At 47.9% G+C, this 70,108-nt stretch overlaps 3 protein-coding genes across 3 annotated transcripts; 1 reads left to right on the forward strand and 2 right to left on the reverse strand.

Annotated features, from left to right (window-relative positions):
* Nucleotides 1–16,744: 16,744 nt before the first annotated feature.
* On the reverse strand, nt 16,745–34,756 carry SPINT1 (serine peptidase inhibitor, Kunitz type 1). Its single transcript, XM_009808637.2, has 10 exons — nt 34,231–34,756; nt 25,499–25,650; nt 23,888–24,026; nt 22,606–22,776; nt 21,893–21,919; nt 20,804–20,929; nt 19,837–19,887; nt 18,855–19,025; nt 18,072–18,128; nt 16,745–16,941 (listed from the first exon to the last, which is right to left on the reverse strand). Exons 1-10 carry the CDS (start codon nt 34,754–34,756, stop codon nt 16,745–16,747), a joined length of 1,617 nt encoding a protein of 538 aa, XP_009806939.2.
* Nucleotides 34,757–44,603: 9,847 nt separating this feature from the next.
* On the forward strand, nt 44,604–51,149 carry PPP1R14D (protein phosphatase 1 regulatory inhibitor subunit 14D). Its single transcript, XM_009821669.2, has 4 exons — nt 44,604–44,786; nt 48,678–48,773; nt 48,990–49,022; nt 51,081–51,149. The coding sequence occupies exons 1-4, from the start codon at nt 44,604–44,606 to the stop codon at nt 51,147–51,149; spliced, it is 381 nt and encodes a 126-aa protein (XP_009819971.1).
* Nucleotides 51,150–56,372: 5,223 nt separating this feature from the next.
* Nucleotides 56,373–67,704, reverse strand: ZFYVE19 (zinc finger FYVE-type containing 19). Its single transcript, XM_059819731.1, has 11 exons — nt 67,651–67,704; nt 66,971–67,092; nt 65,074–65,127; nt 64,382–64,542; nt 62,997–63,142; nt 61,981–62,095; nt 61,205–61,414; nt 60,630–60,709; nt 59,796–59,906; nt 58,231–58,373; nt 56,373–56,823 (listed from the first exon to the last, which is right to left on the reverse strand). The coding sequence occupies exons 1-11, from the start codon at nt 67,702–67,704 to the stop codon at nt 56,757–56,759; spliced, it is 1,263 nt and encodes a 420-aa protein (XP_059675714.1). The 3' UTR covers nt 56,373–56,756.
* Nucleotides 67,705–70,108: the final 2,404 nt, after the last annotated feature.

The raw sequence follows: 70,108 nt of genomic DNA on the forward strand, positions 1-70,108 counted from the left end.
ATTCATCTTCCCTGCCAGTAAGTCAGAGAGCGCCCGGGGCGGACTGATGACGCACAGCACACCTGAGATCATTTTCATGGGAATAGACCCGTGAGAGACAGCGAGAGGAAGAGTCAGGGAAACTCTCCCAGCACTTCAGTCAGTGTCAGCATTCACGGGGCAGATTTCACAAGATAAACAAAAGCCTTTAATAACCGCACCGGAGGGAGGCTTTGAAATCCTGTGAAACCTCCGCCAGGAAAAAAGAGCAGCAGGCTCCTCACAGAGCGCCAACGCCACCAGCCAGCCAGAGACTCGGTGGCCACGGAGAAAAAAAGGCTTGCAAAAACCAAACCGTAAAGATCCGAGTGTGGGTACCCAAGCTGTACTCCCAGCTGTGGATAGTAATATGCATGGTGCTATATATAGCACAGATGAATATTCATTCCTCTTGCTAAGGGGTTTTAATAACATGGAGCAGATGAAAGATGTCAACCAGCCCGGAATATTATCTGGGCAGCAGTGCATAATCTGAAGGGAGGGTAGGAGGGGATATCTAATGTTGTGATATCTTCTATAGGATGATTTGGTTTATTTCTAGTAAGCCAGGTAGACTTGTAGAATAACAAGAGTTATTAGCATCTAACAGTAAAGTCTTACATGTACGAGACTCCTGTCAAAGGATGCTAAGCCTGAAATGTGGGGACTCCGTGCTAACCAACAAAATACAACCATACTTTGGGAGGAACAGGACATCTTGCAGCACCTGGCTGGCTGTCTTATGAGTACAACTAACAGCAGTGTACTACCTCTCCATGCAGTGAATTTATTCACTATCTCCAAACATCTCTTTTCAGATGATAAAGACACTGCATTAGCTGCTGGGAGAGAGGGTAAGTCTAAATATAGTTTAGGTCACCAGAAACCTGGAAGTGCTAACCCAGGCTTTAACATCATTTCCCTGTGTGGTTTTGGGTGAATGACATTCCCTTTTCCGTATGCAAAAGGGAGCTCCCTCCCCTCCATGGCGCGTGATATACATTTATTAACTGGCGTTCACAGGGTGCCATAGCAGGGGAAGGGTTATTGCCAGGAACATCACAGCACTTCTCCTCATGGCCCTCAAAATGGGACAAAAGCCCTGAGATGTGTCCAGACACCAGTCTCTATTATTGTCTTCTATGAGTTTCCAAAGAGATCTGGAAAACCAAACTCTGTGATTATAGCTCCAGCTCTGGGGTTCAGGCAATTAAGGGAGAAATTCAGTATTCATTTAGAGCGAATGTCTCCAACCTTCAGAGCTGTTGAAGGCAACATGAAACCCCATGGTCTGGAAAATTAGGAGATGATTAAAAGGAAGGCCTATACATATTGCTACTTAAATGGTACATATGCCACCTTGGTGATGTGGCAGGAGAGGAGGAAGAATGAAACATATAGCTAGTATTATCAAGTCCCCAGAGAAAAATGAAGAGATGGACCCAAAATGCAGAATGTGGGACATTTGTGTCTGGCTCCGCTGCTTCCACCCAATGCCTGTAGCACAGGCACCGCCACAGCCCAGATGGAAGAGGCCACCACACAGGAGGTCTGGGAGCCCAGCAGCAGCAGGAACCATTCCCAAACAAGGCTCAGAAGTAACTTTACTTACGGGTGGAGAAACAGCATCCCACCCCAAGTCTATCATGTTGTAGGATGGGGAGAGGAGGAAGAGGTGTTCTGACTATTGAGACACCTCTGCATAGTTTAGTAGAGATCAGCCAGATGAGAGCAGCACACATTTCCAAGAAGGCCAGCTCTCTGGGTAAGCAGCATGCCCGAGCCCATGCTGAAGTCTGCCGCTGGGCTGTCACGGTACCCAACATGGCCGGATGAAGCCAACTCACCGCCACCAAGCTCTGATCACGGTTCCTAACTGAGGTGCAGACAGACTCTCCGGTGCAAAAAGACGCACCTGAGGGGCTTGAAAGCCTCCCGCTGCCACTTGCTGTCAGGCATAGGTTGGTCCGTTTTCCCGCTTCCTCTTCCAGAGGTGAGACTGGAGTGGGGCTGCTGAGTACCCAGGGTGTTCGCCGAGAGGCAGCGGCACACTCCAGAGTCCAGCCTTCCTCCTGACTTGTCCGGACGAATAGTCAGCAGTAAAGGGGTAGTTTTGCTTCTGCTAAATATCAGTGCTGACTTCACTGATGCTGCCCTTCCATGTTTTATTGGCACCCGCTGGAAATCTCTGGCCACATCTGTGGTCTAAATAATTACAGCCTCCCAGCAAGAAAGGATGAGGGGGCAGCACGAGCATTTAAATGTTACAAATGGGACTCTACAGCAAGCACCGGTTGCTCTTCCCGCAAGTCCTTTCTATACGTCAAGGAGCATAAAAGAGTAGGAAGATGCTGAGTCTGCTCTCAACCCTCCATCCTAGAGCATGGCTTTATTGATAATTAAAAACTACATCTCAGCTTAATTTTCTTCCCACACTTGACTGTACTCTATCTTACCCCCATCTCAAAGGGGCATGTCAGTCCTTTCATATCCTCACTGGAGTTCACAGAGGTTTGCCAGCATTAATCAGAGGCAATTACCACTGCCTCTTTAGGCAGGGATATCAGACCCGAGCCTAGAGTGACTCATTGCAAGATCGCTTCCCCCTGCAAGGTTCTTCCAGACATCTCCTTTGCCTGGAGACCTCAGCTGCCTTTGGTCATTCCACACCTGGGAAACTCTCTTGGCAAAGAGCAAGCCCCAACTACTACCCAGCCCCATGTACTTCACATCCCTGTCTTTTCGCCTCACCTGGTGGAACCGATAAGAGGGTTACAGGCTGGTGCTGGCCAGGAATTATCTAACCGACATTTTCACATTTTGATAGATTAGCTTTTTCCAACGGATTTTTGGGTGGAACAGCTCTGTTTTGGTGACAACCCACTGCAATGCAGCCAGGGCTGCTGGACCACAGGTCTGTTCTCGGCAGTTGGTCTGGATGAACCCTGGAGCAACCCCACCACACTGAACACTCCTGACTCAGACACCTCCAGGATTCCCACCTTCCTACTGAGAAGAAAGGAGTTGCACCTTCAGCCCTTGCAGCTCTGATGCCCTAAGAGCCCTGGCTGGAAGGAGATCCGTTTCGAGATCCCTTGGCTCTGTGGGAAGGGAGATCCCTCAGAGGTGAACAGACCATGCTGCTTCTTTCATTTAGGAGAGAAAGGACTCATGGTTTCCTAGAGGGAAAGTTTTCTGTCCTACAGAAATCCCAGGGTTCAGTGTGGGTCATAACAAAAATCTACTTTGGAATATTTGCCAGAAATATTCCAAAGCAGTAGAAATATATGCCCCAGAGAAGAAGTGGAGTTTCAGCAAACTATAGCACTTGGAAAGAAAGTGAAATCTATTGATATTATGCACCATATGAAGTAGACGATCCTTTGCTAGGAAAGAAAGTGAAATCTATTGATATTATGCACCATATGAAGTAGAGGATACTTTGCTACCATTAATATTATTATTACTTACTAATAAATGTTCTTCTTATTAAGCTCAGGCTGCCAACACAGACTCTGTGAGTGTTGGCTGTAGGCATCCTCCCCACTGAAGCCTGCGTCAACCTCACAGAGATCCTGACTCTGCAAATAAACACTCAGGTGGCCCTCACCCACCGACCTGCACGTACCTCCAGTGCTCCAAGCAAGCGTTTGCAAGAGAGCAAAAGAAATCTGGTGGTTTAAAAGGGCACAAACTTCCAGCACAACCTCTCTGGCTGGTCAGAGAGCAGACCATTTCACACTGCTCCTGCTACACTATGAGATGAGGCTGGAGAAGTACAAGTGATGGGGGCCTGCTGGGATAGCTCCATGAGGATCGCTCCCCTTCTATTTCTTCCTTTCCCCTCCAAGCAGCCCACCAGCTAGGAGAGATTTCTGCTCTTCTGCAATAATTTGGATACACTGTCTGTAGATCTTGCTTTGGAGTGCTGCTGTGCACATACACTGGATTGGTGTTCTGGGGTCGAGAAGGAAAAACGAGCTGGAAGGAAAGCAACTGACTGAAAATAAATCACGTCTCAGTAAACAGATGAAAGTCACTAAGGGATAATCTAGTTTTCTGCAGAAGGGCCGGAGCCCTTGAAAACCCAGGGAGCTGGAAAACGGCCTGCCTCTTGCAAAGGCTGGGAAGCTCCTGGGGGGACTCATCCCACACGTGGGGTGCTGCTCACAGAGTCCTGCCTCATCAGTGCTGACTGAGCAGGGTACGATTGCTTTACGCAAAGCATTTCCCTGCAAAATAAATACCGTTCTGGCTGTAAGGAAGCTGCCTGGTCATAATATGCATCGCTGATTGCAAAGTTGCACAAGAAGAAGCTGGTTCTGAATTTGGCGAGAGCGGCTCGGTGAGCACCCTGACATGGCAGGGGCTGGCTGGGCAGCAGCTCACATCCTGCAAAGTTTTCCACATCGTGCTGAATGCAGACTTGTTTTCAAAGGTCAAATCTCAACATGGTGAACAGAGAGGGAAAATGGACATGAGGCAAAACCGCAAATGTCTTCTGCATGCTCCTTCATGACACGCACAGATGTGCTCGACTGTTGGCAGCGAGGACAAAACAAATGAGCTGTCACTACCATCTCGGGCACTGCCGGGGCAGGGAAATCTTCTGATAATAGGGACAGATTTCCAATGAGGAAAACAGCCCTTTTTTTGACCGGCACTTGCTTTTTTGCTAAAACCTCTTTTCATCTCCTTAGCCAGTGTGTACATCCCTGGTTCCTGTTCTTAAAAGGTGGACAATAGCCTCCTTACCGGTAAGAATTACCTCTGTGTTATGAAGAGGACAGGGACATGAAAAGCAGGCTTGTCTGACACGGCAAGCCTTTCCATCACAGCAAAACACTGCGGTACATAACAGGCTGCAACGCTGTTTTGGTGCCCATTGTTCCTTTGCATAAAAGCCTTTGAACCGGAGTTAGTAATTATGGGAGCTGCACACTGCACAGCTCCTCAGCTGCTGATATGTTTATCAGTGGAGCATCAATCTGACTTGCTTCCAGGAGGTTTAGATGGCATGGGGTCATGCTTGCATCAGCTAATAATCTCCTCAGAGCTGGGCTGATCTCTTTCTTTTGTGTCTGTGAAGCAGGCACATCAATGGAGTCCCCATCCCTGATTTAAATAGCTGCCTTAATTCAGCAATGACAACGTATAAGGCTTTAAAGCTTGGGGACTGGAGAGGCATTGCAAAGGTGCAGGGGTGCTTCCTGCCATTTTCAGGAGGTTGAAAACGGAGGGGCTTTTAAATTAACAAATAGATTTTGCTATGCTAAAATACATTTTTGTAGTGAAAACACAAAGGTTTGCTTTCCTCTCACCCTGGCCGAACTTCAGCTGAGTACTGCTGGCAAACAAGTGACTTAGAAACAGTCACTGGCCACGGCAGGATCCTCTTTGACATCTGCCCTCACCTGGGAGGAACAGGGATGCTTGGGCAGCAGGGCAGTCCCTCTGATTTGTCCTAGGGTGAATCAGCAAGTCTCAGCCTCCTTAGACACCATAAGGGTTTCTGAAGTTTCTCTTCTTTTGTGAGATTTATTGCTAATCCTATGGAGCTAGACGATCCAGTGCTCTAACCATCAGATACATGAATTATTACAGTTTGGGATGAACTCCAAGGAGCGGTTGAGACATAGCCACTGGCTGGCCTCCTCACAAGAGTCTCAGCTTGCTCATGCTAGGGGTAGAAAAGGAACTTTTTAAGCAAAAAACAATTTTTGACACAAATTAAATGGGTGCAAACTTGACAAAATTCAAGACAGGTTGGAAAGTAGAAGACCTTTTTTTGGTCATTGAGCCCGGAGGTTCTGGAGAGGTTTTCAGCTGGAACAGTGTGAGAACAAACCCCTCCCCTTGAAGACCAAGCATGTCTTGTTTGTGAAAACTACTAGGTGACAAAGTTGTCTAAAATAGAAGGTAAGTAAGTGGACATGAGTCAGGAGGCCCTTTCCAGCCCTGTGTTCAAAAGTGGTTTCAAAGGACTGCCATACCTTACAATTACAATTGTGCTGGGGATGGCTCCCGAGCTTTGCCCAGCTCCACAACACTCATCTCTATGAGAAATTTGGACCATACTACATGCAACGTGTATTACTCCACTCTAATTGCAGCACAGACAAGCATAGACTCGGTTAGAAACCAAACACGGTTTGTTTCATTGCTTTCAGTGGCCGGTTTTAAGAAGCACCCGTGCATCGGCTCTTCCCTCGTAACAGAGTCCTCAGTTGGGAGCCTGGCCTCACGACCATCGCTTTTTTCCTGGGACAATTGGGCAGAGAGCTGGTTTCCTTGCTGCCTGGGCTGGGACAAGGACTCTGCCCCCATCAGCCACCCGCAGGTTTGGGCTCACAAAAATCAACCCAAGACACTGGGGATGGGAGTGCAGCACCTCAGCAGACGGCCCCGAACCCATGTCACAGAGGCAGCAGTCTGGTCACGAGGAGGTGGCTAGTCAAGCTCTGAACGTATCGAGGAGGAGTTGTTTTGTCCTCTGCTCCAAGGAGATGAAAGGCACCCTGGAGAGGACAGTTTGGTTCAGCTTTGCTGAAAAGCACCATTGAGCTGGGTGAGAAGACAGCCGGGTTGTTTTTACCTCCACACAGTTGCTGGAGATCCCCCATGGACAGGAGCTGGAGTGTGGGTCTCACGTAGATACACTGGGGTGAACATTTCCTTACCTTTAATTTTGCTGTAGGATCAACTGAAGTTAGCTTTCTTGGAATCAGACGTGCTGTTTTTTACAGCCAAGGCACATTTTCAATCATTAGGCTTCCAGTGGTGCTTTCTGCAAGGTTTGCAAGTGTCCCACCCAGACTGCTATTGGAGTGTTTTGCACAGTGCCGAAAATCTCCTCAATGGTTCAAACTGGAAAAATTTATTACCACTTCCTTTCCTGACACCGTTACGTCTGGTGCAGAAAGCTTACAGGGTCCCATGAACACACAGAGATATGGTGCTTCTGTGACTGGAGAAAGATGCTATCTCCTGCCTGATGCTGTGATACTTGGATTGTGCCACACAGTCTGGTGGTTCCAGACATCTTGCAATGCATATCAGAAGTCTCTGGGGAAAAAAAAAAAAGGAGAGAAGGGAGTGCTGAGAGTCAAACAAAGGTAGAGTTTATGGGAAAGTGAAGGGGAGGGGGGCAAACAAGTGCAATAGGAAGTTAGACTTTGAACAAGCCCAGTCATGCCTTGGGTACCGGTTCTACCTGCCTGCCGCCTGACCACAGCCCAGTCTGCCCAGTGACTGCAGTGGGAACTGGGGCGCGGAGCAGCACCGAGCGAGCGGGGTTTGTTTGCTGGTGGTGTTCCTGCAGAGGGGAGGTGGCCGAGACACGTTGCGATGAGTGCGTCAGTCAGCCGGCAGCCCTTGCCAAAGGCCCATGCACAGGCACCAGAAGTAGTGGCTCTGGAGAGGAAACACTTGTTCACGTGTGATGTCTCTGTTGCAGGGTTTGGGAAGCAACTGGTTGTGGGATAGCGACGGAGGCGGATTTGGTGATCTCTGCAGCTCACCTCAGGGTGCATCTGGTTGCTGAAAGGGGTGGCAGAGGAGGCCCTGCTGACAGGACCAGGTATATTCACAAGTCATAGCAGTTTAGCATCATTCCCTCTTTACAGAAGAGAAACGACCCCCGCTATTCAGCACATCTGCCTTTCTCCTACTCTACAGAGTATAAGGATCTGGCCAAGCTCTGAGCTTGGTGAGAAGAGGCAGCACTCAACTAAAATAGCAAACACCTGGGCACACGAGCCCTTCTCCATTTTGAAAGAGAAGCAACATACTCCAAAGCCAATTACAAGCTGAGACTAACTGTTCTGGATTTCATTAGTTATGTATCAATTAGGCTATCCCAGGAGGAAAAGTCATTAGGGGCTACAGAGTAGAAAGGGCATTAGTTGGACGGAGTCAGGTAAGACAGTTATCTCCCAGGGAAGGACAAGCATCCTGTGCTTCCCACCATCCTCATTTCCCCAGTTACTTCTCAAGATCTGGAGACAACGACTGTGCATTTCTGGTTTGCTCCTGCTGAAGAGAGCAAGCAAAGGGAGGCTCGAGTACCCGATCTGCAGGTCGTCTGAGATTTGCGAGCACCTCAGCTACAAAAAATTTCTGGAGGAACTTCACTGGAGTGCAGGGAGTGGAGCAAGGACAGAGGGCTTGGTTCCCTCCAGCCTAGAAACCTGCCAAGCTCTTCAGAGCTACCAAAAAAAAAAAAAAAAAAGTGCTGCCACCACTTTTTTTTCACCCAGAGGGAAATGATGACCGGGTGGCCTTTTGTACCTCCTTTACGTACGATGCAATGACTGCATGGATGAAACGTCGGAGCGAGCCATTCCAGGGACGCAGACACTGTGAGCTGGGGCTCAGGGCATCCCTTCCTGGCTCTGGGAGAGGCTTTTCACCTGACCTACTGATGGTCACACACACAACCCTGCCAGACAGTCCTCAGCCTGCTGTCTTAGGTGACTTATGCAAAATAAGTGCCTGCTTTTGCCCCAAACGCAGGTTCTGCCTGAGCCAGCGCTCCCAGGCTGTCACAGCCTGCTCCTCCTGCTGCCAAAATCCAGGCTCAAGGGAGAAGCTTCTGCAGTTTTACATGCGGGTTTCACCACTGTCGTTTCCTGGCTCTTTCCTCATGGCCTCCTTGGAACAGGCTGTCAGAAGAGTTTCCAGCCCACAGTTAATCACGCACAATTAACATAAACCTGAATGCAGTGGGGAATAAATGAAAGCTGGGAAAGCCCCCTTTTCTCAGCAGCTGGATGAGGCAATTTACAGAAAGCCTGGAGGCACGGGGAAGAAGGAGCCTTTCATGAGGTTGCCGTCCGTGTGAAAGGGCGGATGAGGGCAGTTTGGGGCAGCAGCCCTGGCCCCCTCAGCCCATGGGCCAAGGCAGGACAGCGGTGAGCCGCCTGCCCCAGACACCAGCCCTGCTGCAAACAGTGGAGGGGAAAGCCCTCCAAACCACAGGGAGGGCTGAGAGGCGAGATGGCAATGTTATTCCCCATCTGCCGATGAAGTGATAACACCGAGCAGGGATGTGACTTGCAGGACAGCAAGCAGAAGCTGGATGCAGTTTTCTAGAGCCTCAGTCCGCAGCTGTAGAGCCGGGGCATGTGGGGCTAGGGGAGATGTCAGGGCTGATGGGCATGGTTTGACGTTTCGGGGTTAGCATCCCTCGGAGATGCTCTCCAAGGCACACTCCTGTAGGTTTTCTCCTGCCAGCGCTGGTGCTCAGCTGATGCCCTGGGGAGCTGGTTCAAGGAGCTGCACTGCACCAGCAGAAACCAAATTCCTGAAAAGCAAACAGCTTTTTGCCAGGATGTTTCGGGGTGTGGGGGGCAGTGCTAATGTAATGAAAGCAGCCAGAGTGTGGGCCTACCCCTCAGCAGGCGTTAGCTGTAGGACAGGCTGAGTTGTAACGCTGAGCTGCTCCCTTGGGCTCTATTTTCACCATGAGCTCTGCAGGCTGCTGCTCACGCAGGGGCCCTCCCTGTCTTGCACCCTTGGCTGGAGGCTCCCACCACCACAGAGGAACAGCCTGGCTGAAAGCTCATCCAGCAGAAAATAGGAATGTCCCTTCCAGCCTGTCCTACCAAGGGGACCTGGATGGTGCTTGGCGATACGAGGACCAGCACCCATGTGAGGGAGCCCATCTCGTCTCCAGTGCGTGGAGACAAACACGTTCCGCAGTCTGGGAGAAGCTGCAGTGGATTGTGAAACATCAGCTGTGAGGCACAACATGGAGATCTTAGACCAGTTCCTTGCATCCAGGGCCTTGGGGAGGAAGAGGAACCTAGTGGTAAAAAAACACTGATGAAAACAAGTAGCTATTTTCTTGGTACTTGGGCTTCCTTCTGGACCTCACCCTGTTGCCCCAGGGCTGGCCAACAGTGGAAGTTTCCCCAGTACACAGTGCTTTTAGTATTCAAAGGGCAGTATCTGCCTTCATTGACTATTTCCAAGAAGAGTCCTTCAGATACTTACTCATTTTCTTGATGGCCAGGTATTTGCATGGGTTTTACAGCCTTGTGTACTTAAGAAAGTAATGTGACGGGAATGCAACAGAAAAGGAAGAAGATAAAGCCTTGCTGGCTGAGAATGTGCGTATACAAGGTGATGGGAAGAATGATATTGGGCACACACATTGTGCCAGCTCTTCCCTTTGTCTACGGGGTTGTGCTCTGAGCAGATCCTGTCTCTGATCCGTCCCTTAGCAGCTGAAGGGGGAGATAAGCGGAAGGAGGGTGGAAATTGCTTGGCTGAGCAGCAGAGGGGTGGTGGAAGGATCAGTTAGCAGAAGACATGGCATGCAAGAGGCAATTCCTGAGCAAATCTGTTTTCCATTTAAAAATTAGTCCAGGCTTCAGGGAAAGGGGAAAAGAATTCCCCCTCTTCCAAAACACTAGGACAAGAGGGAAAGGAAGCTTTGTTGACAGGGTGTAATTCTACAGCATAAGCAGGGATAGTTTCTAACTATGAGAGAGAACCAGTTCAAACTGGTTTAACAGAAACTTTGTGCACCAAAAACCTCTAGCGAGGACATTAGAATCAGAGCATTGTATCCCCAGCAGCAGCTCCCATCTGCTCGGCTGCGGAGCCACACGGTCCATGCAATGACCCCACAGCTCCCCAAAGCATCTGCCTCTGTCGTTAAGCCTCCTCGAGCGTATCACAAGTGCCCCTTCATCCTCTAATATAGATTTGCAGCCGCCTCCAAGGCAGAGAAAAGGGTTGCGTGGCAAGGCTTGGAAGACACAGCTGCCAGCTTCTGAATTTGATGACACTCTACAAAAGGACTGTTTTGGTTTGCTTTGGTTTTAATGAAGGCTCTACTGCCTGGAGTCCTCTGATTAGAGGAGAAAAATCTCTTATTTCTTTCAAAACATAGTGTGTGTATTTGGGGGAGGAGTAGAAGTCAGCAAAAAAATCTGGGAAACTGATCCAAATAGGTAAAAAACAAGAGGGAGAAGCACCTGCATGCATTTTTTTTAAAGTCTCGCTGGCAAGTTTTTGCTGCTGGACTGGTGACCCCAGGAGCTGGGGCTGGCTCTGTAGAACCCATACAAAACCAAAGAGAAGCAGACCCAGGGCACAGGGGACCCACAAGAGGCTTGGGAGACCTGAGGTCAATTCTCTGTTCTTCTGAAGGTTGTACCAGCTCTCCCCTGCCTGGCAGGTGGCTATGAGGCTTCGAGACCAGGGGGAGTATGGTAATATGGACCATAACATTACCATAGACGGGGAGGAAGGGAACAGGACCTCACATCTTATGGAGCTCACGGAGGCCTGGAGCACCTCACATCTTAGCACCCAACTCCAGCAGTGCACAAGGTCCCTGCTGGTTTGACAGTACAGTGTCCAAGGCAACACCGGGTAAGATATTGAGATATTGCTGCCCCTCTTGTGGACATCTAAAAGGAGCTGGCAAACCACACTGGGCAGCTGCTCTGGCTGAACAATGACCCTATAATGAATTTAAAAATGCAGCAGTGCAGCCCACAGCTGGCGGTGGAGGCGCAGGCAGGAGGCAGGCAGCGGAGGTGCAGGCAGGAGGCAGGCAGCAGAGCTTGGGTCCCCTGGGCTGCAGCTGGGGGACAGAAGGGCTCCCACGATGCCTACGTGAAAGGGACACTATTGTTTAATTTAAAGAAGAGTTTCTGGCTGGGGGAGTCCCAGCAGCTCAAATTCCTGGGCCAATGCTTTGCTTCAACCGGTCGCAAATATTTTTCAACAATCCTGAAGCAGCCAGCATGTGGGTCAGGTGTGTCAGGGCAGAGAACAAAGACACAGACACTTTGTCTGCACCGAGACTTGTGGAAAATTTCCCCTCTTCTTGCTGGAGCGCCTGGCTGGCTCCATCAGGGCTCCTGGCCTCTGCAGCTCCCATCAAACGCTTGCTGTCATTTTGTATATCCTCTCATGTAGGCTGGCTCTGGGCAACTTAGCGAAGATGGTAATTAAATGTTGGGTCTGGCCTCCATGAAATCTCCTAAAGCTGTTACAGGAACTGATGGTGAGTTTCAAAACTCCTGACACAGCTGGAGATGAGGACATCTCGGAGAGGCAACCATTGACTAAGGGCCACAGAAACTCTGTCATGCCTCAGGTGGCACCTTGCCCAGGAAACACTCATTTCCCTGTGACACTGGTCAGCCAAGCTTCCTTGCAGAGAGGTTCCTCCATGCCCTTTCACATGCTGCAGAAGAGATCGGATCTGCTGTAATTTCTATAGCTGACTGTATTTCTCCGTGACTATAAGCTATTACAATAACATGCAGTTCTGTGCTTGATGACCAAGGGGGAGTATTTCCAAGTTCTCTCTCCGTTTCTTCAAGGTGAAAAAAAAAGAGTGCCTGGCAAGTTTTCACAGGCTATTTCCTACACGGGCACTGCTTTAGTGAGCAATGTTTGCTTACCACATGCCGGACTAGCCGTGGCACTTCAAACCTGCATCTGCTCCGTTTGGGAGCTCGAAGTACACTGCAGTAGGAGAAAGTCTGGTCATTCCTAATGTTAAGGGGGAGAAAACGACATTCAAGATTTCTCTTTACATTATGCAGAGCTTGCATACAACCCCATTGCTTCTTCCCCCCCCCAGCTTTAGAGCTCTCTTTTTAACCTGAATGAACTGTTTGACCTCAAAACCAAAATAATTTCTTCCTTAAGCAATAAATTAGGCTGGAGAGCTAAAGTAACTTATCAGAAAGGATCACATCACTGTGGCTTTTGTGCGGGGGACAATATTCTGGCCTGCCACTGTGGAGCCATCCCTCGTCGTGCCGAGGCGGCTGCTGTGTTTATTTGCAGAGCCATTGTGCCATGGGGAAGCCGGAGACACACGGTATTTAGCTGTGAGCAAATGCTTCCTGCATCCAGCCTGGCAGCCACACAAAGCCTGCAAGGTTCCCTCCAGCCCGCTGGGATTAACTCAGCCAAAAGCTCGGGCGAGCCCTCCTTCCTGACAGTCGGAGCAAGGTGGGTCAAAAGCTTTGCTGGTCAGGAAGGGATGAGAGGCTCCACGGTCTTCCTTCTGCAGGAGTGGAGGCCACCGACAAGTCAGACCGGACCCTTGTGAAGAGGCGGTTTCCCTCAGTGGAGCAACACAGCAGGCAGCAGCTCCCAGGGCTTGGCAGGATCCCGGCTCCGTCACCCGTGCAAACAACCCCCTCGAAAACACCGACCTTTGTGGGGAAGACATTAACTGCAAGGACAAGGGGCCAGCTCCAGACCCCTGCGAGCCTCCTGCACCCCAGAGTGGCTGTGCTGGGGTGGTGGGCTCAGGGGGGACACGCTGGGGACCTCTGTGCCGGGAGGAGCAGCTCTGCCCAAAACCAACTAACAGCTTCACGTAACTGCTCGTTTCTGGCCGCAGCTGGGGGAATGGCAAGGAGTTGCTCACTGTCAGGCACAGCCAGTGAAACATGGCAGCTCGGTTTTCACCAAGAAATGGTTCTTCATCAGCTGACGGCGAGGCAGTCTTCAGATCTGGTTTTGGAGGAGGGGGATTTTCATTTTGCAGAAAGTTTCAAAATCCGGGCTCCTGCTCCTGTCTGAAAACCAAACCCGTTTGAAAGAGCCGGGATTTCCCAGAGAGCAGAAACCCTCCTTTCTGGAGGGGGTGCGAGGGCTGAAGGCGGGTGGGACGCCCGTGGGGCACAGGGGTGCTGGGCCTCTCCCCAGCCGCCCCACGCGGGACCTGCTGCCGCAGCCCGGGTGACCCCACACGGTAAAACCTGGGGAATGCAGACGCCCGGTGTGCGCGGTTACAGGTGCGGGCGTGCGGCATGGCAGTCGCTGCCTGGGTCTGGTCGCAGTGCCAGCTGCCTGAGCTTCCCTGGGTCGTGTCCCACCAAAATGGCGGCGCTCCTCACGGCCCTGCGCCCCGGAGCCGCAGGGGCAGCAGCTCCCCTTGCAGCAGAGGATGCCCGCAGGAGCGGGGCCTGGCCCCTTCCCACTGCCCTCCGGCTTTTCGGGCGGAAGGAGAAAGTGCTTTGCAAGCTGCAAAGCAAAGGGGAGGGCTCTGGCCGGACCCACAGGCCCCACCAGCGCCATGTCTGACACCAGGAGGCACAAAGATGTGCTTTCAGTGGAAGAGACTGTAATCCACGTAGCCTCCTCTTCTTGGGAGACTACCAAAAGAAGCGGCCTTGGTTTCAAACAGCACTCTCATGCCAGCGGTTGCCCACAACCTGCCGGGACTGGTGGCCCCATCCGCCGAGCAGAGCGCGGCTCGGCAGAGAGCTGCTCCTGGGGCGGCTCTTCAGGGGACGTGGGGGATAACGTAGACATAAGCAGCTGGAAACGGCAGGACGGGAGAGCTGGTGTAGAGTGGGGGAAGAGAGGGGTGGTAGAGACAGAGCAAACCCCACAGTCCAGAGCAGGGCGCAGGGGAGAAAGCCTTCCGCTGTGGAGCAGCGTTTGGAGGCCCAGCGCTGCCAGGTCGGTGACGCAGGGGCAGGTTCGCCTGCTTCCCATACATATCCATTGCCGATTAGCCGAATTTACATTTAGCTGTGTTTACAGCGCAGTGCCTGAGCGATCAGCAGCCTGGAGACACAGCTAGAGCAACTCCTGTTTGAAGAACAGTGTCTGCTTTTGGTTTCAGACCCAAACACCAAACCAGTCTGACCAGCTGGAGCCCAGTTTCAGGTTACACCCTGCCTTGCTCTCTGGGTGACTTAGTGGGTAATGATCTCACCCCCAGCACACCTCACGCCGTAGTTGCCTCTTCAGGTACCCACAGAGGTTGCATCCCCGACTCCCAGCCCTCCCCAAGCCATGGGACCGCTGCAGCTGCAGCAACACCCGACTGCTCTCCCCTGAGCTACCGCACTCCGGGCAGATGAAAGGGTGCGAGATAGCAGGCATGGGAACGGCACCTGCCCCCTCTGCGGGTCATTGCTTCTCAGACACCACTCCCAAGTCAGATAAGACAAACAATTCCTTTTTATTATCAGAGCGAGCGCACAAAAAAAAAAAATCAAGACGTTAGGTTTATTGCATAGGCCATGACGGGCTGTGGGAAAAACAAAGATATGGAAGAAATGATATGAGACAGATCATGAGAAGCCGTGGAGGAATCTGACCAGCCCCAGGGACACTGAGGCAGATGCCCGTGACGGGGAGAAGTGTGCAGTCAGATTGCCACCAGGCTGTGGGCTGCAGTTTCCTCCCTTCCAGCCCAGGCATCGGCCCAACGAGGCAGCTCTCCTGGAGCTGCACTTGAAAGGACATGAGACCAGACCCTTCCAGAGTCACTCTGTCCTCGGCCCTGAAAGGGTCCAAGCATTTAAACTGAAGTCTGTACACAGATTTATGCTTCTTACACACACATACACACGCGCGCACACACATGCAAACACACATGCAAACACACACGCACCCATATCCTCTCTCTTCACAGCAGGACTTTTCCAAGAGCAGCAGGCACTGGAAGTTTGGGGATTGGTGCCAACCCCACAGCCAACAAAGCGTACCAGGTGCTTCAGAAATAGCAGCTTCTGCCCCCAACAGAAGTCCTCATCTCCCAGAAGTACAAGCCTGGACAACAGAGATGCAGCAGTACAAATCTGAGAAGCACCTCACTGCAAACAGCCTACAGGGGAACACACGGGACCTCACCGAAGTGGGGATGTCACACGCTGCCATGGGGCCAGGGATGAGCTCTGGACCTCCCGGGGCTGGGCTCATCTTGCACCGGGAGAGACAGGCCAGCAGGAGCGAGGAAGTCCAGGGACATTAGCTGGTGGTATCCAGCTCACTCCTGTGCTCCGGGAGATGCCAGGGACTCAGGTTGGGCTGTGTGCTCGGAGGAGAGCGTGGTAAAATCAAAGCTGCAGCAAAGGTCCAACCGTGAGGGAGCTGGGTCCTTACACCTTCCCCTCACCATCAGCAGGAAAAGCAGGGACATTTCCTTTCCTTTCATGTGGGAATAAATAGATATTTTCTCCCTGTGTTTGGGTTCAGACTGAACACTGGAAAAGCAATCAGGGCAACTCACAGAGAGAAGATGGTGGACACGTACTATACATAAGTGGCTGTAACACGGCAGCCAGGCAGAAAAAAAATCTAGGTGTGCTTTTCTATTAAAAAGCAAAGCCTAGTGATTAAAGCAGGTATTTCTGTTTCCTTCCATCTTGAAAACAGGAACCACTGGAGAGTGTCACAGAGCCCTCGGAACAGGTCTGGACAGTTAACATGAATCTCACAGCCCTCAAGAGGCACACCATGACCAGGAGGACTGCTGGGACGCAGGACCACCTTGCAGAGGACTGGGGGAAAGGGAGGAAAATACAAGGTTGGGTGGAAGAAAGTGGCATTGCAGACAAAAAACTGCTGGCTCTGGTGAGCTTGCACCATTCACCAACATGAATGCTACACAGTTCCAGTCCCAGGGTCCTTCAGTAAGTTGAGCGGAGTTGTGCTCTGGGTTTGAGCAGGAAGAAAGATGTAATTCAGAGTTTCACTGGATTGTTTGAGGTTAGGAAGGGACATCAGAGAGCATCAAAATGCTCCCAGATCCTTTCCAGAGCAGCCATTTAGCCAAGACAATCACGAACACTAGTACTGTCAAATCATGGCTAGTTCTTGGCCTGATGCTGCAAATGTCTTCGAAGAGAAAGAGTCCTTCAAGCACAGGCCTGTGCCTAAAAACAGAACTCCAGAAGTTTTGGGGAGTGCCCCAGTGCTGGGCTGGAGAGAGAGAGGCTGTAGGTCAGACTGGTTTGGTGGCACTGCTGTAAAACAGATGCTCAGTGTCCTCTGTGGTAGAGAGGGTTGAGTTGGTAGTGGTGGTCGGCTGACGGCGGCGGCTGTTCTTCTTCCTGTTCTTCAGGAAGAAGTAGCCGATGATCACCAGGACCACCATGATGCAGATCCCGAGGAGCACAGCAATCACTACCTCGAAGGCACCTGCGGGCGATATATGAGCATGTTAGAGGGACTGCTCCGCAAGCTCTGATGCAGCAGGAGCAGTCAGGATGAAGCAAGCGCAAAAGCCGCTGCAGAAGCTGTGCTGGCAAAGAGATGAGGTGGGCAATAGCAGGGTGGTCACTGCACAACTGGGCAAAGAAGAAGGCAACCGCATGGCATAAGGGTATGGGCAGTGTATAGCCAGCCTGTCTCTCCCAAATTATGGTTCCCATCATTTCCCAGATGCACCACGCCCTCTAAAGGCTATTCGGTGACTTCGGCAGGCTTGGCCATTTGACACCCCTGTGAATATCAAGCCCTTCTGCAAAGCTGGCCTTGCTTCATACGTCAACAGGGAGGCCACCAAGGGGTGGCTGCAGAAAGCACCTCCTGGTTGGGATAACGCTGTCGGAGTGAGCTATGGGGGAAAGGCTGAGTTTGTGGGGAAAGAGCTCGTAGCAGTACTGTGAGCACTTGGTCTTCTACAGCCAACCAAACTCACTGGAGGCAGTCAAGCATGATGTATTTGAGACCTGGTGTGAATTTGAAGATTAAAGCAATCTCTAGGGTTGAAGAACAGAAATGTGTAATTTCAGTTCTCTACTGAAGAAAGAGGCCTTGCAGCTCTGTGGTGAAAGGACACCAACCTTAGTGTGATATTCTTTTAAGAATTTGTAATTCAATAGCTTTGGTGTTCTTTACAGTTGTAGAGAGGGTGTACAGCGTCATCAGATTTCCCTGCAGTAAAGCACCCAACACTATTCACATACCCACTCGGGCCTTCTCTCTTGCAGAAGTTAGTGGTCCTTATATGAACTTGGCCCTTAAGAAGAATTTTACGTGCCATTTTTTGATGTTGAACAGTGGAGCATTCATGTAAGTTGATGGAAGGAAAATCAGGAGCCTCTGATATGAGCTACTGAGTCACAGACAAAGGAGAAATTGGACCACAGATGCACAGTGCACAGAAGCATCTCTTGCCACTGCTAGTACCCCACAAATCACACATTGCTCCCTCAGCTTCAAAAGAGGGGTGGGAGAGAAGGCTATTATTTGCAAGGAAAGATAAAGTATTTTTCAGGACAGGGTAAAAGCAACAAGCAAGATCTGTAGGAAAGACTGTTACTCACTTAAGATAGCAGTTTGGGACTCAAATGATTCCCATCTCCGGCCAATGGCATCTGCTTCTGAATTGGGAGCAGAGAGGGGGGAAAAAAGTTTTACATAGAAGGTTGGGAACAAGGCATAAGACACGTTTCTGAGGAGCATATTTCCAGTGCTCTGAAGTGACTGAATGCATACAGCATCTCTATTGACAGCATGGTACTGAGCTCTCAGGGCAGGCTGTGAGGTGTAGTGTAGCTGAGGGTAGCACTTCAGAAAAGCAGCAACAGTTTGCATCCTAACACACACAGTCTGGCAGAATTCCTCCTGTTTCAGCTGTTGGCCTCCACAGCAACACGTTCAAAGCTCTACCATGTAAACCTTTCCCTCTTGTTTGTTTAAAACTTCTGCCTAATATGTATCACTGAGGATTTTCTTAATTTCTCCCCTCCCACTTGAGGAGAACTGGAGCCAAGCTAGAAAGTTAGATTCTCTTTGAAGAGGCCATACCATATCTCTGGTTAGTTTTGTCATCCTCCTCTGTCCCTTTTTCAACACTGGCACCCAAAATGTTTTCCAGCTCTGAGAAATGACAGGCTGCATTGCAGAAAGATGCTGCAGACACACACTGTTCCCTGTAAGCCATCGGTCACGTTGAAGAACGCTGTGAGGCACTGCCAGGGTTTGAGAGCAGAGCTGCTTTGACTGAAAGCTCCCAAATCACTGCCTCTTTGGGACCACAGAATTTAATCTGGAGTGATGTTCATAGTTTGATCAGTAAAACTCCAGCCCTCACTATGTCTGCTTACTTGTGATGCCTGAACATGATTTCATGCACTCTTCCTCTTCTTCGAAGTTGTTGTTGTTGCCACCACAGCCCCCGTAGGTGAAGGGGTCACATTTCTCAGAGAATGGGTTATAGTACCAGCGGGGGATGCTCTCGGTGCACTGTCCAGTATCAGGCAAGTCCACACAGTGACCTGGCAAAGCAAAGGAGAGGTGCTCTAGCCCAAGCAGTGTGTTCCCAGAGCAGCAACATCTTCTGCTCACAACAGAAGAGCACCATGGCAGAGGGAATCCATGGCCAGAGCAGTGGCTCTCAGGTCCCCACTGCCCAGTTGCCAGCTGCTCAAATTGGCATTGCCAAGGTGAGCTGCCACCTGCCCAGAAACCCAACTAGCAAGGAGCAAAAAGGAACATCAGAGCATGCAGCCATGCTAGACCTTGGATTCAATCCCCTGCAGAAATGACCTGTGCTCCTCGGGACGCAGAAGGGAACATGAAGAGCCTGGACACACAGAAACCACAGTTCGGCTCGGGTCTCCTCTACAAGCAAGCTGCATTTAAGCTGAGTTGGGATATACTCTTTTAGCCCAGTGACAGTGCCACTGTCTATACTAGTACAAAGGAGGCAAAGGTATGGGATCGAGCACAGGCATATGATTACTCGTATTATGCCATTGTTGTGTCCCCCACGCTACTTTGGTTTGCACTATTTCCAAAAAAGTGCTGCAGGGTTTTGTACAGGCCAGGTACTGTGTGCAACAGGCAATATGCAGGAGACCTGCTTGGGTGGAAAAAGTTTAGGCAGGAGAGTGAAAGCCTGCTATAAACAGCTGTCCTCAAGGTTGGAGCAAGGTTGGCCCTTGCTCATTTTTAGTACAGGGACTACCCAGATGCTACACCCGTTTTTGGAATTATATAGGGAAGCAGTTTTACCATGAAAAACCAGACTGAAGAAAAAAACAAAAACTGGTAGATGTCAGCCTAGGTGCTCTGGACGGTACGTACCTTGCTTATGTGTGACATTGATTTTCTGCAGTCTATTGAACTCACGAGCATCTGCGGGAGAAACATTTCACATTAAAACTTCTCTCACCAGTTGAATACAAAAGAAATGCCTCCTTCCATGTGGGCAGACGGGGCTTTCCTGCACATTCCTTTGCTGTCACAAGCCAGGGAAAGGAAGATATAATTTGAGGTTCTTAAATATCTCAAAGCTATGAGAGGAACATGGGAAAAATAAAATGTAACAATGAGAAACTATTCCTAATTTCCATTCCACAAATACAGAGACAAAACTAAGGAGAACAAAGGCTGCTTTCTTTTTTTTTTTTTCCCCTGTCAAGAAGTACGGGGAAACTGCTGTCACTCCAGGTTTTAAGAAGAGTGAAAGAGCGCTAGTGTAGGATATAAGAGAGGGCAAGAGAGATGAATCATATGCTTGCAACCTAAAAAGGCAACAAAACACTCACATACAGGAAAGGCATTATGGAAATTCTGTCAGAAGAGGGAGGGAGGGAGGGATTGCAGACTTGGGCAGCTCGCCACTGTGCATTTACGTTAGCATAACGTGAGGATGTTAAAGGGGCTGACTGTGAAACTGGACAGACTGGGAGAAATCATGGTTTCATTTCCCATCTCCCAACTCTAGGAGAGCAGGTAAGGTCATTCAGTGAGAAAACCATTGGAAGGGGAAGGGAGGACAGGCTCTGAAGTCTTACAGACAGGTGCAGAGAAGAGAGTCGAAGAGTATTTAAGAGGCAGGAAACATCCCAGAAGGAAGATCAGCTCTTGCAGTCAGCAGAGATATGGGAGGTGGCAGAACCTGCAAATGTAATACTGCGGGAAGAGGTACGCAGGGTCAGGAGATAAGAACAGAAGGCACCAAAAAGCATTGAGTCAACACCTGTAACTTACATTGCACTCTTCCCTGGGCAGATACTAATTCGTCTAAGCCAGAATTTGAAGTACTTACATTGCTCACAATACATCTCGTCCGATCCATCAGCACAGTCAAGAGTTTCATCACACTCCAGATAGGCATCAATGCAGCAGCCATCCTTGCATCTGAAGAAGGGGGACTGACAGTTCCCATTGCACACTGCATCAGAAACAGTTCAGATAGCTCATTAACACTCATTGTTTCTCCCTGCCACACAGATGCTTTATGAAGGCCTTAAAAGCTGCTCATAGGGCTGGCAAACAAGAAACAAGGCAGACTGGTTAAGGTCTCTCTTCAGCACCACCCTGGACTCAAAAAAAAGAAAAAATAACCATTTCTTGTTTATAAATGAAACATTGCTCTGGAAACAGCCACGCTTCCTCTCAAAAAAGAAGTACACACAAGGTGGAAGCAAGAATGAGCTACTCAGGAAGAATATGGAGACATGGCCCAAGCATAGGGGATTAAATTAGGAAAGCCAAACTGAAACCTGCACACCAGGCTGCGAGAGCCGATGGAGAAGAGCAGTTATTCCCTTCTGCTCTAGAGGTGGTCCCAAGTGCTGAGTACTGAGCCCAGTTCTGAGCTCCCCAGTGCACAAAAGACATTGGTGTACTGCAATGAATCCAGTCAGGGCTCAGCAAGGGGCTGGAGCACAAGACCTAGCATGAGGTTATGGAAAAGACAGAGACAGACTCATTTTGGAGGTGCACAGTAATAGGATGAGCAGCAGCAGACTCGAGTGCAATAAGGGAAAGTGATTCGATATAAGGGGAAGAAAATTATAACAAGGGTCATCAAACACTGGCACAGTTTGACCAGAGAAAGGGTAAAATCTCCTTCTTCAGAGATACCCAAAACTGGACTGGATGCAGTCCTGAGCAACCCAATGTGACTCAAAGCTGGCCCTGCTTTGAGTAGTGGGTTGGACCAGATGACCTCCAGAGGGAATCCCCAACCTGAATTATCCTTTGACATGAAAGTGAAAGGCTTAGTACAGAAATGAGTCTCCGGTGCCTCACTTTCCACACTGACTGAGTGCTAATCAAAAGCCACAGGAATGGACATGAGGCACTGAGCCTGAGCTCACAGCAGGATTACGCAGTGGTACGGGAGGCTCACCTGGCTGATGTCGCCCACCAACAGAACCTGAAGAGACAAGGGGAAAAATAAAATAAATTTACCACCACATCGTTTTGTCAGCTCAAGATCAGCTTTGTATTGCCTTCATGTCTCACCTAAGAAGTGCGTATTTTCTGGAAGCAAGCCCTGTAGGGGTTAGGGAGGGGAAATATGGATACCCACCACCCAGAGACCCCAGCTGCGTGGGACCCACATGAGACACGCCTGGAGGAGCACAGGGGAACCTCCCACCACTAGCTAGGCCATTCCCAAACGGTCTTTCCTTTCCAAGGCTTTCGCCTCCTCCTTGAGCTGCAGCCCACAAAGGGCCTGGCAGACGCTCAGCCCGTTTATCTGAGGCAGCGCTATGTCATCCTCAGAGTTGGCTATGAGGGTGCCAAGGAGGAAAATTAATTTCATGTTGGGAGTGAAGCACTTGTGGCTCTGAATTTAGGTTTCAGATGTGACACGAAGATTTGGTGAGGGTTTCTGCAGCCAGAAGCACACGGGGGACACTGACCAGGGAAGCAGTGCTCCAGGAGCTGGGTCAGATATGTCGGCAGTGTAAGACTAGGACTCCCCATCCATAATTAGCCTGGCCTCCTCAGCTCTCTGGGCTCTAACTAGCTGCCAGCCAAGAAGCTGCAGTACCTGCCTACATGGTCATCCCAATCCTATGAGAAAGAGGGGGCTGATTTTCAAAGAAGACTCACCTCTAACGTTCTTGCAGGCGAGTTTACACTCCTCTTCCCGTAAGTAGTTATTCTTGTTGGGCTTGCAGCCGCCAAAAATGAACTCCTCACACTGCTGAAGGCTTGGGTTGTAAAACCAACGTGGAAAAGATCCCCGACACCAACCCACCTTCTTAGGAGTCAAACAATGCTCTATCAAGAAAGTTAACATAAAAGGCTCTGGTTAGCTTGCTTTGCCTTCACATATACAAAGGAGAAAATCTTCAAAGGAAAGTTTGTCAACAGTGTGGACCCTTGTCTGAAAGATTTATAAAATCTTGAGCAGTATGGAGAAGGTGAGCAGGGAATCATGGTATATATTTTCTTATATGAAAGGCAGGGTCACAAAGTCAGATTAGAAGGTGCCACATACATAAAACAAAAGGAGCTGCTTCTCCACACAGCACATAGTTAAGCTGCGAAACTCCTTGCTTCAGGATTTTGATGCTTTGTGAAGATTACATGAGGTCAAAGAGGGATTAATCCATGGCTACTAAACACAAAGATACCATCTTCTGCTTAAAAAAATCTCACAGCTGCAAATGCCTTGGGGACTAGCCAAGCATAGTAGGGGTTTACTGATAGCATGTCATGTTCCTGTACTCTTTCCAAAGTATCAACCTCTGGACACTGTTGGATGCAGCATACTGGATTTCGGACAGACTGTTAGTGTCACTTGACATGGCTGTTCTTGTATTTTTACGGTACCTGTGGTAGGAGGAGAAATTCCCTGCTTAGCTACTAGTCAACCATTTGTCCAAGAACTCCTTGCTCCTAATGCACTTGTAATGCTGAACGTTTTGATCATTAAACAAGGCCATTAAAGTGAAACATATAAATAAAGACAGAGACACTTTGAATGTCATGCAGACAGCTCCACCTATCCTGTGGCTTAAGGGAATTAGGGCCTTCACAGCAAAACCATGGAGTCAACAAGACTTTTCAGGTTCTCCTCTCTTACACCCTCAGTTCCACCCTGGGCTTCAGCCACTCTGGCATCACCCAGCAGAGGGCAATGACATGCAGAGAAGATGGGGCCACTTCTTCTGCAAGAGGACACAAAAACCCTAAAATAGTCCACTATGAATGCAGAGACCTTCCACTACCAGTCAGGTGCAGCCTTTTACCGGGGAAAGTTGACATGCAAGTCCGGTCTCTTGGTTGTGCTCTTTTCCCATCTGCCCCTCTGAGAAGAGCACCAGGAATGCCAGAGCAGGACCCAGGCTTGGGGACTCCAGCTAGACATCCGTGGGCTCAGGCTCACCTTCAGTCTGCTCAGAATTCAGCACCATGATGGTGATGTTGGTGAAGTCTTGCTGTTGTGCAGTGTCCGTGACAGTAAGCTGGAAGACGTAAGTCCCCGCCTGTAGGTTGGAGATTTCTACCTGATCTTCTTCATGCTTCTGAGAATGCAAAAGAAAGGCTTATGCAGAAGAAGGTACCTCTAATGAGGGAGTGAGTGAGTGAAGCCCATGTTCCTGCATTAGGAAGAAAGGAGCTTGGCTGGAAACCCGCAAGCAGATGTCTGGCATGAAAAATGTCTCAGTGCTATATAATCCCCCCAAATCCATGGGCTGGTACCCAGCTGGAATAGCAGAGAGAAAGAGTACCACAAGAGTAATTAGATATTTCTATTTTGGGGCATTGTGAAGGCATGAGGGAAAATAAAAATCTTTGGGGAGGACTGAAATACCTGTAGTTTTTATTTTACTTTTTTAAAAATAAAACCTATTATGAATCATTTACTTAGTACATAGGGAATAAACTAGGTGTATTTAAGAAATATATACTCCTTCATTTTGAATATGACAAGTATATTTACTTTTAGAGATGGAAACGAGTGCCTATTTCTTTGCCTGCTGAGAGGTTTCTAAAAGAGTTAATTATTTTGTCAGAATAGAATTAGTGATATTATTGACACAAACTTTTCCCCTGTATTTGCTAACAATATTGGGCCTCCATTTCCACGCTAGCTGTCTTTTTGGTTAGGTTTCAAGAGAACACAGTGTTGCCATATATCATCTTAATGTAGTTAACACAGCATAATGCTAGAGGACTCTTCCCCCCACCCTGAAAGTTGCTTTGGTTGGGCTAGGGGGAAGGGAAAAGGAAAGGAGCACTTCCAGATTTCCACAGCCCCCTCGAGCTAGTCATTGCTGGTCCTCAAAATCAGCTGTGGGCCTGATGCACTCATTTGCTAATTCTTCCAAAAGGTGCCTCAAGAGCTCCATATGAGCTCTAAGGCTTTCCAGAGCATTTTGCAGAAGTTTGACAGTAATCATTTGCTCTTCTAAAGCCACAAGTCACATTTAACATCTATCAGATAGGCAGTGTTCACACCCCAGAGATCCTGGAGCCAGCCAGGAGACATGACTTCTGCTCCAGCTCAGATAAAATGGGAGGAGGAACCTATACTCTACAGGGAGGCAAAGTCCAGGAAAAGCCCCAGAAGAACAGAAGCAGAGTCTGAGACTGGATTTTTCAGAGCCAGCGGAGGAGAAGCACCAAAGTGGAGCAGAGCAAAACTAAGGGGAGACCCCTCACTGAACTACAGGAGCTTGGGAGCAGAGGAGCTCTTGCACCAAAGCTGCTGGCTTCTTGGGTACTCCCACCCAGGCAGCTCAGGTGTTGATCAGGAAGGTTTGAAGTGGTGCCTGAGACCTGATGAGGCCAAGAAATGCCACGTCCCATTAGTGTGCGAGAGGGTGGGGGCAACCACGAGGAGCACTCCGTAGCTTTTCGGAACAGGCTCGTGGGTGGACTGGCTCGAGGAGGGGAGGACAAGGTGACCTCTAAGTTGGTGGCTGTGAGAGCCCAACCTAGTGCAGACCACAGGTGACACTGAGTAAGCTGCTTCCTTCCTGCAGCTCCCTACCTTCATCTCCACGGAGGGGTCGCCAAGGACCTGTTTCCATTCATAGCTGACTATCCCTCGGTCATCCGTGCTCTCTGTGCCTCTCAGCATCACTGGCTCCCCTGGCTGTACCCTCATGTCCATGCCAGTGCGGGCTGTTGGAGGATGGTCATCTGCAGAAGAAATGCAGAACAAGGCTTGGGTAAGAGGCTGAAGGGTCCAGAACTTGTCTCCATTACAGGAAGACAAGGGAGGGGGGTTCTTCCGGGCTAAATCAGTACAGACTTCAACCACTGAAAGGAAAACACTTTGATACAGCTGTGCTTCTTGCAGCCTGAGCAAACAACAGGCAATCAACACCGTTATTACTGCCCTCACTAATTTAGTAACTCCGCAACCCACTCTGGCAGTGCCTTTGAGCCAGTTGGCTCCCTGGCCACTTCTGCCCACAGGAACAGAGGGTGTCCCTGTGGCTACAGCCATTGTGCTTCTGACCGTCGGACCACATCCTCGCAACGCAGCACAGAGCAATCTCCACCCTTCACTTAGGGAGATGACCTGATGTGGGTGTGGAAGAATGTGGAACTGACTCTCATCATTCCTACCACCATCTCTAAGCACTATGTTAGCGTACTTAACCAGAGCTATGCAATGTGGGATTTGGATGGGAAATATCCCTCCTCCACCTCATCTTCCACCCTGCTCTCTGACATACATGCCTTAAAAAAAGTACACAAATGCCATTCATGAGATCATTATTTTTGTGCCATTCCATGGATTAGCTTACCAGCAGCCTCCACCATCCATTAAACGCTTTTCCAGACTGTGTCAGAGACGGAAACGGATCCCTGCCCATGCCAGCAAGAAGAGCCTATACAATGGCACCACTGAGCCTGATTCATAACTCCCTTTGGCCTGAGCATCTCCAATCGCAGGCTTCCTGCATAGCTCAGCCCATAAAACTCCACCTGGTAGCACTTATACCAAGTCCAAGACTCAATGTTCAAGTTCAACCTGAGTCTTTTGTAAAGGCATCGATCGTCACTTATAAGCTAGATATAAATCACTCTGCCATTACACTGATATCAGCTGTGACTGAAGAAGAGGATTAGTGCCCAAACCCCTTAGAAAACTACTCCATCAACTAATTATTTTCACTGGTGTAGACTTGCTCCTAATTTCCTGTTTGAGTGCTTCTGGGTTCAGGTCCCAGCTGTTGACTCTCACGAGACCCTCTGAAGGGACCTTTAATATAAGGCATATATACAAACAAACCTGACATTCAAAATGAGCTACTTTTTAGTTCTTGTGTCACTACCTTCAGTAGGATAGAGGGCTTTGCAACACGTATTCCAGATCACTTACCACAAATCCACCCAGAATCTTCTATTTTCTAGTATCTTTTACCAAATGAAGACATATTCATTCTATCCTGGTCTTACAAATGCTGCTGCCACCAGAAAGTCACAGGGGAAGCAAACCTTCCCTTGTTTCCACATTCGAGCATTGCGCTCAGCCTGTTCAGCTGCAGAATCGGGGAGGGTATGTGCGTACCAGCCCCCCGAGGTTCCCCCTGCAGCTTACCTCCCTCACCGCCGGGCTGACGGGGCTGCGGTTTTACTGGATGAGAAGTCAGCCACTTCTAGCCTGTGCAAGCCGCAGGGCTTCTGGTTACGTTTATCGCACCGGTCTGTGTGCTCTCTGCAGTCTGTCACTGGTTTTATTTTTTATTCCAACTTTTTCATGTAAGTATTGGGTGGGAACAATACGGGATCAAGCTCATATTGTTGAGCTTGATCCAACCACCAAAGCAGGCAGAGGAGACCCAGCGGGACTGAAAGAGGCCAGGAAGATGACACAAGCAGGGATGCCCACCCTGGTGTCCTCTCACCTTTGGGTGAGGCACGCCTCAGGGCTGCATGCCAGAGTGATGGGTCCTGTCTCAGTCAGGCACAAAGACTGCTGAAAGACACCAAGTAGGGCTGTGAGAACCTGGCACCCCTTGGTTTTGAGTAGGGCCAATAGAACAAATAAATGTAGTTCTGCTTTATTTTGAAGTGGTCTTGCGGTGAGAACATTCATAGGTGAAAGCCATGACTGGAGCTGGCAACACCTTCCAAACCGAACAGGGCAAAACAGCCCCACAAGCACCTTGTACACAGCACTACAAGCTCTGGAAAGAGGGCACGTTCCTGCTGTTCCTGCCAGGCAAACGCCATGAACCTGCCAGGGAGAAATGCAGCCTGCTCCCTGCCACCCTCCTGCTAGGGTGAGCCCAGGAGATGGGTGCAATTGCACAAGGGAAAGACCAGTTCTTCAGCAACACAGAGGCTGATCATTAACTCACAACTCCAAGTCATATTTTTCCTTCATGTTTTTAAGCATGTACACTTAAAAAAAAAAATATTGCAGGCCAAACATTTCTCCATGGGTCAATTTAGTTACTTTGGGTTGTGCATTACACGGTGAAGTAAAAGCTCGGTTCTGATCAATAGGTCAGCAACTTCTCCCCATCCCATCGATGATTAGCCGAATTCCCCGACCCCCCTCACCTCCAGAAAAACAGTCAAAGTATTTGCTTGTCTGCGGTGACTGCCAAGGAGGAACTCCCACTAGAAATTAAGGACTTCATTTTCAAGTCTCTCCCTTTTCTCCTTAGGAAGTCTGAAAGCCCAGTGACTCGGGAGTGTTTCTGCTACGCTGACTGTATGAAGCCTTCAGAGGCAACGCGGCTGGTCTCCGCCTGAGCTTCACAAGTCAGTGCTGGCTGAGCCGGAGTGAGTATCAACAAAGTGCTTGTAAAAGGGAGGTTCTCCATTCGGTTTCTTTTGCTCTGAAAGTCTGTTTGGAAAATGAAAGTTACCTTCGCTATAACGCTCTTTTGACTATGGAAAGTTTCTGCTGTAAAACTCTGTAATTAACAGGGAGATTAAAGCTTTATGTTGCTGTTTTGCGTTGTGCTCTTTACTGTGGAACATGTGCTCCTGGGGTCACATCATTAAGTGACACCTTCAGCTTCCATTTATAAAATACATCAGAAGGGGAAATATCTTTTCTTTATGATCCCGGAGAAAAGCTTGATAGAGTAAATCCAAAATGCTTAAAAACAAATTAATATGGCTGTATTCATGCCTCAGTCCCTGTTTTTTGCTTTTTAAAAATTTAATCTAGGTTTAAAGCTCATGCAGTCAGTGGTTTGCGTGGCTTCACCTCTAACAATGAGTAAACTTGAACCAAAGTTGATGGGGGAACAGGAATCTAAAAGATATTAAATTCCTACAAGGGCTGTAAAAGGTGGGGGGAGAAACCCCATTAGGGACCTCACTATCCGAACATGCAAGCACCAGTGAAATCCCGCAGCAGAAAGCACTTGTAAAGCTCCCAGTTTCGGGATTTCTCCTTTGGAGCTCAAATATCAGCTCTCGCCCTCGAGAGACAAATTCACAGAAAACCAGATTTTCTCCATTCCAGCGCTCATGCAGATACACCCTGAGTACGTGAGACTATAAAGCAGTGTTTGAAAATAGCTCAGAATGGTTGGAGGTTGCCACTAAAAGGAGCTGGAAAGCACTCTTCTTGTCACCGAGGGGCTCTTACAGCCCGCTGCTGTCTGCAGCTTTACAAATGAGAGGAGTGCTTGAGCTGGGGACACTGAGGCACTGTGAAGGGAAGGACCTCGCTGGGGACAAAAGCCACTGCTCAAAGTACCAGGGCAGGCCAGCAGCAGAGACAGGAGCAGAAATGAGGCCACCCAAATTCCAGCGTCCGTGAGACACGCAACCTCGGCGATTTGAAGCGTCAGAAGCCAGCTGAGCCTGCCTGCTGCAAAAGCAGGTGGGCAGGGGCGGGCAGCAGCGCGGCTCTCCCCACAAATGCCAAAGCTTTGCTCTAACCTTGCTTCCAGGGAATTCATTAAAAAGTGAACAGCTTCCAGGGAGGGTTCATTCAAATCCCATCGACACTAGAAAACTCTCCGTAGTAACAGGTAAAGGTAAGGAAGGAAGATGCTGCCGCCACACTGGTTATGTGGGGGAGAGGGAGAAGGGAACACGGCAATGCAACCCATTGCCTGGAGAAAGAGAAATACAGGCTCTTTCTGTAGGGATTTATCCTGGCTGGGCAGCAAATGCAGTCACGATAACGCCATACAGTTTTTGGCAAACTCATGCAGAGCCAAGCAGCTCTCAGCATTAATTTCTGGAGGTTTCTATAGTGGTTTGTAAGAGGTGCACACAGCAGATCAACTTAACCTCTCTAAAACAATACAGCACGACTGAAAGGATTCTATTTTCAGATTAATGCAATCTGCTGCTGCCCCAGGCTCCTTCCATCCTTCCTCAGGGTGTGGGAAACCAGTCTGATTTGCTTTAGCGGGCAGAGGGAAAGACTCTCCCGCGGGTCTTCGTGCCGTTTTAGTAAAGATTGGTTTGTTACTCCAGTCTCCTTAGCTGCAGAGCCACGACATGAGGTAGCCACAATATGTGGCACTGCAGTAAATTCTGCGTGACAAACAGTATTTTTACAGTGAGTGGAGCCTTCCCATGGCCTGCTCTGAGCGGGGAGCTGTCTCCGAGGGCCCTTCTGGTATACGTGAGACTCTGAATCTGTGATGTGGGAACTGAATGTGTAATTCCCCCTCTCCTGGCCTGTGCTGGGCGCTGGAGGATGAGCAGCTGGGTCAGGGCTGAGCAGCATCAGCCAAGGGGACACCAGTAACAGGATCCGTCTCAGCCCCGGACAGGATCCCAGCACCGCTCATTTTAGTTGCAGGGTGCCCACAGAACGGAAACCAGCGCTGGACCAAACGTTGGAAGATGGATGAGCTTCAACCGTGGGGAGCTCTCCTTTTTAAACGCATTACTGAAGTTTTAACCTGCAAATCTCTCTCCATGGTGAGGCAGGAGCAGACACATCCTGAACCCTGCGGGTTCCCCAGCGCTTCCCCTCTCCCACTCACAAGCCCTGAATTCAACAGGAGGAGGAGAGTGTCACCGAGCATTTCACAACCACCACAAAAGGTTCAGTTCAAGAAACGGACAAAGGTTCAGGGAGGTTATTTTCCAGTTTCACACCCAGAACTGGTTTGCCTAGACCAGAATAAGCTCGGGGTAGTTGCTTAAACACTGGGCTCCATTATTACCAATAAAGTGCATGGTGAGCCTGCCCCTCCCGCATGAGCCAGGCAGAAAACTCGCACCAAAGTTCAGGCTGGGGAATCATTTAAGAGGATAGTGCCTGTTAACAACAACATCAGAGACTTGGGGCTGTATTTAGCTGGAACACGCGAGGGACAGAGCCACGCTGTTGTCACCGGTTTATACAGGACTCAAAAGCTATTGTTCTTCAAATTACTGAAGATATACTCAGATGAGCTGCAGAAGCTAGATTTCAGCCGTATTCACTGTTGCCTGTACCCACAGGTTTATCTGAAGTCATAACACCGTAAGAGTGGCTGCAGTGGGTTAGATCAAGGGTGCTTCCGTCCCTGTGTTCATTTTCCAAGTCGCGTTGTGGATGCTCGAGCAAGAGCAAGAACCTGCAAGCATATGCAATACTTCCCCCCGTAATATTCTCCCAGCTTTCAGCTACTTCCATCAGGCTCAGGAAACACTCCAAGATTAAATTGGTCTGTTCAGCAGCCCCCCGCTGTGCTCTCTCTTTCAGGTGGTATCTAGTCTCCTCCTGAGCAGATATAAACCTCTTAATTCAACAGGTCTGCTCCCTGTACTAGTACTGTGGGTCTTGCAATATGTGACTTTTTTGTTTACTGTCACCCACTGGGACCGCTAAATATATATTTCACTACTCATTAGAAAAACCCACACTTTTAATCCTCATTATTACATCTGGAGATTGCCACATGGGCACAACCAAAAGGCTGCTAGGACATCTGACAGCAGCACATAAAGGGAAGGGATGGCTGATAAAGCAGCAGATAAAAGCTTCCTGCAGAACGTTCAGGGGGCTGACGATAAGCCCGGCTCCAGGGCAGCCACAGGGCTTCACATTTTAACAGCAATACAGCACAACAGTGGGAAGACTAGATAGATTTGTCTCCAGCGCAAAACCTGGGCCAAGACTTTTTTTGCCTATAAACATTTGGGAGGAAAAACTGACATGCTGAAAACAGCTTCCGTAACACTTGGCTCACCTGGCCTCTTCGGGCATCCTCCAAAGGGCTGGAAGGAAAAATGCTGTAGAGCTTCCTTACGCTGCCAGGTGGACATGCACAGTGCCCAGAGGCTCCTTCATTTGGCCTCCTGCACCTCCGCACCCTTCCCCTCTCCCCCTCGGTGGCAGCCGGCACCCGCCGTCCCACCCAGACAGACCCATTCCTCCTGCGTGGACCCAGGTCCAGCATCACGGCTGGAGGGCTGTGGGGTTTTTGTTTGGATCTGAACCAAAATCGAGATCTGCATTCTTAAGTGTCTCATCAGCTGCTGTGGGGAGGAGGGCCCAGCACGTATGGGCTGATGTAGCCCTTGTTATTATTTGCTATTTCTCCAGCAAAATCACTCCTTCTCAGCTTTGGATTAATAAATAGTAATAGCCCTTTGTCTCTTTTCCGGCCAGCCCTCCGACGTTGTTCAAGGTGATTCAGAAAGCTTTCGGTATCAGTCAAAGGCAATGCCTAAAAATTTCAGGAGAGGAGGGAAACACGTTTCCCATCGGAGCACAGCATGAACACTGCAGCCTGATCCAAACACGAAGCAGCGAGCTTCCCAGTGTCTGTCGCTATGGCTAGAGACCTGCCTGGCACCCTGCACCCTCCGAGAGTGCAAACACGGGGTGTAGAAGGGACCGAGCCCTTCCTACACCCGCAGCGGTATCGTGGCACAAGCCCCACGTGAGTGAGGAGGGGCATGCCCGCCTCGGCAGGCAGAGTATCCCTAACAGCATTTCTGGCATGTTTTTCACCTCTTGCTAATAAGCCCTCCTGGGTCTTCCCGCTCCACCGCAGCCATCCCAGCATCTGTGAAAGTAGCATCAGGGAGGGTCTGCAAGGCAGCACCTGCGGATCGGTGTCTGGGATGCTCCAGCTAGATCCCATGATGTGGCAAACACGGCACTGCTGGCGGCACAGAGAGCTCAGCGTCCCGGGGACGCTTTCTAGAGACCTGTGCGCATGCGATGCCGGGCCCTGCAACCAGCCCAGGGAGGAGGGGGCTGCAATCTCCTTGTATGGGGCACCGGTCCACGGGGGTGAAGAGGCTGAATTGCTCAACCGTACATTGTATTTTAATCTAATCTTGTGAAATCAGGATGTACTGGAAATGATGCATTCCCTTTTCCTCCTACAACAAAGCATGTAGGAGTTCAGACAGCCGCCAGCATGCCACCTCCAGTCCTGGAGATGTGGGCTTCTGTTCCTCACTAACTGCAGCGCCTGGGGAACGGATTTTGAGCCTGGAATGGAGACACAGGACAACTACTGCAACAGTGAGATAGAGATTTGCCAGAAGGCCCTAAAACGTGGTGGGAAGTGACTGGAGGGACAGAGGACAGGAGAACCACTTTGGCCACATAGCTGCTCAAACCAGTGACACCCAAGGGCTGCTCCCGAGGAGCGTGCCCTGCTCCGAAACCCCCGCACTGCTACCTAGGATGGACAAAAGTGGTCAGTGGGGGGTTTGGTGCCATTTCACACCTCCAGCACCTACAAGGCTCATAGGCTGGCACATCCCAGAAGAAGATCAAAGACTTACTCAGCTCACGTGACTGAGCCCAAGCCCATGTGCCCACCTGGATGCCCCCCTTGTCTTCTTCACAGATCCTTTCCTTCCCCGCCACGGGTGGGCTGGGAGGGGGTGTGAGGAGGATTACCCATACAGCTATCCCCAACAGCCCTGCCCAGGCACCAACATATAATAAACTCGTTATGGTTGCCAAAGACCCAGCCAGGCTAGAGACTTCCCAGCCTTGTTAAGCTTCCTCCAAAACCCGGAAGAAGGAGGCAAAAGGGGGAATTGCCATGTTTTCAGCATTTCTGAACACACTGCATTTCTCTGGGGATGGTAGAGTGCGTGGCAAGTGGCCAGCTCCAGATTAGTTTGTTTTCCACCTGGTTTTCTGGGTCCAGGTGCAATCTTTCAGAGCAGGGAACCAGGGATTGGGGAAGAGAAACCCACCTCCAAAGGAGAGGTTTTCTAATCAGCTCCCCCCCAGCTGCTCCCTCTCCCTCCCCCAGCAGCAAGGACCAGCCCCAATAAGCAGAGCAATACCGAGACACCTCACCATCCGGGCTGGTGCTCACAAGATTCAGGCTGTGGCAAAATGAAAGGTAAGTGGCTTGCATCCTGCCTCAGCCCCTGAGCAATTAAGAGATTAATGCAGCCGTTTAAAATGCAGTGATGTGTAGATTTTTAGAGGATTTCACTTTCCAACCTCAAAGACCCTGGGGGGGGGGGACGGACAGGGGAGAAGAAAAACAATACCTTTTTCTTTACATTTCCAAGTATCAAAAACTCAGCCTGCATTTGGTAAACATTCACTCCACCTGCTTCAAATACGTTAAAGAACGATTCCCTCTCTGTTTGCTAATAGGTAAACTGAGGCACAGCTCTTAAGTGAGTTCATCGAAGTCAGGGAAAACCTTTGCAGCAGAGGGACACATAGAAACCCCATGTTTAACACCGCTTTATCCCGACCATTTGGCAGCACAGCTGCACAAATGACGGCTGGAGGAGCTGGCACCCGTGGCCATTAGTGCTCTTCCAGCCCCAGTTTGCACAGATCAATTATGGGCACCTTACCACTAGATCCGTGATCCTTCATTGCCAGGTAGGAATCGTACACGTCCTTCCTCAAGAAGTTGAGAAAGCCGATCTTCCTGGCAAACCTGCAGACAAAAGCCTGCTCGTAGAGGCAGTTGAGGAGAAAGCAGCCCTGGATGTGGTCTTCCTCCGTGCCCGGGACCGGCTCCACAAGAGCCAGGTTACAAGCGGGGTCCTTACAGCAGGCTCTCATGCAGTCCCTGCTCCGATGGACCATGGGGGATGACAAGAAGGTGGCTCCATTCTGGACAGAGGCATCTGTATCCAGCACCAAATCAGCCATCCCTGCTGTAAAGTCCTCCAGGCACGTTTCACCGAAGGGTTTTTCCTCCTGCCCTTCGCCCAAGTCCGCCACCAGCACCAAGCAGACCCAGAGCACAAACCATGGACCCGGACTCCCTCTGGACATCTTGGCGCCCCGATCCTCACCGCCTTGAGACCTTAATCCTTTCCTAAAAGAAGGGAGAAGATAGGTGAAGCTAAGAGGGATGGTGTCCAGGTGCATGGCACCCTGGGGCGAGCGGGGACCCGGAGCGCGGCCGAGGCCGCGCTCCGGGTCCCCGCTCGCCCCAGGGTGGCCCATGTGCCCCACCACCCTGCAACTCATCCCAAGTCCTGCGCTTTCAGCCCCCCACCTGGGTGGTCTCTGGTGTAACTGATGCTAGGAGCGGGGTGTCCCCCTCGTCCCCCCACGTCGTCACCCCTCAGGTGTGCCTTCAGCTGTGTCCAGCGGAGACAAAGGCACAGTGAGTGCAGGAAGTGAAAACCAACTCCCTGAGAGAGGGGAAAAAAAAAAAAATCAAGTCACTCCCCTGCATGCTGAATTGCGTAAGAGGAAGGGGAGGAGAGCCTGGCTGATACTGTCTTCCACTCCTCTGGGGAAGGGAGCGATGGCTCCCTCCCTGTGGGAGCCCAAAGCGGTACTCTCGCTTACGCAGGGGCAAGGGCACCCACTCCGGATGAGCATCCCACCAGCCGGGTGCTTGCTGCATCCCTGGACTTGGGATGCTTCGAAGGAACCAAAAGCTGGGGAGTACGCTGTCTGTGTCCTCCAGCAGTAGCCCTTGCGCTCCAGCGTGGCCAGCTGCGTGGCACGGAGCACCATTAGCCCAGGTCTCGCTAAGCCGAATGAGTCAACCTTGCATCTGCAGTGCCTGCTGCCAGCGCTGCTGCGAGAGGTTTCATGCTCGGTGCAGGCATCTCAAAACCATGAACTCCCTGCTCTTAGGACACAATATTCCTTTTGAGTGAAAGCATTTGGTAGCATGCCCGGAGGCTGCCCGCATGGCAAGAGCTCCACCACCACAGCAGTGAAAACTTTTAGTAATCACCCCCCGCTGATGAGCAAATATTTCACTGCTCTCCTCAATCTTGTATAGATCAGTCGCGGTCCATTTATAGTGCCCTTGCCTCGCAGGACGGTGCTGTTTGGGGCCACGGGAACACAAAGGCTGCTTGCTGTAACTTCCATGTATTTTCTCCCTCCTGCTTCTACCTGCAGATCCATGATCAAATTCCTCTGTTCGACAGATACACCAGTGTCATCCACCCCCTCTGTCTGTAAACAGTCCTAAAGCCCCTGGGTAAACTGTTCTTATCCCTCTCTCGTAGTCCTTAGGAAAGCAGGGAGTGCTTGTAATTTACGTGGATGTTATTTGTAATGAAATATTGCACCACTTAAAACAACAGCAGCAAATGTGAGGTGGTGTTGAGCGGCATGTCTTCAAAAAGAGATGGTGAGCAGCAGCTAGCTATCAAACAGCAGCTGGCTTTGTGGTTTTGGGGACCATTCTGGTGTCCGGTGTTTCAATTCTGGCTGCTTCTTTCTGTACCTCTGATCCAGCCTCATGTACCCTCATGGGATTTATTCAGAGTCTTTAGAGACATGTTTCCCCCTCCTGGCTGTCACAGACAAACACTATGGGAATGTAATGTTGTGGGAATATTATTTTTCAATACCTGTCATGACTTTCTATGGCCTGATGCTGACATTTGTGTATAGTACTGACTTCTGTTTGGAAAAGGGAATTGCTTTGATCTGGCTATGGTAGGGTATAAAAAAAAATATAGGCAAAGCCTAAACCACGAAAAGAGATGGTAGGGCAGTAGGAAACATGCATGTCTACAGCGCAGAGAGATGGTTGTTTTCCTTACTGTTATATGAATCTTTGTCAGAAGAAGCATGGGTGTCTCCCGCTCTGTACTCAGACCCCATCTCTATACTGGGTCTTTAGGACCTGACAGCAGGTTGTGCAAGCAATAGAGGGAGAGCTGACCTCGCTGTCCTCCACATCTTCTAAATACACGCAGGAGAAATAAAAAGGACAACAAGGTTGTCTCCTTCTTTTATTCGGCACTGCCGGAGGCACTCTGCTGGGGGCTCTCTCTTGTATTTAACCTGGAGGAGACTTTGTCCTGGATAAGTATTTAAAGCCTTGGGTCTGGAGCCAGGGGAGACTCAGTGCAGTGCCCTGACGCAGGAGCGTGCTGCTCAGGGAGCCACTGGCCCCATCCCCTTTGCAAACCAGCGACCGTGCTGGGATAGCCGCACTGGCAGAACTGCCCCTAAACAGTCTGGTTTGGTATTTTTTGTCGAACTGGTAATGATCCGATCTACCTCAGCAGTAGTGTTGTGTTACAAAATCTCTGTCAAGGGTTTCCTGCAAACCTGAAGGACGTGATGTCTCCTCTTCTTGTGCCAGGTAACATAACTCTTACAAACAGAGAGCTGGGAGGACTCCTTGATGGGCATCTCTAGCTACCTATTTTTTTTTTTATTGTTTATGAAGGGCTGAGCCCCTTCATAAGCTGACCAAGCCTAGCCTTTCAAGTAAGGGGTTTCAATAGTTTTTGCTCTCAGCAGAAGGCTGTGCTAGTATCCTGCTGCAAGCTTTTCTGCTGCTCACCCTCAATGTATTTATAGTTACTTTATATTAAGTTTTCTTGTGCAGTATTGTCCTTTCATTTCAAAATCTTCTCACTTTTTGTCTTCTTCAGCTGCATTTATTTTAGTGAGATCGCATCCTAACTCAGTCTTCAGTTTGCTAGTGCAAGCAAGCCGTGATCTTTCAATCACTTCTTTTATGGTAGAGTCTTCATTTCCCCTCTGATATCCTAATGACCTTTTCTCTGCACATTTTCTAGTTTCAGGTTTTTTATTATTAAATATGTGTTACAGAATTCTATGCCACAGTCTAAAGAATGGATCACCATTACCAAGTATTTAATCTTCTCTCTCTCTGCTGGAAATACGTTGCTGAATACATCTTGGGATCATATCAGTATCATTCACAGGCTCACTGCAGAGCCATCTTATGAACAGTACATGTTTTATGGATCTTGGTCTTGTTTTCTCTGCCATTTGCAGCTGGTCAGCCCCCAGCTAAATTTTTTGTGACAATTTCCTAAGTATGTGGTCTTATTTTTTATATTCTCTATATTCTTAATTTTGACCCATTTTTTTCTGCTTAGCAGGTGGGTCTGGCTTGTTTATTTGACCTTTAAAAATTACATTTTTGGTCCTTCACTGTAGGAGGGATACATCCCACCCCTGTGCCAGTAGCAGTTTCTAAATATGCCCAGTTTCTTCTGAAGAGGTTCAGTAATTAAAATTTTAATTGAGATTAGTCCCAAGATCAAGGACTTCTATTAGGAACCTCTCTGTTGCAGCAGCTTTCCCTCCAACTCAGTAACTTACTTTTTGCCCTCCTAACCTAGAAATCCCATTGCAGCCCTCATCTTCTGCCAAACGAATAATTTCCCACTACTTTGGCTGAGCCGTGTTTTATTCATATTAGCGTGAAGGGAAAGTAGGGTGTGTGTGATCTTATGACTTGGGAGTGTTTTTAAGGGGTCCTGAAACAGTGAGTCATGGTTAACGCTTGTCTGTCTTTGAGAAGTGTCTGCTCTCAGTCTGGCAATAACTATTCAGGAGATGACTCAGGGAGAGTAAACCGCACCATAGTTTAATATTTGACTAAGATTATAAGAGCTCTTAGACACGCATGGCTTGTAACAAACTCGGTGCAGGAGCCTGTGTCACCTGCCTTCTTGTGATTGCTGTGGAGACCCCAGCACCCATCGGCAGGTGGATGCCCACCTTCCAGGATGAACTGACCCCAACAGGCAGAAAAATAGGGGGGGCTTGGTCCAGGTCCCCTTTGCCCCGCTGTGCAGCCCAGCTCCATGGCATCACCGTCTGCAGGGACTTCCTGACAGTGGCTCGTCCCACCGGCTGCTGCAGACGAATCCATTCTGCTGCGCTTTACCTGGGAACTGCTCCATCTGTAATTAACGCTTGGGAGACAGGTTTGCTTCCTTGTTTTGATGTATTTGCCTCAGGTCAAACCTCCTGGTGTGGTTTAGGGGTGAGAACCGGATGCAAGTGACGGCACAAAGATGTGGCAAAGGAAGGAGACAGGGAGGGACCTCATTGGGCCGTGACTAACAACTGGTCCTGGGGAACAAAGCAAGGGAAAGGATGACAGGCTGCTGAGTCCTCTCAAGAGCCGTTCCCATCGCATCGAGGGTAGCTTTGGGGAAGGGAATTACAATGAGGGGATATTGTTTCTTTGGGGAAGTTATTGTCTACAGTCCTGCATGGCGCTGGCTTTTATTTTAAAGTTGCTGGTTAAGGTAAACCCTTAAGGGCAGGAGCACTGGGAAAGGAAGAAGGAAAAATAGTGTCAAGACTAGTTACGGTGAGAAAGTATCTGCATTTTTGTCTTGTGTATGCTAGGTTCTCACAGGGAGATAGGTATGGAAATGTGAAGCAAAGAACCTTCAGTTTGCAGGAACCAGAATAAACTTAACGCTGCCCATTGAAGTCCCCATAGGCAACCTGAGCTGTTCTTTACAGCACCTGTGAGTGGAACAGGATTGGCTGTGGGGTTCCCCATGGCCTCTCCTTCTCCATCACTTCCTACAGTGACTGCATCCCCGGGAACCTTCTGGCTTGCAATACCTTCAGGCCAGCTGCCAGTGCCACCCGTGAAAAGCTGCTCTCCCCTGTGTTTGTAGATGGTGGTTTCCCTGCAGGTGTGAGCAGTACCGGCCCTGCAAGGGTAATTGCACCCTTTCAAAGGAATCGGGTCACAATAAACTTCTTGGTGCAAGAACTATGCAGATGGCCTCTGCAAGCCTGAAATGTTGAAAGCAGGCTGGAAAACAAGGAAGATCCCATTCATCTATTCAGCCAGTGCTTCTCTTGTCTCCAACTCTACCGTTCAAGGACTTGCTGAAACCTCTGTGCCAGATGAAAACACTGATAACGCTTTCAGTGCCTTAGGCCCCTTTCTGTAGGGAAACAGCAAAGCAATACAAGAGGCAGGGCAACAAAACAACATGGACAGGTTTTCAAAGATCCCCAAATAATCCATTTGGCACCTAATTCATGTTGTCAGCTTCACCTAAGTATTTAAGGGGAGGGGGAGCTTCCTCCTCAGTGGAGATGCTTACTTATCCCACTACCTATGGGATGTCTGAGGATGGACACAGATAAGCAGAATTAGTTGCCTAAATAAGGAGAGAGTCCAGGGTTTGCTACTCCTCTGGTGTGTCAAAGCAGTACGTACAACTATTTCTCATTTACCCTTCTCAGCTGCTGATGCGCTATTAGCCTTTACGCTTCACCTGACTGCCAGTAGCAGAGGCAGGAGGGAGGGCAGGCAGGGAGGCAGGCTAGCTCCTCTGACCTTTATTGCTGAGACCTGTCTGTTTTCTGAGGCGCTGCCAAATAGTGCAATTTGGGGTTGATCAGCCAAATACTACATTGGGAAATGTTTTCCTCTGTCTCTCGGCATTCTTCCTTCTCACTGCCCTTTCATTGCCTTATGAAAGGCGAGACTGCAGGGCAGAGGAGTAAGACTGATTACCGATCGCCTGCCTAAAGAATACATAGGCTCCTCTCCGCGTGCTGGTGGGAAGGTAGCAATACTGCTCAGGTGAGAGGAGGGGACTGTGTGAGCTGGAAACCCGTGGCTACTTCCTTAAGTCTCCAGGAGCTGAAGGTGAGAGATGATGTGCTCTCCCTCTTCTTGCTAGAGCTCTGGGGCAACGGTGCAGCCTTTTTGGTTTCCACGCTCCTGTGGAGACACTGGAGGATGAGGGAAGTGGATGATGGACGTCAAGATGCTGGGTGTACTGGGGTTGCTTACTCGGGGCTCTGGATTTTTTTAAATCTCCAGCCCTGGCTACATTTTCTGATCCACCTAACTTTTTTCTGTGCCTGTTCCTGCTCACAGGAGGGTGCAGAACCTCTTTACCTTGTGGTGTCAACGTACTATTGATACAGTCACCTCTGCTGTCTTCCCTGGTTTAATTTGTGTTAACTATCATGTTTGCAAACACAGGGAAAGGGATTATTTTCTAAAACAGGTGGAGAGTGGCTTCTGGCTCTCTTGAAGGGAAACATTCCTCTCAAGGCTGGGACTCGAGGGAAAGGGGCCGACCTGGTTCTCTGGAAAGATGAGCTGAGCCCCCGCTGAATTATTGAGCACGCGCCACAGTCGTCAGCTCGAAGAGAAAGAGAAGCACCAGCTTAGGTCGCAGGTGTGGGATGGAGATTATCAGCTTCAAGAACAGAGGAGCGTAACTGGATCTGCCCCTGGTTGCTCTGCTGCCTGGATCAGCGCTTGGTTGCTCTGCTGCCTGGATCAGCGTCAGAGCTGCTTGGCACTACGACGCAGATGCTCAGCTTGGTTTGGTGGCCCTCTCTGGGGCCACAGACAGTCACAAAAGCCCAGCTCCACGGTATCGAATCCCTCCCCTCCTTTCAGAGGCGAAACCTCACTCTTAGGGCAGGCCTGGAGGAGCAGCAACCCCAGGTCACACACATGGAAACTGGGGCGCGGTGTTTGAGCCTAACACTCAAATGTGTTGGCCACATTTAAACCCCCTTTATTCGCCCACGTAAGTGACAAGCAGATTTGCAGAGGACATGATCACCAGAACCGCAGCAGGAGGTCCATTGCAGCTTACGTGTGTGCAGCTCTAGTGAAAAAACAGGTTTTCTGATTAGATGACTTAGTTGCCCCAAGTATGTGTGTTCACTTCTGAAATTTTGGTCCAGGTTGTATGCCCAAGGCTATAAGGAGAGATAACTAGGTTGAAAATAAGATCTCGTCTCCCAGCCACGCCTGACATTTCTGAGATCCCCCTGCCCCGCTGTGCATGTCCAAGCAAAACGGTGAATGTCCTTCTGTCCCTTTGGCCACCTGAATCTGCTGTGATGTGAGGGAAGGACAGGATGGGGTGCAGCACTGTGAAAAGTGTCATGCAGCTGCTTCTTGTTTGGTGGCAGCTGGCACTTACCAGCACAGGCAGGCGGCTGGTGCACCCGTAGGAGGTGCTGCCTTGTTCAAAGGGGACAATATCACTTACCCTCTATGAGACACCCCATTCTGTGCCTGCAGGAACTTCTACCACACCCTCACGGAGTGATCTTGCGCATAGTCTTTTTGCTTCTTCCTCTTGCTTTGATGAGAGATTAAAATAGTTTATTATTGGAGGAGGCTTACTTTATCTGTAAAAATTTATTTCTATATTGCCACCTTCTCGTTAGAAAGAATTCATGACTAAGCTCATATAAGCCAAAGCAGTATGATGAACATCCTGTAATCTGGCTCATTTTGGTTTACAGTGTTGCTGAGAGGGCCTCTGACATCCCCCTCTGAATGTCTTATTCCGTTGTAGGGTGACACTGATAGAGCAGCACGAGGGCACCAGGGTCTGCTTATTACTTTGTTGATGGTGGGGTGAGTCTGCCTGTGGACCTTTTCAGATGTGGTATCTCGGCGCATTGCTCATGCTCAAGTGAGGTTCCAAGTCAACAGCGGCTCAAGCTGTTGGAAGAGCCATTAGGGCAGTTAAATTCCCCTTTCCTTCTTCCTCACACCTATCCTGTGACCTCTGGATCCTGTGCTTCAGAAATTCAACTATGCTTTAGTTAGCAGAAGATTAACAGGGCAAACCCTATCTTTCATGTAGAGTTGAACTGAACTGCTCAACGAAGAGCACCGGAGTCAGCACAGGGGATGGAGGAAGGGGGCAACTTCCCCACCAGCCCTCCAGCCACTGCAAATTTTTGGACTGACTCAGGGATGCCGGGTAACTTCTCCTCTAAGTCCGGTCCTCTTTCTCTGGTCTTAATGCCAGCCTGTCTGGAGTTCCTCGGGACCAAAGAAAATATAGGTTGTTTTCCCCTGTTAAAAAAATGTCAGTCCTTGAACACCAGAGCACTTCTATTTGGAGATGGGAACTTGACACCTGGCAATGTGTCCTTTGGTCCAGAGTTACCTTGTGAAAATCTGCCCGTGCTGGGCCAGCATATTAACGTTTGAAAAGTCAATAGTTGTAAACACGTTGTAGGATGTTCAAGGGGTTTTGCAAGGTTTCTAACAGTCAAGAATCTCTGAAGAATCACTCTGTGCTTCTTCAGAAGAGAATACTCACTGAGTATGCTCCGAGCCTCTCACAACACAGATTTTTCTGGGGAAATTTGTTCTAAACAAGACAGTTTTAGGAGTGAGATTAGAGGGACGATACAGCCAAACAGTGAGGAAAAATGGGTAAAAGCTGCTTAAATTAAATAGCTGACAGCTGTCTTCTGAATAGAAATTTTAGCCTGTCTGAAAAGCGGAGGAGATGATATCAGCTTCAGGGATGCTTTAATACTTTATCTCTCACTCATCTGGAAGCAAGTTTCAGGATCGGCATTTTGTGGAATTTTCCGTGGGAGGAGGCTTTTATTTTTTGCTCAAATTCAGGATAAAAAGAAGGGCTGGAATAGCCCTGTCTGTTTTCCTATCACCCTGTGTACAAGATGTTGCTGGCTGGCCGTTCCTGTGCTCAGAGGGACGGTGGAATGTGGCTTTGACAGGGGGGCTGGGTACGACTTCCAGAGGAGACCAGCCCCCCCAGACTGCCCAGTGCTGCCCAGCAGCACCTATCAGTGGGAGAAGGGTTGGTTGCTTTTCCTTTGGTTTACCTAGCTCTTGGTCTCCAAACTGGAAGTACGTTGGCTGCCAGGAGCAGCAGCGACTTACTTGCTTTTTCCACATAAATCATGAGACTGGAGTTGTTGGATCTGCTTCACTGACAGGGGTCTCAGCTGGTTTGTCCGTTTGGTAGGGCAGCTCCCTGGGCAGGTCGCTGGAGGGTTCCGGGAACAGATGAATAAAGAGGTGTGATACAGCATCTTGGGGTAACGTGGGTGTCCCAGTGCCCTGGCACCCCATAAACACAGCCAGGATTTCTGGTCCTCTGAACAGCGCTGCTCGCACGTATCCTTCTGAAATGGCACAGGGCAATAATGCTGCAGACCTTTAACCTGTCTTCCAGTAAGAAAGAGATTATAAACTAAGTAATGGTAATATATAGTACGATAGCAGTTTATGATGCTTTAGCAGGTGAACCTGGTTAACATGAATACTTTTCTGTGGGAAGGAGATAGTGCTATATTCCTAGACAGGCCTTCCCCTGCAGTGTCATCATGTCAAATACTGTACTGTTTTTTTTTTTTTTTAATAAGAGCACAGATATTTTGTTTTATCTCAGAAGCACGTTGCTCAACTGATCTCAAATTCAGGCCACCAGGATTTCTACAGAAATTTTTGAGAAAGCTGGAATAAATTTGCAGATTGTAGAACAATGTAAAATGGGACTGCTGAGTCCACGTTTGGCTTGCAGTGTCACTGACCTAGTATTCCCACTCTTGGAAAATAGTGGATGTAGCCACCTGACTCCAGACCACTTCTTATCTGCGCTGCGTCCAGTGCTTTAGCTGGAAAATGCCAAATACACCATTTCAATGGGAGCTAAACCCTGTAGCTGCAGGCAGAGTAGTTTACAGAGGCTCGTGGAGCTTGACCACAGCAGGATTCAATGCATTATGTATGGATCAGCCCTCTGGAATTGCACATGGACGTAAGTTATGCCTGTAGGAAAAGAGTCATTTAAAACCTCCTCCTTCCGCACCTCCTGGAGCTGACTTGAGTTAAATATTAACAAACTTGGTTCATCAATTCCCTGGTTCACTTGGCTTCTTTTAACAACAGATGTTATCACAACAAGTCCTCTGCCTGCCCCCCTGCTCCTGTCGGCACAGCCGATGGTGAAACCCAAGTCTGCTGCTGTAACTCTGCCTGCAGAGCCCGGCTGCTGCCCCGGCCGTCTGCTCTCCCCAGCCTCTCTCCCTGGGATCTCCAATGCTGCCCGCCTTTGGCCTCTGGGAGTAGCTTGTGCTGGGAGCCACTGTTTGCAGAGAGGCCTTGGTTAAAGGAGACGGAAAAGGAGCGAGGGAGCCCACGGAAGGCGAGTTCCTGCCATCAGAGGAAGAGGAGGAAGCGATGAGCATGGCCAGCAACTCCAGCGCACTGCCTCGGGTGACTTTCCAGACGCCAGAGAAACCTGGGGAGGAATCATCGCATAGGAAACTGGGCAAGTTAACCATAAAGTACAACCGCAAAGACCTACAGCGCTGGCTGGACCTGGAGGAATGGATCAACACCCAGCTGCAGGAGCTGTACCAGTGCCGGGTGAGTAGCTGGGGCAAATCAGCCCCTCACTCGTCAGGTGAATGGGACTGGAGGCCCTGTGTGCTGGGACAGAAGTTTTCTTGCTCTGCCTTACTGGAAATAGCTGAATGCGACACTCCGGATAATGCTGCGTCTGTAGCTGCAGTCTGGACGCACTCCTGGCAGCAGAGGAAGAAAGAAATAAACCAAATGTGCTCAAATGCAGAGATCTTATGCCTTCATCTTCACAAATCCCCAGAGCTGTCTTCCTTGCCTGAGATTCCCTTTGCACCAGGAACAGTCCCTCCTAAATTCTTTCCGCCTGTCTGAGAGCTGTCCCACTGAGGAAGATCCCGGAGTGCCTAGCTCCAGCACCTGGATGGTACCAGTATTTACTTGAGCTGTTGCAGGGTACATGACGTTTTTTCTTCAGGGTTCTGTAACACTTAAGTTCCAGCACTGGCTGGGTACACTGAAATTTTAATCTGGTAGTATCGCTTCTATTCATATTTTGTGCTTAAATGGATGGCACTTCTACTGGGAGCTTTCAGAAGGGATAGTGCTTTTCCATGTTTGAGATAGATAATTCCTTTGGAGGGTGGTACAGGAAAAGGTGAAAGGATTTCCCACATTGTACATCGTGGTTTTAACCCATTTAAATAGCTTTACTAAGGGTTTTGCTTTTATCTGTAGGGCAATGGCTGATGCAGTAAGAGAACATAGCTTTCTTGACTCGCAACCCAGTGCATCTTCAACAGAGGACATAGATGGGTTTAACAAATTGTGTAAAACATGTTACATGTTTTACTGTATACCTAATTTACTTATTCATGTCCTGGATAGGGAGGGACTAAATGAATTGTCAAGCCCTTTCTGTCCTGTCTTCTGTATTCGCACACCAGCAAAGCAGTAAGCACATTTCTGAAAGGAAAAAAGAGCTGATGATTGCTTAGAGTCTTCCACTCTGAGCATCAGCAGTTTCAAATTGCAATCAACAGTGGAAGTGGACATGTTAGAACAGCTCAGGAAAGGCGATTTTTGTGCTATATGCCATGATGGTGCAGAGAAGCTTTTGCCTGCCCAGGCTGATTTTTCTGGGCCTGAGAGCTGTAGAATGATGTCAGCTCCACAGCTGAAGAGCTGAACTTCAGGAACTGTCTCTGAGGCTGTCTTTATTATTGTTGTTGTTGCTTATTATTATCATAGTTTTCTGTGTGTTTACTATTTGATATTTGTGGGAACGTACCAGGTTCTCATGCCATGTTGGGAGAGAATAATAGTTAATTTCTGATTTAATTTATGCCATATGCAAAGAACACGCAGCAGAAAACAAATATGGACAAAAAGGTCCTTCCTTCTGTCGCAAATGCGTGGCTCCTCTGAAAATGAGCATATTACTGCTCCTGTTCTGTTAATTAACATTCTTAGGCTTCCCAAACAATTTTATAGCTTTTTTAGTAAAAATGACAAAGGCTAAAAGCTCATAATCTCTTCAAGACTTAATTGTGAATTTCCAGTTGTTTTCTAGTTTATAAAATGGTAGTAATAAATTCTCAGCTGTATCTTAGGCCTCTTGATAATGCATTATGAAACATGACAGAGCGGGCACAGGAGCAGATGCTAGCACTAGACCTAGTCAGGCAGGCAAAGCTCAGCGTGTCTGCCAAGTGCTCGAGGGGTGGTCCTGGTTGGCACTTGCCAACCATGCCTGTGCTGGCATTTAAGGGACTGTCCCTGGGGCTGGTAGCTCACTTCAGCAAGCCCTTAGCCTGGCTGTTGAGATTTGCCGGAGATAAGCAAGGAGAATGGCTGCTGCTTTGAGTAACAGAACAACTTGGCCTTTGCGGAATTATTTCAGTTTTAAAGAGAAGGTTTGGGCTTGGGTTTTTTTTGAGATAGAAGAAATATTTGGTACCACCAGAACATGACTCAAGATGAGGCTCCCTGTGTGCTACTCTTTCTTGCCCTAGTCTACAGATGTATACTTGTAAAGGTGTTAGAAAAACAAGTCAGGTTATGTTATCACTTCTGGTTTTCTGAGAATTAGGAGATGTTTGCTGTCATCAGAGTAGCTGCCCAAAGGGGATATTTTTTTTTTCCCTACTACAAAATCCCAGCAGGCACAAGTGAGAAATCCAGCCATGCCCTTACAGGAAGAGATTGCCAGTGGATTGCCTTTGCTAGCACCTCTCCAGCACAACAGGTTTCCCAACTTCCTGGTGTATTCGGGCCAACCTAAGAGACTTGCTACCGGGAACTCCATAACATGATGCTGTGCCAGGTCAGAGACTGTTAATAGGGTACAACAGGGGGTTACATCGGATCTTTTCAGATAAATACATGTGCCACAGTAAATTACTTGTAATCACGCAGGTGTCAGCATGTCCTCCTGCTCTCCTCTGTGCATTCTGGCAAGACTATTTAGTTAGCTCTGCTAGTCTAGGCTTCTGTCGACTTCCATTACACACTCTGTCAGCTTCTTCCTTTGCTCCACCTGCCCTTGGCAGTGCAATGTTCCTCACTGTCTTCCAGAAACCCGTGTGACAGAATAAACAGCATTGCAGATTCAAACGCCAGCAAGGTTAGTTCAAACATCACCTCCCAATACAGACAATCTGAGTGCTATGCTACTTACTGTCCTGAGGCTTTTTGCAACAAAACTAAGACTCAGGAGACAATTTTGACTTTCAAGATGATTCCCTGCACGTGGAAGTCAGAACACCATCCATACTAGGACCAGAAAGGCATAGGGAGTTCCTACCCTGTCTCACCCTCCTGGCCCATTTAGCTTCTTAGCCAGAGACAAAGTCAGGCTGGATCAACACCTGTCTAAACAGTCACATGGAAAATAGTACTTCTAAGAAATGCTGTGCATGTCACAATACAATATATTTAACTCTAGTTTATTACTTATTGTCAAGTCAGCTGCGTAACAAAGCTGAACAAAGGTTTTCTACTTAGTCTCTCGGCTTGGTATCGGAGACTGCTCGGAACAAGTTTATTTTTTTCCCCGTAAGTATTGCCTTTATTGTTTAATGTTTTACATACACATCCATAAATGCTACCCAGCAATCAGGTACTGCGCTGTTTACTCAGTATCCTTATTCTGCTGATTACTATGTTAAAATAACACTAGTGTTGTGTTGTGAAAGATTCATTTTGCAAATACATTGGAAACCACAGCCTGCTTTCCTTACAGTCTTGTAGACATGTGAAACTAAAATGCGTCTGTGATCAAGTTTATGTATGTTTCCAGCTAACACCCCCGTGCATTACAAGATTATTACTCCAATCACCAGAACTTGGGGTCTCTTTTACTTTAAAGGAGGCTATTATATCCCTCCCATGTCTGTTGGAGAAAGCTGGTGAAATAGTTAGGCCTTTCAAAAGCGTAATTGTTTTTCTGTTACTGCAAAAAGCCTTAGTATAAATACCAACTAGGTGAATATATTTAGCCTAAAATCTCCTTGTATTAGTTGTGCCTGTCTGAGATTAAGCCCGCTGGATATCTCTTTGGTGAATGTTCGTGCACACTCTTCTCACGAGGGCTGTCCCAGGCTGGCTTACATTGCATCGCAGTTGGCAATTGCAGTTGGATATTTTTGAAAGGGTCTTCCCATGATGGACGATGATCCCTGAGCAGTGGTATCAAGTGTTGAGGTGGGAAAAGATGAAGAATGCGTACATCGGGATTGTGGCTGTAGCAGACACCACAGAGGGGCTGGAATCCGTGCCCTCTTTGCAAGAACCTCCTTATTTTGGGACAATTTATACCTTGACCTCAACTTTGCAGCATAGTTTTATTGTAACTGTTCCTTCTCAGCTGCTCAGTTCTTTAAAGATGGCCTCTAGAATTCTCACAAGTTTGAAGGTTTATTAACTGAGTGGTGTGTTTTTTTTTTTTCTTTTTAGCTAAGAGAGGAAACAGAAGCAGCAGCTCCTGAACCACAAATTGATCTTGAAGATCTCCTGGAGGTCCCTAATGAAGAACAGAAATTAAAACTACAGGTCATATAGAGGGACTTGGTGACTTCAAGCTAGGGACTTCCTTCATCATAAAGAGAAGTAGCGGTGTGGGGGGTACAGAATATGCGTATACAGTGTTGCATGATGCTTCTTTGTGTCTTAGCCTGTCAAATGTAGTAAGATTGTATACCCTTTTTGTAGGAAGAGGAGAATAGGTCAACTCATAAAATACTAAAATGACTCCTCCTTGGTTTTTAGGAAATCCTCCATGAGTGCTCCAGCCCAACAGAGGTGAGTGAAGCACCATCAGTATTTATATGTTATACTGTGCTGTAACAGGGTGTCTTTGTTGCTGCTTGGCTGAATAGCCAAGATATTACTGTGCCTAACATGACGCTGCAGATTTGTTTAATTCGCAATGGGAGGTGTTTGCCACTTTATTCTGCTGTGTTAGAAAAATACATGTAAATCTACATGGGTGAGCTGAAGGCAGAGCAGTGGAGCAAATAAGGAATTATACTTTACAACCAAAGAAAGTTCATTCCATGTTTTGGACATCCTAAGCTGACCAGGCTGAGTTGCTATTTGGTCTTCAGTGTAAAAAAGCCATAGACAGTGATACAGCTCACATAACCATCTTCCATGCTGTTAACTAAATGCATTCTTAGCTTAAACCACTCTAGTGTTTTGAGCGACAAGATGGCCCTCAGATTGGACTGGACAGATAATTGTTGAGCAGTAGCCATGTAAGTTAGTTTTACATGTGTTGGGTTTTTTTTTTCCCCATGTGAATGTTACAAGTACTGGTTTTGAGTTAGAGAGTTAAAGAAATCCCACAAGCTGTCACAATGTCCAAAGGAGTGGAGCCCAATACTTTGCAGCGTAGTGCATGCACCACTCAGCAATCGCCTTCACTGCACTGCATGCTGGTGCGAAATGGGGTCCCCTATCACTGTTTCAGTGACATGCATTGCATGTGAACATTGTGCTGGACATCATTCATCAGTCTCCTCATCTTGTCGAGCCTATGTAGCTGTACAGTGATGAACATACATAAAGAAAATAAGGTGGATGCACAACCATTGTTGAAATTAAGCTCAGTTGTAGCAATCATTACAGATAGCGTCTGAGCAGGGGTTCAGCAGACAAGGCTGGCAATAGGGAAATAGTTTTCAGAGTGTCTGAATTTCAGATCTTAGGCAAGAAGGCCACATTCCCAGAGAGATAACTGAAAAGAGTTTGCTCTACAGATTCATGAGCCATGAAAGTGTCTTGCAGACAGCATGGTACATGCTAACTACAAATAGATAACTGCTGCCCCATTGGAAAAAAATATGTACTTTCACCCTGATCTTGAATCCAGTCCCCTTGAAAGATCACAGCAGCCTATTTGCAGAAAGCAGACAGAGGAAACAAACTGGTTTCCTCTGAAGGGATGTGAAAAGATGTGTATGATCCTAGGCATTTACTTCCAGAGCATGCTGTGGCAGGCAACCTCTGATCACCCAAGTGAGGAAGCTGGGCTTCCACATAGCATCAATGATATCAAGCTGCAATACTTCCAGTGACCTTGCCTAATGACAAGGACATGTAGCTATCTCTTTGGGTGAAGAAAGGCTGCATGCTCCTTTACGGTGATGTTACTTGTCATGCAGAGGGTAAAGTTTGCACTAGTCACATTGGCTTGTGCTTGGAATAACCAGATGGTCCAGTTTAGTTCATAGTCCTTGGCTGTGTCAGCAAAGTAGTTGGGGTTTATCTCCATTAGCTGCTCATCTATCTGCTCTGCCTGTCCTCAACCCCTGCTCCAGGTTATCATTAGTCCTACCTGTGTTTTGCTCCACCTCTTCTCTGCCAGCCACTTCCTTGTAGAATTGGCACTGCTCCGAGATGGTTTGCAATCCGCAAGATGGAGCTTTACAGGTTCAACAAGAGGGACAGCTTGCTTTGCCCTAGATTGGGAGGGCAGCAGAAGTGGGCAGGAGGTTATGGTGGCAACAGGAAGCACTGGAACCTAACAGAGGACAACAGCATCCTGAGGTCAACTCAAGGTGGAAAAAGCAGGTATCTGGGATGAAGAGGGGCAGGCTAGCTCCTGGGGAGAAAGTAAACATAGCTGCTCCAGAGGGACACAGGGGAAGGGACATAGAGGGGCTTTTAGACCCTTCTCATCCATCAAAAGGTCTCCTTTCCTAAGCTGAAAGATGGGTTTGCTCAATACATGTTAAAGTTCTGGTTTCTGCTCAACATGAAGGCGAATGTGGGAATAATGCAAGCGCCATAGCACTCTTTGGGCTGGCGAGCACTGGAATTAACATGACATCCTTCTTCAACCAATTCTCATTGTAGGACTTCATTACGGAATTGCTTAGTCGATTGAAAGGTCTCCGGAGAATCACCAATCCTCAGAAGAAATGACCTTACTCACATGGAACACCCAGCTTTGGTCACAAGGGAATGTGTATCTTCCCCACAAGAGCCAGGATCAGCAACATCACTTCAGAATACGTTTAGGACCTGCTGTTACTGAGAAACATCATCAAGTTTATGAACTTTGTACCAGTGGTGTGAAGTCTCCTCTCCTTCCAGATCTACACATAGAGCAGGGAGCTAGATTGTACGTTTTCCCCGATTCTTAAAGGGCATGTTAACCTGGGGAACAGGACAAGATGTCCTTCCTTTAGTTTCTTCTAAGAATTTCCATGCTGGCTGAGGAGCACTGAATACAATTCTCAGGAGCTCATCAAGACTTCTTTCTTTCTGTCCACTGCAAGGAAAACAAGGCAATGGTTATCACTCATTCATCAACATGGAAAATCAGTTACTGTTAAGCTGCACCCTGTTTCAGTCTGGCTGGGACTCAGCTGTGATCTCCTGCCTGTTACTGCTGTACCTCACTCGACAGCATTGCACTTACTTTGTAAGTCTTATTAAGCCTCTGTTATTCATGAAGGTTGGACAGAAAATATACAGTAGGATGGAAGGAAAATGTTTGAGTGCACCTGGTCATCTTAAGGGGCAATTAGTGAAACAGCTGCTAAGGCTAATGGAAGAGGGATTGTTTTTCCTTTTTGTGGAATTTAGGACTTAATGATTTAGAAGTGTCTTCTAAAGGAGCAAGGTCTGGGAATGATTTTTCTCAGAATTTAAAAATATGTTGTAAAGATGCTTATTTTGTATATTAAAAGAGAGAAAACAGCCATGCACTGCTTGCTTTTGTTCTCTTTTTAGACACTAAAGAAAAACTGACGTGAAAAAATACTTGCTCCCAACTTCCCTGCAGGGAGCATCTCAGAGTTGAGTTTCTTGCAGACAGGTAGGTCTCACGAATGAGAAGTGAAGTAGGAGACATTCTCTTGCAGCACAAACTCTTCTGGCTACAACTAATGTGTGCCTGGAAAAATACAGAGGAAACTACATCCAGCCTCTCAGCAAGTCAGTAACTTGACACATGCGGCTAGGAAATAAGACAGCAAATGGAGGCTGATTGCTTAGGCAAAGCAGACTCTCACATTATGTCCTGTCCTTATGCTCCCATGCCTGCCACTTAAACACAAGAGATGAGCTGCTGAGTCAAATTGAGGGGCTCCTACGTACAGTATGTTCAAGGCTAGCTTTTGAGTGTATGCTTTGTCAGACAGGGACAGAAGGGGCCAACTCTGGAATAAAAGGGACATGCACGTTAGCTAACAAAGACAAACAAGAACTCAGGCTGGACCAGTAATATCTTAAATACATTAGTCTTTTCATCTTTATCAGTAACAGGGTGACAACTATTACCTTTTGCTTCCCTCTTCTTTTCCAGCAGAAGTGTCAGTGAGCAAGCTGTGGGCTGTGCACATCTCTGAGAGGACAAAATCCAAGCTGCAGTAGCAGCTGTGATGTAAAGGCTTGCTTCCCTTCACATGCTGTTCTTCTACGCAACAGCCTCCTGGAAGTTAGCAAGCCATGCAGCTCATACCTTGTCCTAAGGCTGCTCCAAGGGGCTGTAAGCCTCACCCATGGGGTTGGAGAAATAGTCTTTCTTTAACGGGTCCATATATATCCATGGTTGCCCTAGGGCTATGCCATTTTTGGCTTAGTAAGGGGCTAATAGGACATGCCTGCTCTCCTGAAATCTCAACTTTTAAAGTAAAATAACAACAACAAAATTAAATCCAGAGCTGCACTGGTTGTACATCTGGCATTGCTCATGGATTGACACCTGTTAAGACTCATGTATCAATCACACCCCTTGAGAAAAGAGAGCAGCACACTGACAAAGAGCTCTGAGCACTGTTAAAAACACAGATTAGGTTCAAAGAGAAGTTCATGTGGAAGATCTAGGGGGACAGGCCATGAGCTGAGTGTCCTAAACTAGAGCTGTAATTAGCTGCAGCACAGTAGTGCACAGGAGTCCAGATTAATTACATACCTTGCCACGAGGCTTTGTTTTATTTTGCTGAGCTGTGACAGCACAAAGACCCGAGATGCCTCCCCTCTGACCCAAGAGAGATACTTACTTTTTTTCCACCCTGGGCATTGTTCTGTATTCCATCAATATGGAGTGATGCAAAGATAATTTTTGTCTATGCTTTAAGGCAGACATTGTTAGACCCCCAGAAAAAGCAGATTCTTGAAATTCTGCTTGACAGAAGTTGTCTTTGTGCTTATTCTGCAAGTAGCAGAAAAAGAGTAAGCTGCAGCCCTGATGATGTGCAGTTGGTTCTGATACATAAGGATATCGCTGCCACATGAGAGCGCTTCAAATGAGCACAGTGTGGTCATGGGGAACAAAGCAAGATGTGGCCAGTGCTAGATGATTTCTCAGCTCACTAGTGCAAACTGAGCAACTTTTTGTTTAGTTCTTGAGCAGTAAATCATACTTGCTTTTATTTACTTTTTGACTAGACCATAAGGATAGACTAAATCAAATCTATTTATTTTTTTCCAAACTGCTTCCCACTAACTTTGTTTCTCAGCACCATCACTAGCGTAAGGCTGTAATGTTTGGTATGCAGATACTGTGCAAGAATGTTTCTTTAAAGGAACTTTGCCCTCTTGATTATATCAAGATAACTCAGAATGTATGAAAGTTCATGTGTTTTTCTAATGGGAGGTTTATGAAGGTCCATAAAATAACCTTTAATGCAATTTTCCCTTAGTTATGATCAATACTTACATTGCCTTTAAAAATATTCTGGCTGCTCCCTTTGGACACATGACCATGTTACAGCACTTAAGATTTAACGTGTATGCTTGTGAACCACAGCAAATGCAAGTTAATGCAGTTTAACTAAGCTGAGACCTCTCTTTGTAAGCTAATCCGAGTTCAATCTTGTATGATTATTATTTTCAATTCTCGTTGGGGTGGTGCCTACATTTGATAGTTCACATACAAAACATTCCAAGAGGGAAAGAAAATCTTCTTGTGCCCTCACGGCATGCTACAAAGAAGCTGATTCTCTTTCTTGAAGACACCAAGCTCTCTTCAGTCCTTGAATGGCTATGACTGAAGTTGATCTGGCCTCTCAGGAACTGATTGTTTACCAGTATCTTTACTTGTTTACCAGCACCTTTTTACAGACAAGGACAGGGAGTAAGCAACACAGCTAAAAGTGCACTGCCCACTTACTTAAAGGTCATGCAGCATTCCTCTTTCACAATGATGGATTCAGCTAGGTTTGCTTCCTGCAGACAGGTGATCTAGATACCCCTTCTACCCCTCCTACCTGGAGGTCACTGAGGCAACAGCTACAGTGGGAATGGCTTTTCAGGGGAAAGTGATTGGGCTGCTACTAAAACGGCCAATTACACACAGAAAGCTCAGCAGCCACAAAAACGTCCATTAGTGGTGCAAGGAAAGCATCAGCATGTGTGTGTATGACTGAATAGACTCTTCCATGTATGACTAAGTTCTATTTCAGGTATTGGGTTGGGTGCATTTCTAGATTCCTTGGGATGACCCCACAGAAACCAATCTGGGAAACTAAATAAACTGCTTCCAGTTTAGAAGCTGTAACCTGCTCCTTTACTACCGATGTGAACAGGGCAGGGCTTACAAGACACAGGCTGCCTAACTGCACAAGGAGCTCAAAGTTTGGTTGTGGCTGATGAAGCATTCAAAATGTTGCAAGTAATACACCAGCTCATACTAAGATATTAAAAAAAAAAAGTAGCTGTAAAGCAAGAATTAAAATGTTTACTAACTGCTTGGAAAGGACACAGGAGCCCAAAGGAGTGGATCAGTCTTAGAAGAGATAAGAACAGGTATTTGTATCTTCTCCTGTACATGCAAAACACAAAGGATTTAACTTAAGACAGAATTGGGCTGTCTTGCTATCAGCGTAATTATCCGGGTCAAATAGCAATGAAAAAGTGTCATTCCTATAATAACACAAAGCTAGAACAGCATTCTGTTTTAATTTTTAAGACTGCAAAGCTCCTCAAGGCAGTAACTACTTATATTTTGTGTAACATGGGGCTCATTGTGAGTTCTCAACAACTCAAGTAGTTTTCCTATCTACCTGTCCCAAAGAGACAGGCACTGGTGAAGCAAGGACTGCCAGGAGAAAGAAGATCCTCCACAAGAGTCAGGTTTTGCCACCCCTTACTAACAAAGGGTTTTGATGGCACTGCCAGATACACTTGCACTTTTTATAGTGTGTTAACCTGCAGTATTGCTAGTCTACATTGTCTGATACAAGTTTCTGTTGAAGGGCCTGATCCAGTCCAGCATGTTAGCACAAACCCATCTTCAGCAGTAGTTTAATTTATTTGCTGTGCTCTGACCAGGGGTGGCTGAGGTACAGGCAAACATTGTTTCGTCAACTCCCCTACAGAGGCAGTGACCTTAAGCACAGGGGCAGGGCAGACAGCTGGGAGCGGCAGTGTCAAACCAGACAGGCAAGATTCATTGGAAACTCCCTGTCAGAGGCAAATCCTTGATTTTTTTGCCATTGGAATTTGTAAGCCTTAGAGAGCTGTCTCAGAAGTCACATTATAGCCCTGGGAAGAGCTCACCCTCATGGGACATTAGAGACAATTTAGAGCAAGTTTAGTCAGGTATTTGAAGCAATTCTGGGTGCTTTGGTCACTGGCAAGTGCCCCTTGCATCTGGACTGTCTCCAGGGAGGGATAAGAGCATATTAAACTGAGCTTCTCTCATACCCAGATAAAGAGCATCATACAGGTAATATCTTTATCCTACCAGGGGACCAAATAATAAACAGAGCCAAACCCCGCTTTCAGACTAATACACAGCTCTTCCAGACTAACATGCTGCTCTTCCAGACCACATGGAACCTCGGCGCAGCTGTTGCAGATCACAGCACTGTGCATCAGTAGCAGATTACCTTTACAAAGCATCCTTCATTTCAAGTACGTGAGCAACACTGCCCATCAAGGCAGAACAGCCCCTGCACCTTTTCCAGCCACACCACAGAAACATTTTTGATGACTTCATGATCCTTCATTTCTTTACCTAAGCAACTTGACACTAGGACTAAGATACCATTACAAGAGGGCAAAGTTTTGCAAAGGGCTATCAGGCATTTCCAGGAGAGACACTAACCACAGGCCTCCGTAAATAGTTTTTATTACGCTTTGGAAGTTCTCGTCACACACATGATAACAACGTAGACAGTTTTCTTAGTGCAAAGTGCTTTGCTGCCTGTTGAATCAGTGTGTAATCTGTTAGGAAAAGCAGGAAGTTACTTATCAGCTGGTCAGTACTGCCTTAAACACACATCTTTACTGCTACCCGTATTGCCTTACCACCTGTATTCATAGACTCATATCCACCTCCTCATATCAAGTCCTCACTTATGCCCAAGCATGCACAGAAAACCCTGCACTTCTCTGGTTGGATATATGAGGACAAAGTCACACGCCCTCCAAGCCTCTCTCAGATTACAGTACATCCTTTAACTGTCCAAAACATCACCCGTTTTGGCTGCAAATCCACTTGGACTCTTCCCATCTGGGCGACTCCTCTCTTTTCCCGTTCTCCATCTCCTTTTCTGCCCACGAAGAGTATGACCACTTCTACTTGCAAGGAAGATGATAGCGGGAAGTGTGGTGGTCCTTCAGGTCAAACTCATCATGGCCTTCCCTGAGAAGCAAACACAAAGTACAGTCAGAATTAAATACCCAGGCAGGGAATTCACCCCTAGCCACTGCAGCAGCTGTCTCCCAGCAGCCCTTAACTAGAAACCTATCCCAAGAGTTACCTGTGAGGACCTGACTGGCAGCCACGTGGACTGACTACTTGAGATATTTGCTTGTAACAGAAAGCTCTGAGGTGCTTTGTGGAAAGGTCTGCTCATCCTTGCCTGCTGGAATGGGAAATGACAATAGGTCCCTCTGTCTCTTTCCCTCTTTGAGAGATTCATGTAACTGGTGGCTCATTTTCAGCAGCGTGTCTGCAATTCCCACATTAGCAACTCCTGTGACAACAGTGAAAATGACAGTCTGCTCCACACAACTCTGAAAAATAGCTGTTGTGGGTAAAATGCAGTGTATTGGCAGCTGTCTTAACCATGCGCAGAAGCCGGCAGTGTTGAGTAAGACACAAGCTTGCATTTGCAGCATGCAACTGATACACTCACTCACCTGCCAGACTGCTGATTGTGCTTTTACTGATGTTTGTTGTCTGATACGTTTGTTTGGTTGGTTTGTTTTTAATCATCTAACATTGCCAGTCATATGTTTTCTTACTATTTTCATATGTTCTCCCCCACTCCATTTCCATCTCTCTACAAAAACATTTGCAGGAAATGAAAGAATATACACAAAAGCATCTCTTACTATCCCAACCAGATTCTTAGCATCCTGCTGTCTAAAAGTCATCCAGCACTGATCTGAGAACCCAGCCAACTACCCAATACTTTTGAGGCTTGAAAAAGAGAAGCCACACAAGCTGTGAGGAATAGCTTTGTATTCAAAGGAATTAACCCTCCAGATCTGAGACATGCAACTTTTTTGTCAAAAATCAAGCTACAGGTGTTTAAAAACAGAGACTATAGCTGCTGCAAGGCCTGACTGAGGAAAAAAGGCTCACCCATACATATTTCAACAAGTTTTTTTTTTATACGGTTTAAGACTGCAGAGTCTCAACTGAAGAAATGCCTCAGGAATTTATACTATCTGATCTCCCCTCTTATGGCACTCCAGCTCAGATCATCCATCAATGTCATTAACAAGTCACAGGAGTTGCTGAACAATGGTCTGACTTATCCCATCCCACGCAATGCAACACATCATCTGCTCCAGAGAACACTCAGACAATGTGCCCAAACATGCACTGGAGCAGTACAGACAGAACATTTCTGCCTAGGACCAGTTTAGTCCCTGAAGTCTGGCATAACTACTGATTGCACGAAGTATTTCAGCTTAGATCTGGGTTCCTCAAATCCTCCCTTCTACTGCCCGTTTTTCTGCTCAACAGGAAGAACAAACAAAAGCAGCCAAGCTTACCTGTGACCTGGCTCTCAGACTAAGAGGAATTGCATAGACCTACCTAAAACAGCGCTGGCAGTAGAGGTCCCCATCGCACCCGTGGCAGCGCAAAGTGGCATCTTCGTTGCAGATACAGCACCAGGGTAACTCATCCTCATCACTGTCACCTGCCCTGGCAAGAGCTGTGGTGGTTGGAGTCTGGCTCTAATTCACAAAGAAAACAGAAACACAGAATTCAAACCCCAGCAGAGACAATAGAGGACTTCCATTGTAATGCATGATGGCCACAACAACATGTCACATGGTCCATAGTTCACTTTCTGTTGATCCTAAGTCTGTGAGGTGAATTTGCATTGCCAAGAGATCAAGGATAGGTTCTATACATACCTAGATTGTTAAAATAAAAACCCAAGGTACTCCCTATCATTTGCTCATGAATCTATGTTGCTCGGAAGGTAAACAGGTATTGACCCTCATTTAGTGTCTACAGCAATATACACCAACATTGTCCATACTGTGTTACGAGCGTGAAGCCCAGATCTTCTGGCAGGCACCACAGCAATAGCAAGTGACTGACAATCCCTGCTGCAAAGGTAAGTGATCATCAGTTTTGCTGAAAGCAGTTATGTGGGAAGGGAAAGCACTGGGGAGGTGGGGGGTTGTTTTCTCCCTGTTATAGAAAGAAAACTGGGGACAAAGGAAGCGATTTGCCAAAAGGCCCCTACTATTGATTTGTAGCTGAGGTTGGGCCAAAAAGATCTTCTGAAATCATAATCTAAAATCTATCCATAAGGCCATCTATTGCCTCCTTCTGCTTTACAGAGAACTCTTGTGGAACTGAACAGCCATACATGCACTAGGACACAGTGCCTGCACACTGGCAAAGGCAGCTTCCTAACACAACAACAACAAGATGGCACTATCTTTTACATCAGTAATCCCAGATGCACAAGGTGGCATACCTATGAGATGGATGTTTTCAATAATGCTTACAATTAAATAATTTCTTCTACTGGGGACAGGCCTGTCAGGTCTCTGTGAGTCACAGGTCCATTTAATTCTTGTAATACACATTAGAGAAGGTGTATGTATTTCCATAATAGGCTGGAATCTGTTCTGAGCATGCGGTATCTTGTTACTAATTCCTTCCTCTGACGTTATATGAGAACACAGACAGTCAATTACTGTCTAGAGGTTCTATTCTGCACATGGTGAAAGCACTGGCAAACCTCCCACTCACCCTGGTTCAGGCTGTATAGTACTATACCGTGGCCTTCTTGGTCTAATTATATTGGTGAGTTAAAAATCCCTTCTCTAATATCCATCTTGCAAGGTCTCTGCTAACTCCTCTGGGTTTAGAGGACACCATCCCATTCAGCAGAAAATCAGCCTGAAAGGAATTGTATTCCAGGGAGCAATTCCTTTTAAAAGTACAAGGATGACTCACAGCTGTACTCAGGGCTGGTCAGCCTTGCAGAAGCCACTCAGCTTGTCTGCTCTGGAGAAGCTGGTTGGTTTTTTTTTTTCTGCATCAAGCCTAGGATACAGCAAACTTTTGCTGCAGAACTGTACTCTCCCGAGACCCTGGAACATGTCATTTCAAGAGATCCTGACCAACTCACTGACCTTTTGCTTTGCTTTCTTATGCAGGTTCTGTTGCGAGGGTTCTGGTTGGGTGGTCTGATCTGGAGGAATGTTGAATCCACTTGCTTCATCCAGGGCTGCTTCCTCTGTGAGCTGGTAACAGCAGAAAGCAAGAAGCCTCTTGTTTCAAACACAGTTGGGAGCCTCATTCCAGGCTCTAAACCTCCTGCCCTTCTCCTTGCTCTCATGCAGTAACAGGAGATGACAAGTCTGAATACATCTGGTGTTATCCAGACAGATGTGAGCTTGCTCTGTCTGCGCTCTGAACACTGTGTGTACATTGTGAACAGCCAGCATAGCAGCAGGGGCCTTCAGCTAACACACTCTGCTTTGCAGTGCAGCTATCAGCAGACCCTCAACATCATGCTAATCACGCGCACGTGGTCTGTAATCAGGCAGAAACAGACAGAAAGCTCATGTCTGCCTGCAAGATAATTCATAGACATTTTAGAGAGAAATCTAGGCATAAGCTGCGCTAAACAGCACACATCTCATCATCCATGTTCTAGCTGGGTGGGGGAAAAGATGAAACAAGCAGTAAGGAAGTACCAGCAGAGTGGGATTGGTGAGGAGACACACACCACAAGAGACACTAAGCATGAATGAGAAAGACAATGTGACAGACTACAAGTAATGTTGCCAATCGCCTGTAGCTGAATGGCCCATGGAAGCTAGCACTGGAAAAGCACTAGGAGGGGAAGGAATGAAACTCTGCCCAGGAACAGAAACACATCCTTTGCACGCTCAACAGGTCAACATACACACTTGGGAATAATTGAGAGGAAGATAAACGAGGCCACAGCTGCCACTTCTGACCTGTTTTAGCACTCTGCAAATGGCTTCCTCCTCAGCCACTTCCTCATCACTGTCAGGGAGTTTATAGGTTTCCAGTGTAACTGCAGGAGTAAGAGACAGGAGACTGTAACCCACACCTGCCTCAAACCTTGTGCCCACTTACGTGTCAGAGACAATCCTTTGTGGTATGAGCTGGTTTTGGCACAGACAGATCCTTTTCAGATGGGGACTCCTCAAAAAGGGCTTTACTGTTTGTTTTTAATATTGGAAGAGGGAAGGAAAAAATCCCCACCAAAAATAGAGCTTTGCTTTTAAAAGCTTTGTTAACCTCACCAGAGCATGCTAGAATTATCTCAAAGAAGGGTGCAAGACAAAACTGTCTGACCTTACAGCTCCAGCCTTTTCCCTCAACTAAGAACTTTCATACTGATTTCTTGATGAACCAACCTGTACAACTTTACAGGACAGAACCAAATCTCAGTCTGTTTCTTGCAGAACAGAGGAATTAAATGGATAAACGCCTCTCAGAAAACAAAATTACTCTGTCACAGGAACTTGGTTCCTCTCTTGACACTGTATTCTTGTCTGTGACCCACCTTTCTCTGGGTCCTCGCCTCTGAGCACTGCTAGTCTCTTGGCAACTTGTAGGATCTTTTCCTGCCTAGTGTTCTCTTCCCGCAGCTCAGCAGCAGCTTCTGCCAGAAGTTTATTCTTCTCTTCCTCTAGCTGTTTTGGGTCCAGATTTGCAGGGCAAACACAATCTTCACTTTCCCGATTGAGATCATTCAAACTTTGGCTACTAACAGCTGCAAATAGACACACAGAACATGCTGGTGACTCAGCAGCAATGTTCCTTGGGCACAGACAACATGACTAAAGCAATGGTATGAGAGCAGCTTGCTGCTCTCCATTAATCTTGGTAATAATGGGAGAAGGCATGCCACAGTAGGATCCGCACTGCACATGAAGAGAAGAAAGTGAGCTAATCTGTGGTTTACAGTGAGATTACAGAGAAAGCACTGCAGCTAGTAAGATAATGGTATCCCAGATTCTGATGTTTTGTAACAGAGCACAGGTGTGTTAGGAGTAGCAACAGCTCCTCCCCAGGGAAGGGTCACCTTAGAGAAACAGAGAGGAGCAATCTGAATAATGCAACCCTGAGAAGAAGGAACCATCTCCCAGGCAAAGACAACAAGACCCAGTATGGAGCCAGATGGCTGCTCTTGGTCCGTTTGGGAGTCATAAGGAGGAGATAAGGACAAAGTGGACACCCAACTCACCTGTAAGCTAGATAGGGAGGCACATATTCCCTTCTCACTACAGCACACACATTATTAGACAGAAACAGGTCTTTGGAAGCCAAAATAGATACCTTGAGGCTGGACTCTTGGTCTGTAATGCTCGTCAATGGCAACTTCCTCAGACAGTTGAGTTAACAGGTCATCTGTCTGCTGGACCAGACTTCTGGTATCAGGAGGTTGGTGTACCTAAGAAACAAGGAGGGCATGGGAAAAGGCAAATGGGAGGAAAGCAGCATACTCAGTCAGAGGAAAAGTTTGGTAACCAAGATCACCCTAGGTGGGAGCAGCATAAAAAGATGCATCCACTGATCTTAAGAGTCTCAGCTTACGGTTATCTGGTATAAGACTTTCAGGGCTTCATTCTCAGAGGTGCAGAATGCGCACAACTCTAAAAGCAGTCAATCAAACACGGCAAAGTGGTGCTGAATATATAGGAGTCCATGCTGCTGGATCCCAATCCCAGCTCTGCCACTACCTCCAATGTAAATAAAGTGCCATTCTCAACAGTGTCAGCCAGCAGCCCGCTGAAGCCTATGATAACAGCTGGGTGTGCAGCACTGCTGAAAAAGGAGCATGAGGAAACAATTTCTCGGGGACAAGATCATTCATATAGGCTTTGAAGGCATATATCCAACGCATTCCCCTGCAGTCTCAGACTAACCACTCTGTGCTTCCATTTCTGGAATAATTAATAGGATTTTGCCCAGCTGGGATGCAGTAACAAGTACAAGATACAATTAGAAGGTAGGGCTGGTAAGCCCCAAACCCAGACAAACAGCTCTGAAAAAATATCAGACCACTTAGGTATACAAATGGGTTGAGAGGGAAAAACTTAGCATCTATTGTTAAAATAAATACAGGAACTATATTTGACATAAAGGAACATACTGCATTCAAACTGAAGCAGTGAACTGGTAAAGGCTGGCCATTTGCTCCTGGAGTAATGACAGAAACAGGAAACGGAGATTTCTGAAGGGAGCCACTGGACACAAAAAAGCTGAAGAGGGAAGAACAGCCACCATGCTGGGACACCAGTTACTGTGTCAGCTCAGAACACATTGCTGGCTAAAGAGCTGAGAGAGCTTACAGGTCTGGGAGCCTGGGAAGGAGGATCTCTCCCCTGCAGGACAGCCAACCGGTCCTCCATTTCCTGTGTGGATGGAACAGGTCCCCAGCAGTCCTCCTTCAGGGCAGCCAGCCTGGCTTCGATCTCAGCCTGAGTAGGGATGGACTCTGCAATTCAGAACAACCCAAGGGAGGAGATTAATCTGTTACTGAAAACAAAAGGCTTCAAATTTTTTTTTTCTTAAAATTGTATTCCTTTCTGGAATCCAACTCTGAACACCTGAGCAAAAACCTCTCTCAGCCCCTGACGTAAATGAGGGGTCATACTGAAGTGACTCAGAGACTACCCTAATGCTAACTGCTATCCTTTTCTTCCAAGTCCTTGTCTCCTTGACAGTTTATCTCCTAGCCATAAGGCGAGTATTAGGGTAATGTCATTCGGCAATCAGCTGACTCGGGATACTAGGGACAGACAGAGAAATAAGTGTCATTTAGGCAGTACAGTCCATTGCTTCCACATCTCTTAATGTAATCCTAAGGCACATCAGACTGATACCCTCCCCTGCCACATAACAGAACAAGAGGCAATGGCCTCAAGTTGCATCAGGGGAGGTTTAGATTGGATATTAGGAAAAATTTCTTCACTGAAAGAGTTATCAAGCATTGGAACAGGCTTCCCAGGAAAGTAGTTGAGTCACCATCCTTGGAGGTATTTACAAGATGTGTAGATGTGGCACTTGGGGACATGGTTTAGTGGGGGACTTGGTAGCATTAGGTTTACGGTTGGACTTGATGATCTTAAAGGTCTTTTCCAACCTAAATGATTCTATGATAATCAGGTAACCACTCTGCAGTGTGTCCTTTCCCTTTTAGAGATCACATATAATTTTTTAAATAGTTTATTCTCCCATAAGCACCACAAGGCTGTCCCGGAACCTGATGGCTGTGGACTGGGATGACAGTCCCTTTTCTCCTCTGTGAGACAAGGCTGGCCAGAACATAATCTCACAGAGACTGGTACTGCTGTTCCCTGGGTCAGCAACCCACAGGAAACCTTCTGCAAAGTAGTTTGGGCAAAGACCACTCCTATTGGGCTTGACACAAACTTTTACCCCAAACAATGGCAAATGAGCAAGTGATTTTAGAGGTAAGATACTGCCCCCAAACTGTGAAGCAGTTTCAAGGGAAACCCCAAGAAGCAAAAAGAAACTGGAACATAAATTTAAAATCATTTTAGAATCTGATCATTGTGGCAGCAGGATGTGGATTCTCTGTCCAATTTTAACCCTTCAATTCCCTAAAAAGGCAGGTTCTGAACGCCCAGCACTTCTCTCTCCCTCCAGGTTCCATGTTTCCCAAGTAGCAGTGTTCCCACCCAAGGTATCTCCGGTATCCCCCAAAACTCACTTGGTCTCCTTTCCTCCCTGAGCCTCTCCAGTCTCTCTGCAATAGCTCTATCCTCTTTTGAGAGCCCCTGGTATCTGGAGCCTGCTTGACCTGGGGATTTTGCAGCTGCCTTCTGTTGTTCTTTCAGCTGGTTTTGCTTAGCCTCAAAAGCTGCTACACGCCTGTGACAAAGATGGAAAAAGACATGACAATTGAGAACAGAGGTTTAAACCCTGAGATATGAAAACATCCGCTGTGAACCCAGCAGGCTATTTGAAGAATGTCGGTGTAGAACAGAACAGAAACCACTCCTTCCTGTACCAGGCTCTCCCATATCAGCACAATGAGGTACTCCCAAGAGTAAGGAAAACCTTAGCTCACAGGAGCAGCACACCTGGCACCGTTTCCAAGGAGACAAGGAACATTTCACCACCAGGTTCCTGTTTGCAAGCCAACCCGGATCAGTCACAGATAAAGGCTGGCAGGTGGCTGTTCAGGAGTCTATTCAAAAGAGCACACACCTCACTCCCCCAAACAAATAAACAAAAAACCCAAACAACAAAACAAAAGCCCCATCCTTAATCTAATTCTGAACAAGCAAATACCCACATCACAACCCCCACTTTTGCTGGTCTCTATAGGGGACAAGGAGTGAGGGCCTGAAAGGCTACTCTGCAGCAGAAACAACTGTCTGATTGGCAAATGCAACTCACTTTTTGTAGTTTTCTGGTGGCGACCATTTTGCTGAACTGCTTTGAGATCCCTCTCTGGAAGACAAAAACAACGATTTCTCTGAACTCAAGGTACTGGCACTGCTTCAGTCATCTAGGTTCTCAACTCAAAAGGAATCAGTATACATTTCTCGACCTCCTGGTACAGCCCCTTTCATAACCTCATTAATAGGGACAGCAATCAGCTTATGGAAGGGATTAAGATAATATAGCTGCCTGGGACAGCAGGGGACTTCTTTTCTAGTTCTTTGGTCCTTTGTTCTGCATCTGGACAAAATGTGATTTAATATGGTCACCAGTGACCCAAAGAGGGAGGAGCTGAAATACCGTTGCCTCCCACAGCCTGCACCTTCCCACTCAGAGAGCAGATAGAGCGTAGTTAGGTAAGACTCCCAGTGCAATTAGCTTCCATGCAGCAGAACACTCTGAAAGGAGCTGTGGCACGCAACAAGCACAGAATTATATAATGCACAAGCTAAACAAAACGTTACAAGAATTATTATATAACCACCAGTATCATAATGACATCTTCTAGGACGCTTGAACACTGCACAACACAAACACATCTTGTGTAACTATCTTCTCCTTTGCTGTATTCAGGCTGAGCTGCTAAACTACACACTTATGTAAGGCAGTTCGCATATTTTATTCATTCTTAGAAGTCACAGCTACAAACACATCTGCGCTGTGCTAAGGCCTGTATAGTAACAAATGAATGCAACACTGTCAGACCACTTTCCAGTTCTAAGGTTTCAGTTCTGAAAGCTATTTGCATGAAGAACAACAATATATGCAGCTTACAGAGCTGCAGCCTACATGCATTATCTACCTGCTATCCAGTCAGGAAGGATATTTTTCAGCTGTAACTCTATAGTACTGACATTAAACAGATGAGAAAAAAACCCAAAAGAAACATGGAGAAAGGCTGCCCTGTTTTCTTAATGGCTTTGGAGTTGTAAATGGAAATCAGAAAATTTCAAAACTGAAAGACTGAATACTGTATTTTCACTCTCAATAGCTCACACTGTTTTCATAAGCCAGTGCTTCTGAAATGAAGACTTCTGCTAATGAGAGGCTATTCTCCTTTAGACACCTGCAGAGCCAGGAAATTCCCCACTTGCTGGTGAAAATTCCTTGCTATAGGAGAGAAGTGAGGAACAGAGATAAGAGAAATGCAAGGGAAGGAAGAGGACACAGAGAATTGGCTGAGAGAGGGTTTCTGGTGTACACTTATGCTCGTGTTACTTGTTCATGTGTATAACCCATACTGCTACTGAATTACTTTTTTTTTTTTATGTTCAACAGGCAATCTACAGGTTATGTTTGCAAATATTTTTTTTTCTTTTTAAAGCAAACCGATTTTATGCCTTAAAATTTTAAGTCTAAAATTTTAAGCTACACACAGCAGAGACCCCTCAACAATGAGGATTTGTGTCACTGTTTGCCCACAAAGGTAGTTACACTTTGAACATCTTATTGTCAGGCCGTTCAACTACTACACATCTGAAAAGTCTGTCAGTGCTTTCAAACGGGCTTAGATTTCTGGGCAATAACACAGCGGGGCTTAACCTGGTCCCATCTAGCTAAGGTATCCACAGGCATTCAGTGTCCATTCATGAAGATTTAAACCTGGTTCTTTCAGACTACTCTGTCACCACAGAGAACAGCCTCACAAATCCTAATTCCTATTTTTGGACTGCACAGCTCATGTAACGGCAGTTCAGTTACGGCCTGGCTTGAAACTCCAGGGTACAGGCAGTGTGCACACACAAGCGCAAGGCATAGCTCTCACACAGAAATCTGCAACACAACATTGGGATGCAAAATGAAGAAACAAAGCAGGACATTGTCTTTGGGTGAAGAAACACTCCTGTCTTACCCAGTTAGTTTTCCGTGACACTGCTTGCACACCTTCTGCTGAGTGCTTCCACAGCGGGGAACAACAGCACTGAAGCTAAGGCAGCCTGAGCAGAATGACCGTCCACAGTTTTTGCACCCACACTGCAGAGATACAAGAGAGGGGCAGGACAGAGTCTCAGCACCTAGTCACCATGCACACCCCATTGCTCTGGCTGGCCATATGCAGGAACAATGCCCGTGCCAAGGTGCACTAAAAATAACGGTGGGGTTAGGCTGATTTTTAAAAGGACTGTACCACTAGCTGCTGCTGAAGATATGGAGACTTTCAAGAGCCTTTAAGCACATAACTCCTGCTAGAAGCAGAGACACCATTTCATCCCATAGTATAACAGAGCGTGTATGTGGGGAACTCCCTGAGACAATGACCGAATATTGGATTAGAGGAATGACATCTAATGACGATTTTTTTTTCCTTTTTTTTTTTTTTTCAGTGACCGCACATATTTAAAGACATAGGCACCAGGAGAGCTCAGTAAGCAAGCAAGCAACGCTACGAAGCTGGCCGGGAAGCGTGCCCCGGCGCCGGGAAAGGCGAACTTCCCGCTTCCCGCTCAGGCCCTCGCACTGCGGGGGAAGCGCCCGCAGGACCGGCCGGGCTCCGCCTCGCAGCCGCTCCCGACCCCCCTCAGCCGGACTTGCCTCTTTCTTGAAGACAGAGAACTTGGACGCACACCCGTAGCACCGTCTATCCATGGCGCTACCGGAGACGCGGCCGCCGCCCGGGCCCTGCCCGGCGCTCAGGCACGGCGCTGCGCCCCCGCTATGCCAAGCTCCATAGTTCCCCCTCCACACCCCGGATCTTTCTTTAACTGCCGGCGGAGGCAAAGCGCGGCACCGAGCCGACGCTATCCGTAACGGGAAGGGCGAGACACCGGCCCCCCGCCCCTCACACACCGAGCCGGTGCCGCACGGCACCACGCCCCGCCACGGCGCACGGCCCGACGGGAGTTGTAGTCCTTCGAGCCGCCCTCCTCGCCTCCAGCCGCCAGGCGGCACTCCGCGGATAAACTACACTGCCCAGAGCTCCGCGCCGCGCCCGGCGCCGGGCCTGCCGGGAGCGACCTGTCGCCGTTGGGGACCTGAAAACATCCGGCTCTGCCGCGCGATGCATTGTGGTACCTGTAGTCTGGTGCCGCTGCCCCGGCCAGGGAAGACTCCATTTCCCGGCAGGCAGCGCGCCGGGCGAGCGGGCCGGGGAGCGCGGCGGCGGGGCTGAGGTGATGGTCAGCTTCTGGCGGTCGACTGGTGGGCCCCGTACGCCCTGCGGTGGGTCGGGGAGGAGGGGGGCCCCGCAGCGCCTCTCCCCTGCGCCCCTCGTCGCTAGGAGGGCACCCAGGGCGGCCGGCCCGCCGCCACGGTGTGGGCGCCGCCTCAGCCTCCCAGCCCCTCGGGCCCCTTGCCCCGGCCTAGCTCGCTTTCTGGGATGTTCGCTGTTCCCACAGTAGAGAAAGGCATTGCCACTTCTGAGGTGGGAGAGGGAGGACCGGCGGGCTGGGTGCTTCGTTGGTTTCTTGTTAGGTAGTTAAGCAATTGCTTACAGCAGTTTCACAGAATCACTAAGGTTGGAAAAGAGCTGTAAGATCATCAAGTCCAACCATTAACCCAACACCACCATGCCCACTAAACCATGTCCTGCAGTGCCACGTCCACACATTCCTTGAACACCTCTGGTGATGGTGACTCCACCGCTTCCCTGGGCAGCCTGTTCCAGTACTTCACCACTCTCTCAGTAAAGAAATTTTTCCTAATATCCAGCCTAAACCTCCCTTGGCGCAACTTGAGGCCATTTCCTCTTGTCCTGTCGCTAGTCACTTGGGAGAAGAGACCAGCACCCACCTCTCCGCAACCCCCTTTCAGTATGGCATCGCTGCGCCAGACACAGTTAGTAGGATGTTGCATTTTTGCCCATTAGCTGTCATTTTGTCATAAGACAAAAAGTGTATTCTCTAATGCTGACAGGGTTGCACCCAAGTTACTCTGTTTTTGTGTCTTAAACCTATAGTGAGATCCTGGTCCAGAAGAGCATGAAATCAGCTGAACTGTAAAACTCCAGTTATCCCCAGCCAATACTTCTGCCAGTGTTTGTTTGCGTGCCTTCAGAAGGCAACGTTCTACAGTGTTTGCAAAAAAAAAAGTCACTGAGTGTAGTTCTAGGTTCCCATGAGTCATCTTGTTAATTGTGTGGGTTTGCAATTACATTTTGCATTTTTCCAGCTTAATAGATAAGTAAGTCCACACTGTAAAGATCTACATAATTAAATTAGGAAACTGACTGATGTATTCAAGCAAGTAAGACTCATTAGTATCTGAACAAAGCTAAATGCAAAGGAAAAAGATTGGAAAGGAAAAGAGGAAAGCCCCTCTCATGCTTTCAGGTCTTTTTAATGGTAAAGAACATTAGCAAGACAACTGTATAAAACTTGGAAGCTAAACTTTGCACCCGTCCAGCAATTGTATTGGAGACCACCTGGAAATTCCAGGTACTGTAAGCATAAAGCAGGGAATTGTGATAAATATAAAACAGAATTGACTCAAATAAAAGACTTCATTTGATGTTGTCTTTGCTATCGAGCTGGTCAATGGGAAAAGAGAAAGAGAAAATTTCAATCTGAATGTTACGGATTGAGAGGTGTAATTTGGAGTGCCGCTCTTCAACACAAAACACGAGCAGCGACCCAAAGAACCTTCCGAACCGGAGAGCACCACCCACAGAGGCCCACGGGAGGGAGCAAGACAGTTAAAGAAATTGAACTTACCTGTTTAGAAACGCTTCGGCTGAACTTGCCGGGTGGAACTGGGAGTCGTGAGCAGGGCCGGGGAAGACCACCCTCGGGTGGCTGGAGAAGAGGAAGGAGGCACGTTCCCGTTCCCGTTCTCCTGCTGGTGTCCACCAGAGGGGGCCCGGCCCCCGCAGTTCTTCAGCTCCGGCACCAGAAGGCCATTTGGCAGCTGAACAGCAGCAGCTTTTCTCTATTTTTTTTTTTTCTCTTGCCTGCAGATATTTCCCATGATAAAGGGAACTCCGTTTATTAAAATCCTATGTGACGACTTAGGCCATGAGGTTTTCAGTTTCTGTTTGAAGTGTAGGAGAGATTAA

The sequence above is a fragment of the Gavia stellata genome, chromosome 7 (genome assembly GCF_030936135.1).
Source record: "Gavia stellata isolate bGavSte3 chromosome 7, bGavSte3.hap2, whole genome shotgun sequence".
Lineage (NCBI taxonomy): Eukaryota > Metazoa > Chordata > Aves > Gaviiformes > Gaviidae > Gavia > Gavia stellata.

Excerpts from the sequence above, each read along its gene's own strand:
- SPINT1 (XM_009808637.2), bottom strand. The coding sequence starts at position 34,756 with ATGCACCTGGACACCATCCCTCTTAGCTTCACCTATCTTCTCCCTTCT. Across the intron at positions 22,777-23,887 it reads GAATTCTGAGCAGACTGAAG|AGCATTGTTTGACTCCTAAG; the intron begins GTGAGCCTGAGC and ends CTTTCTTGATAG. Across the intron at positions 19,888-20,803 it reads CGAGATGTATTGTGAGCAAT|ATGCTCGTGAGTTCAATAGA; the intron begins GTAAGTACTTCA and ends TTTCTCCCGCAG.
- PPP1R14D (XM_009821669.2), top strand. The coding sequence starts at position 44,604 with ATGGCCAGCAACTCCAGCGCACTGCCTCGGGTGACTTTCCAGACGCCA. Across the intron at positions 44,787-48,677 it reads AGGAGCTGTACCAGTGCCGG|CTAAGAGAGGAAACAGAAGC; the intron begins GTGAGTAGCTGG and ends TTTTCTTTTTAG. Across the intron at positions 48,774-48,989 it reads AACAGAAATTAAAACTACAG|GAAATCCTCCATGAGTGCTC; the intron begins GTCATATAGAGG and ends CTTGGTTTTTAG.
- ZFYVE19 (XM_059819731.1), bottom strand. The coding sequence starts at position 67,704 with ATGGATAGACGGTGCTACGGGTGTGCGTCCAAGTTCTCTGTCTTCAAG. Across the intron at positions 63,143-64,381 it reads CAGGGAGGAAAGGAGACCAA|AGTCCATCCCTACTCAGGCT; the intron begins GTGAGTTTTGGG and ends TCTGAATTGCAG. Across the intron at positions 56,824-58,230 it reads TACTGCCAGCGCTGTTTTAG|GGAAGGCCATGATGAGTTTG; the intron begins GTAGGTCTATGC and ends TTTGCTTCTCAG.